The sequence below is a fragment of the Fistularia commersonii genome, chromosome 4 (genome assembly GCF_037954325.1).
Source record: "Fistularia commersonii isolate RoL2024-O1a breed Wild chromosome 4, RoL_Fcom_v1.0, whole genome shotgun sequence".
In the NCBI taxonomy this organism is placed as follows: domain Eukaryota; kingdom Metazoa; phylum Chordata; class Actinopteri; order Syngnathiformes; family Fistulariidae; genus Fistularia; species Fistularia commersonii.
The window spans coordinates 2668655-2740743 of record NC_141287.1 but is presented as its reverse complement, the minus strand read 5'-3'; the positions used below and the strand labels follow the sequence as shown (position 1 = coordinate 2740743).

At 41.8% G+C, this 72089-nt stretch overlaps 2 protein-coding genes across 2 annotated transcripts; one reads left to right on the top strand and one right to left on the bottom strand.

Annotated features, from left to right (window-relative positions):
• Positions 1-8316: 8316 nt before the first annotated feature.
• On the bottom strand, positions 8317-16116 carry ndufa10 (NADH:ubiquinone oxidoreductase subunit A10). Its single transcript, XM_086144706.1, has 10 exons — positions 15972-16116; positions 15131-15299; positions 13667-13882; positions 13417-13503; positions 12050-12171; positions 11797-11876; positions 11554-11608; positions 11385-11470; positions 11035-11143; positions 8317-8507 (listed from the first exon to the last, which is right to left on the bottom strand). Exons 1-10 carry the CDS (start codon positions 16044-16046, stop codon positions 8439-8441), a joined length of 1068 nt encoding a protein of 355 aa, XP_086000832.1. The 5' UTR covers positions 16047-16116; the 3' UTR covers positions 8317-8438.
• Positions 16117-23771: 7655 nt separating this feature from the next.
• LOC147234386 (aryl hydrocarbon receptor-like) lies at positions 23772-58589 on the top strand. The gene is made up of 11 exons (XM_086144705.1): positions 23772-24080; positions 34533-34723; positions 46535-46641; positions 50772-50861; positions 51059-51158; positions 51232-51368; positions 51500-51702; positions 51843-51952; positions 52102-52243; positions 52388-53980; positions 54162-58589. Exons 1-11 carry the CDS (start codon positions 23968-23970, stop codon positions 54226-54228), a joined length of 2853 nt encoding a protein of 950 aa, XP_086000831.1. The 5' UTR covers positions 23772-23967; the 3' UTR covers positions 54229-58589.
• The last annotated feature ends 13500 nt before the right edge of the window (positions 58590-72089 follow it).

Sequence of the window (72089 nt, the reverse complement as noted above, 5' to 3'; positions counted from 1 at the left end):
GGCACAGCAATCAAGGCAGTTATCCCCTGCACCTGGTGAACACGCCTCACCAGGAAACAATCCCACTAATTAGGCAAGAGTATAAAGGGTGGACCCAAAGTTGCAGACATTGTCTGATCTCGTTGCTATGAGAAGTCTGCGTCTTCTCCCTGATATGTGTATGACCTCCCGGTCTATCAACTTATTAAACCACCTGCGAATCTACGAACCTGTGTCTGTCCTCTTGGGAACCAACCGTAACACTGGTGCTGAAATATGTTTAATAGGACATGATTCTGCACCATATATTTCAAAATGACAGGTTTAAAAGTTATAGCCACGTGTTCAAAAAGTGTTTATCTAGCCAAGTTGAACCATTATGGAAAAAGTTGGAAATAACTTTGGAGTATTTTTAAAGTTTGTGTTTAGTGCTGAAATATGTTGAATAGGATGTGACTTTACGCAATATGTCAAAATCACTCAAATTCAGATGCAGGTTTAAAAGTTATAACCATATGGTCAAAAAGTGTTTATCGCCGCGTCTAACCTTTATGGCACAAGTTTTAAATACCTACCGGCCCAAGTTAAATCCCTTAGAACGGAAGCACCTGAAAGAGGATGTTGTTAAATCCGGAAAGCACTGTTGCTAATGTTTTTGCTTTCTCTTAACAAGCTGGTTAATGAATTAATTGGCCCTAATAATGCTAATACAGGCGTTTAATTTCAACCGTTAAAAATTGGCTTCTTGAGCACCAAACATGCTCACGCTAACAATGCCAGATGACCAAAGTAATATCACAACAATAGCACTTTCAACTTGCAAAATACATATTTTATTGCCTTTTTATATATTGTATAGTTATTTTATTGCCCATATGTATATTTGATATATATAGTCTATTTTGTACAGTTTTATATTTGTATTGTCCAGGACTACAGATGGAAATTAGCTTTGAGCTATGATAAGATAACAACTTTATTAATCCCAAGGAAATTGTTGTGCCAGAGTTACAGAAAATATAACTGTAATAAAAAGAAAAAAGGCAGAAATAAAAAAACTCTAAAGTGTGTCAGTGAAACTAAAAAGTGTCTTGGTAAACAAGTGATAAAACTATAAGTGTCTTAGTAACAAGTGAGGTAAGGAGTGCACAATAGTATGAGAAAAGGAAAAATTGTAGTGTAGCTGTTATGAAATGAAATATTGCAGTTTTTTTTATTATAATCTGGTACAAACATCTCACTACATCTACACTATCCAAATAAACTTCTAAACAAACAAACTGGCCCCCAAAGGATTTTAGCACCTTGTTGGTTGCATGTTAGTGAGTTTTATCAACATTCTAACTGCATTATAGTGTCTTTTTGTTGTGTGTGTGTGTCTACTTTTTTGGACTGCGGGAGGAAACTGCAGAACTTGGAGAAAACACACGCAAACACTGAAAGAACATCCGCAAAGAAAAGCCTCCTGTGGGAATTAAACCAGAGTCCTTTGTGCTGTGAGGCAGAAGCACCGCCTGTCTTTATATTAGAATAAGTTTTCGTATAGCAAATCATCCAAAATTTAAATGATTTTTCTTTATTTAAAGAACTGCAGGAGAGGTAACATCCTATTTCTTTTTTCCTATTTTCATCTAGCTCTTCTACTTAAGACTTTGTGTTCCCGACAACTATTACTAATTAATTTAACTCTGTTTATCTCTTTCCATCACCAGAGCCTGCATCTGTCTGAGAACTGGCCTATTCGACCCTTTCTCCTGCTTGTTGTAGGGTCACCTATACAGGGGGATTTTTTTCTATTTATCGTCTTTTAATTTAATTTTTTAGCTTGTTACTGTCCTTTTGTTTGTTATGCTGCTGCAGCCCAATAATTCCCCAATCCTGTTATCAATAAAGTAAATCTCATCGCGGACACCATGGTGGCCGTCAGGCTTGCCACGGTACGAGCTCTGCTGCTGTGTCTGCTACTATGGTCCGCTTTACATGTCAGAAAGTCAAAATGCCACTCATACAACCGCTGGGTATCGCTTTCCCGACGAGATCATTCCTACCCCGCTGATGAAGCGTGGATCTCAAGTGTTCCTGCAGAGACACTAGCTGTACCTGCACCAACAAGACAGCTCTGTGACAGCAAGCCGGCGTAACGGCGTTCTCTGCAGGTTCAGGAAACGACCATACCAGCACGACTTCTCACAAAGGTCCGATCAATAATAAACAAAATAGAAGAACTGCTTCAAACCCACAAGGACTACAGAGACTGCACCGCCATCTGCCTTACTGAGACCTGGCTGGACCACACAGTTCCAGACCAGGCTATCACCCCACCTGGCTTCTCCCTACTGACAGATCAGTGAAGCTAAGAAAACCAAAGATGGTGGAATCTGCTTTATGCTCAATGGCAGATGGTGCAGTAACACCGCAGTGCTTAACAGCTCCTGCAGTCCGAATTTGGAATACATCACGGTGAAATGCAGACCTCACTATCTTCCCAGAGAGTTTGCTTCTGTTGGTTCTGATTGGTGTTTACATCTCGCCATCGGCAAATGCTAACGTAGCTACAACAGAACTGGCAACCTACATCTCCTCAGTGGAAAACACCAATCCCGGCGCCGCTGTCATTGTGTCGGGCGACTTCAAACATGCCAATCTGTCGAAAGAGCTCCCAAACTACATCCAGCAAGTTACCCGTCCAAGCAGAGGTGCCAACATCCTCGACCACCGCTACGTTCCTATATGCAGACGACACCACAATAATTGGACCCGTCACTGACAATAATGAGGATCGCTATCGAGAGCAGGTCGCCCAGGCGGTCACCTGGTGCCGGAACAACAACCTGCAGCTAAACGCTTCAAAAACAAAAGAACTAATCATTGATTTTTCACACTCGCTCACACCCAAAACACTCATCTCCATCAACTATGATCCCATAGCCATCACGGACTGATTCACATTTCTTGGGTGACACATCACTAACACACTAAAATTCAAAAAAAAGCCAACAAAAGACTGTTTTTCCTCAGACAACTAAAAAAAAATCAACGTGAGACACAATATTCTCCTCCAGTTCCACACAGCCATAATTGAAAGTATCCTGACCTCATCAATAATAGTCTGGTATGGTAACTTGGACAGTCAATCACATTTAAAACGTCAACGCATTATCAATAAATCATCCAGAATCATGGCTTTTTTTCCAACAGCTATACGGACTTTGAGCAAATTTGTTGGTCTCTTGTTGCATCCATTAATATGTGCTGCTTCATTACAAAATGAAATGAAAAAGTTATTACATTTTGGATGTTTCTTACAAAATGCACTGTTATTACAAAATGCGGCTCAACATCACTCTCTTTGCCTTATTTCTAGGATTCTATGTGTCCTTTTGAGGGGCAACAAATAGTAACACTAAAAATCATTGCTGTTATATGATGCTATTTAAATCAGTCGGGGAAACAATGACAATAATCCATGACTTTTCTGACATCTAGTGACAAATAAATAACACAGATCTCATAAAATCAAACACACTAGATTCACAAATATGAGTGTGTACCCATGTATGCTTGTTTTCAAACTTTATTGTCATTGCGCATGTCAACAGTTTTCATCCTTTCCAAGATAAATAAACAGACAGTGACATAACATGTGGAAACAGGAGCATTGGATGAAAACAAGATGGGGAATCGGTGAGGCGGGAAAAAACAAAAATACCAAACTGGGCTCCTGTAGGGAGGGCAAAGTGTCAGATTAATAAAAAAAAAAAAAAAAAAATGAACAATATGATAAAAAGACATTACATTACAACAGTACTTGAAGACTTGCACATGTGGGAGAGTAATGGAGGCCAAACAAGCAGATCCTCCGGATGCTGCTCTGCAACGAGGGGAAGGAGGGGGTTGGGAACGGTGTTGATTTGAGGGTGTGTGTGTGTGTGTGTGTGTGTGTAAGCCCATGGACTTCACTTCAAGTCAGTCACACCCATTTATCTCTACCACCTGATCAGAGACACAGCTGTTGCTGTGGAGACAACCTCGGTGAGTTCTGAGAGAAACAAAGTTCGCAGCTGGAAAGGTTAGGGGTCAGGGGTCAGGGGTCAAGGGGGGAGCATCTTGTCTGCATAACATCCAGGACAGCAGAGATACCAGCTTTCCAAGGCCGGTGTTGGGGAACCAATGAAGATAGCGATCGTCTTAAGTACAGGCAGACTGTAATTTTACATCTACTTTTAGTCTCTCTGGTTCTCTCAATGGCGTTGATTCAATCGCCTAAATTTGGTGGCTGACAGCTTCTCCAAGTTGACATCCATTCTTGCAAAGAGTTCGTCGGCTATCATTCGAGTCTGAGTGTTGACGGCCGTGCGCATTTCATCATCCGTGACGAGAAGCTTCACCAAAAGTGCTGCCGACGTCTTCCAAACTTTGCAATAGATCAAGAAACTGGTAGCCCCAAATAGTAGCATACCTGTTATCATAATGCCAATAATGTAGATGTCTTCAACATCCTGCACGGAAAGGATCGACAGGAGCACGTCTACTCCTTCCATTCAACAGGCCTGGACATCAAGATTTAAAGGAAACCAGTTTTTACCCTTTGAGCACACGGTGTTTTTGTTTACTTTTCACTTCCCCTTTACAGTCGAGAGCAATGTTTGGTCAATGTTGATTGTGTGTATTTGTTTGGAGCAGAGAGTTAACCACGGTTAAAAGAATCCCTATTGGAGTGGCCACTTGTTTTATTAAAATATTGGGCGGGGAGGGGGGTGGAGTGATCATCCATAAAACCGAACATCCCTGGTTTTATTTCCGGTTCCTTCTAGCCCAGGGGTGTCAAACATACGGCCCGCGGGCCGGAACCGGCCCGCAAAGGGGTTCAACCGGGCCCGCAGGATAATTTACGGAGACGCACGGGAAACCTTCGTGCTTGGCGTGTTTGCAACAAGTTTTGGTATTTAAGGGATATAATATACGGCGCCGCTACGAGACCCATCAGAGCGAAAAATTTGACAGCTTGCAAAGAAACTGAGAAGCGATAAGATCAACGAATCGCTGAGGAAACAGCGTCCACTTTCACCCATAGCTGAGAAATCAGCGAAGCAGCGGTAAAAGCCAGCGAGCTAATTGCTAGCAAATATGTGCAATTTAAAGTCAAGTCACCAGCTTCACTACAAACTAGTATGGTGGAATTCAATTTTCATGCAACTCCATACATTTTCAGTATGTATTGTATGTGTTTACATGTTTCATGTATGAAGTTTACACATTTACAGGACAGGTGTACACTTTCTTCCTTACACATTAATAGCACTCTTTTTAGTTTGTAAGGTGTAGGCAGGGATTCAATTCAGATTTTTTTATGCACATGTGTAAATAGTTTAAAAATCCCTTTCTTTATAAGTCTCATTTAATCTTAAAGTGCATTACTATATTTTTCAATACCAATTACTTGTTAAAGTTTTGTGCCTTTGTACGATCAGTGGGATCGCATGATCACATGATTGCAATGCAAACATCTGTGTGTTCAGATGTGATCCAAGAAAAACATCAGAGCTGTCAGGAACTGATTAGGCAATGAGTGGTTTATTAGAGGTCAAGAAATACACTTAGGAGAATTACCGGGCCGAAATGAACGTCACCCCGAGGGGATCGTTCGCCCTCTCGAGACGTCCGATGAGGCGCGTCCAGTCGGATGTGCAGATGAGGAGGTTTCGGCCCCAACCTCAGGGAGCGGCAGTGATTTATACCACTATCTCGATGGTGGAGGTTACTTCCTAATAAGGAGTTGTGTCTTGGACTGGGCCTCCGGGCCTTCGGGATACGTCATTGCCAGTGCATTGGGGGTGTTAATGGAAAAAAAACAAAGTTGGGTGTACTTTTGCCATCACGTGATGCGTTCCCGTGCGTGAATCTCGCACGAATTTTAACCGTTTTTGCAAGAACACTCGGTAACACAGGAATTCTGAATTAAGGTAAGGAATTTTGCAAGTCCCTCTCTTGATGTGAGAGTCCTCACCTCACACAAAATATAAACTCAGTATGTAGAATGAGACTTCATGTTATACAAAAATATAAACTTAGTAGGTGATAAGAAAAACTACATGTCCTATAAACTGTGAACTTAGTAAGAAAAACTACATGTCATATAAAATGTAAACTTGAGTGGATCACATGGCGGCAACTCAGTGCATTTAGGCATGTAGACGCGGTCAAGACAATCTGCAGTTCAAACCGAGCATCAGTTTCGGTAAGAAAGGTGATTTGAGTGACTTTGAACGTGGCATGGTTGTTGGTGCCAGAACGGCTGGTCTGAGTATTTCAGAAACTGCTGATCTACCGGTATTTTCACGCACAACCATCTCTAGGGTTTACATAGAATGGTCCGAAAAAGAAAAAATATCCAGTGAGCGTCAGTTCTGTGGGCGGAAATGCCTTGTTGATGCCAGAGGTCAGAGGAGAATGGCCAGACTGGTTCCAGCTGATAGAAAGGCAACACTGACTCAAATAACCACCCGTTACAACCAAGGTAGGCAGAAGAGCATCTCTGAACCCACAGGACGTCCAACTTTGAGGCAGATGGGCTACAGCAGCAGAAGACCACGCCGGGTGCCACTCCTTTCAGCTAAGAACAGGAAACTGAGGCTACACTTTGCACAAGCTCATCAAAATTGGACAACAGAAGATTGGTCGCCTGGTCTGATGAGTCTCGATTTCTGCTGCGACATTCGGACGGTCGGGTCAGAATTTGGCGTCGACGACATGAAAGCATGGATCCATCCTGCCTTGTATCAACGGTTCAGGCTGGTGGTGGTGGTGTAATGGTGTGGGGAATATTTCCTTGGCACTCTTTGGGCCCCTTGGTACCAATGGAGCATCGTTGCAACGCCACAGCCTACCTGAGTATTGTTGCTGACCACGTCCATCCCTTTATGACCACAATATACCCAACTTCTGATGGCTACTTTCAGCAGGATAATGCGCCACGTCATAAAGCTGGAATCATCTCAGACCGGTTTCTTGAACATGACAATGAGTTCACTGGACTCAAATGGCCTCCACAGTCACCAGATCTCAATCCAATGGAGCATCTTTGGGATGTGGTGGAACGAGAGATTGGCATCATGGATGTGCAGCCGACAAATCTGCGCCAACCGTGTGATGCCATCATGTCAATATGGACCAAACTCTCTGAGGAACGCTTCCAGCACCTTGTTGAATCTATGCCACGAAGAATTGAAGCAGTTCTGAAGACAAAAGGGGGTCCAACCCGTTACTTGCATGGTGTACCTAATAAAGTGGCCGGTGAGTGTACACAATGACAAAAGCATGATGCAATTTGATGGTGGTTTGGGATTTTAACAATGGGGGCGGCAGCAGAAAGAGCCTGGTGCTGGTTGTGGAGCAGGAAAGAGGAGCTTAGCTGGAAGCCCGGAGGAGTTGATGGGCATTGATCTGTCCATCCCTGCTGACCCACCAGTGTTGAGGGCGTTGCAGCTCAGGATTGACACCCAATGATTGTTAGATACCCCCTGATGACATCAACTCTACCTGGCCAATGCTATATTCACTAAAAGTAAGTGAAGAAGAAGTATCTTTGGATGTAATTGTGAAAAGGAATGCCAAAACTGAATATGTATCTAACTGGCAATTATTTCCTGGGATCATTAATGTATATGATCTCTATCTAGGATTTAATTGCAGCATTATGTGTCACTCTGCCTGCAAGGGGTTTTTCTCTCTCTGTCGATTCTTGCTTTCCAGAAAGAAACAAGCTTATCCAATTTTTGACTATAACCTGGACTGCATTCTATTCATTTTGTTCACTTTGAGAGGAACAGGAAGTGTATTTACATTATGAGAATGTAGATAATTAGCAATGTGACAACCAAAGTCTCAGATTTGCCACACTTTGTGGGCTTGGTCCCCAGCTTCACACACTGCATTGAAGATGACACACACACACACACACACACACACACACACACACACAGCGTTAAAGATGACAATTCTTCTCGCTGTTTCCTTGAGACACTCATGCTATGAAACCTGAAGCAAACCAGCTTCGCCTTTGATTATTTGAATAGTTTTCTTGTGAGTTCACTGCGCCTCATTTTATTTGCATTTCCAATGTTTTTGTGGTGAGTTTGGTGTCATCAATTCCAGTCGCAATTAATCCTGTTGTGGCGTAAGATTTTCTTTTGCATCTGTATTCCGACATGGGACCTTTCTGTGTGGAGTTTGCATGTTCTCCTGAGTGCAGGATAAGTAGCAGAAGATTGATGGATGGATGGATGTTAAAAGGGAGGAGGGAACTGATATGCTTATTTTAAAAAAACAAACAAACAATTAATTTAGTAGCTTTTAATATTTTATCACATACATATTCTTTAGGATATACAACTGGACAGAAGCCCACAGAGGGAGCGGGTTGAAAGACGTTGAATTACTTTCATTATCCAGCGGTGAACTCACTTGAGCCAGATATATTTGTCTCCAACATCAGCATTATAACCAGGAGCGTACTTTTTCCCGGGCAGCTATGGAGAAATGAAAAATAATACATTTCAAGAGCATGATGGGATCGAGGTGTGTCTGTGCTCAGTTAAACACGATGAATTCAGATTTTTATGTAAAGACAAAACTCCACTTTGAAATGCTCTAATTAATCAACAGTATAAACATTTTTGCATGGCTTCCAACTTTCTCTCCTTAAGAGATGCAACCTCCAGAAGCAAAGTGAGGTCACAGCCTTCAGCAACACTGTGCACACACACACTTACAGCAGGTCTGCAGTCAGAAACAGTAAATGTCAGACCAAAATCTTTTATTGTTGAACTAATCAGAAAAGCTTTGCAAAATATTCCACAACTGGGATTATTCCTGCTTAAACGCGGTATTGCTGTTCAATACTTTGCTCGCCAAAACATGGTCCATGTCACATGTGCAAAAATGCAGGAGACATTATCAAAACAACAGGGATTCAGACAAAAGGCTGACGGTGTCCAATCTATGCAAAATAAATTGTAATTGTATGATGTAGCATGACAACATGACTGCTTTCCAACAATTAAACTGCTACATCATCATTGTGAGATTAACGGTTTGATCTTTTGGAAAGAGACAACAGGATTAGCTTGGTATTTTAATACTGTTGTTATAGATGAACAACAAATTAATAGTGAATGTGTGTTAGGGTTGGGCTGCCACTGAAACTCCTCCACACACATTTAAGATTAGGTCTACTCACCACTACAACAAACACACACATAATTGCCTTTTGACTGTGCCTCTGCTCAATGCTAACAACCTATCACGGTCTTACTGGGAACACATCGATCTGACTGTATCGCCAGATCCGGCTCGTGAACGAATTATCTCTGGCCCCTGGGATGAAGTTGATTATTATTAGAAGCGGCCCGCAGGCCGCTGCCACCCGCTTGTGTTTTGAACGCACCAATACTACATTCCCCACAATGCAACGGTACCCTGCGAACTCACTGCAGCGCAGCGAGCGGGCTTCGGCTTCCTTCTTCATCAGCAGTCAGAGCAGATGTCAAATATCAGCTACCTCCTCCCCAAAAATGGCTAAATAAAAGGTGGACGCTCAGAACAGGGGGTTTCAAGCCAGAGTACATGTTCAGGGAGGTAAAAGCCAAACATGTGTCTTTTATGAGGAGAACATTCGACTGCAGATGCCGATAGAAACCTTGAGCCTCTTTCCCAGCTGCCAGAAAAAGAAGCTCCCTACAACTGTGTTCCCGAGTGCACAGTTTCCTGATAAACTCAACATACTTGCCGCCGACTTCCAACGCCAATTTGCTGACTTTGAAGCCCCAAAAAAAAGTAGGTTTGCGCTGCTCGGCAATTGTTTCGCAGTTGACGTGGAAAGCGCACCACCAAACCTACAAATGGAGGTAACTGAGCTCCAGTGCAATGACACACTGAAGAAAAAATACGAGGAAGTGGGTGAGTTTGCACGTTTCATCCCCGACACAATGCCCCAGCTGCACATCCGAGCTGGATCTGGATCTCACAGATGTGAGCAACTGATTTTATTTATCAATTTTTATTTTCTCATTTTACTATTTGAAAGCAGTGATCAAAGAGCACTACGATATTGCATTTTCAGTTTATAATGCATGCAATTTCAATTATGCATTTAGGTCTTGGTTCAATAGGCTATGTTCAGTCAGTTCAAGATATTTCAATAAATACTGAACTAGTCTGGCCCTCGGCTTGTAACAAATTGTTTTTTTTGGCCCTTTTGGCTCTTCTTTAGTGTATTTGACTTTGACATCCCTGACCTAAACTGAACAATAAATCAGTCATCAACAGCTGATGCATGTTCAAGGATGTAACACTTCTGAATAAAAAATTAAGTAGGATATAAACCAGGCCTTTCATGACAGAAAAGGTCAGTCCAATTCTGAATTAGGACTATCTGGTTTCCCTGAAACCATAGTCAATTCAACAATATAGATGTTTATAATGGAAACATAGCTGTTTTTTAAATTCTCATTCTTGATTTCTATCAATCTAGAATATCTGAGGGAAACAATCCTGACAGATGCATTAAAGATTCAGAAGAAGAAGTATACCCCAGCTTAAGAATTCTGTTTGAATATAGTCAACAGCTTATGACTAGGGGTAAATGGAAAAACTGCAACATCAGAAAAAATCCTCTTGCTATCAGCAGCATTCAGCTGCATGACATTTTCAAATGACTAAATAGACATAAAAATACTCAGAAGCTCTCTCATTATTTAGAGGTGGCTTTACTTTGGACCTGGATAACATATTAAAACAGATAAAGTGCCAAATTTGCTTCAAAGTTGCAAAACACTTTCAAGCTGTTGCCATAGTTTCAATTGTCATCTAAAAAGCAGTTTCAGTTTCTAACATAGGACTACAATAAAATAGTCTTTGACTCCTTGCCAAGGCAATTACACTTTCAGTCCATATGCTCTTAATTTACTACACCCTCTTTTAACATGTAGAAAGACAATATAGGGGTGATATGCAACAAAGAATTGTGGAAAGAATAGATATCTTGGAACTACGTACCGCCTTATATGCGTAGTATTTTTCATCATACTCATGGGCCCCGATGGTTATTTCTGGCAGGAACTTTGGTATGTGGGTTAAGGTTGCCACCTTTTGTTTGTCTTCAACACTGTTGGAGAAAAAAAAACAAAAAAAAAAAAACAGAAAAGGTTTAATTTGCTGATGAAAGAATGATTCAAGCTACGGGTTTTTTTTTCTTCATTAGACTGATACAGCATTAAGGTTCTGCGTGCAATTTTCAGGAGCTGTCCTGACGGCACAGTCTCATGTTGTTTTCCAAAGGACTGTTGTGATTTAAAAAAATACACATTTCTGATGAGTATATGTGCGTCAAACAGGTCAACACCCACAGGATTCTCATGTGATGATAGGTGACGTCATCCTGTTCCAGCCATGGTCCTTTATCAAACTTCAAATATTCAATGTCCTCTGCCACCTGAGGACACATTTCAGTTACTAAACCTTCTTCAGGCAAATTAAACTAAGCTAATAGATCACAATCGTCAGGGCTGCTCTTACCTTTTCAATGTCTTGGGCCTGAGTTGCATCGTAAGCAAGCACATTTGATGTTTTGCTGAAAATAAAAACATCTTTAAGTTTTGGTAGGGGGGGGAAGATGTGAGCAGCTCTGTGTTTAAACTTCTGTTTAAACCTTAAAATTCTGATAATAATCATATAAAAAGACCATTACTGAAAAAAAGCCCCTCACAGTCTGACTTACAATACAATACTGAACATACATGCATTATTTGTACTATTTACCTGATTTCAGGAAGGAAAGACTTTTTGTAGCTATCTTCTATGCTCTTCAGGTATGCCAAAGGCAAATTCTGAAGATACGCCTTAAGATAGAGGAAAAAGAAGAAAAAAAGGATGTCATTCAAATGATAGGTAGAAACCATTTTATTTGATCTTGTCATCCAAACTAAACTGTCTTCAGCAGTCAGCAGTCATCCAATGTAATTAAAAAAAAAATGGATTAGTGTTAGCACGCCGTGCTTACGAATCTGCCCACCTGACTGCTCTGTTTTAGGTTCTTCTGCACCTCCTCTGCTGGCTTGTCCACATAGATGACCAGGTGAGGAGGCAGGAACTCACAGATGCTGATGTTTTTCACCTCATTGTAATGATGGACACCTGCAACCACCGAGCATAGGAGCATCCGAATCTACACTTCTTTGAGCGACATTAACGGACTGAAAACATGAGGCCAATAAAGTCAATAAATAAATCACACGGAGTTAGTTTTTTTCTGCCATTGAACCACAATCTCCATTTCACTGATAGTCTAGACCAGGGGTCGGGAGCCTTTTTGACAGGGAGAGCCACAAAAGCCAAATATTTCATCGAGAGCCATATAGTATTTTTAAAGCTCAAAAATGCTGCATGGATTTGCTTGAAGTGCTGCTTTACATTTGACCGTTTCATCTATGCAATTTTATCATAGCGTATTAGACATACCGCAGATCCAAATGCAAATTCCTCTGTCCACGCAGCCTGGAACGCACGGTAATCATCATCTTTTTTTCTTCGTCGCCATCTTTTCCGTTACGAGGGTTGATGCGGATAAAGTAGTTGGCTATTTGATAAGATTAATTTCTTCACCTTTGCAATGACCCAGACGCGCTCGGAAGCCAACGGTTCCCGACCCGACCGACGGGTGAACCGTGAAATTTATCTTCAAAACTTATTTCTGTTTACTTTAAAATGACACAGTATTGTGAAGAAATCTTCTTCTTCTTCTTCTTTCGGCTTTTGTCGCCACAGCGGTTCAACTTTCTCCATCTAACCCTAAAATTATTATAAGATAAGATCAACTTTATTAATCCCGAAGGAAACTGTTGTGCCAGAGTGACAGAAAATATAACAGTAATGAATAATAAAAAGAAAAGGCAGAATTAGAAATAAAATAAACTATAAACTATAAAGTGTCTTAGTAAACAGTGAAAAAACTATAAGTGTCTTAGTAACAAGTGAGGTAAGGAGTGCACAATAGTATGATAAAGGAAAAATTGTCGTGTACTGTTATGAAATGAAATATTGCACAGTTCTGAATATTGCACAGTGAAATGAAATATTGCACAGTTTTTGTTTTTTTAGGTTAAAGATAGGTTTTTGAAGAAATATCACAAGTACTTTAGAATCAGTTCCAAACTGATTTTTTTCTTTTTCAACTCAAAATTGTCTGGGAGCCATATGGCATCACCAGAAGAGCAATATATGACTCGCGAGCCATAGGTTCCTGACCCCTGGTCTAGACTTTGAAACTGGAGTCATTTTTAAATCCAAAATCTCTCTCTCTTAACACCAAAGTACCTAATACTGAAAATTTCCCTCCATCTGGTCAAACAGAGATCTGTATTGTGTCATAGTAATACTTACACTCCTTCCTGATGTACCCCTGCTTGAACATGGCCTCCAAAAACACAACGTCACTGAAGGGGGAGCGCTCAATGATCACACCTTGACCTTTGAAAGGAGAAATAAGATGGAAATGATCATGAACTTAAAGCAATTCATTTTGCCTTTAATTCTTCACTAAAAGATGATAGAACATTTTGCTCCATAACTTGAACAAGAGTAGACAGAGCTGTAAATTGAGTACAATTATGGGACACTACCACCAGTGTACCTGTGGTGAGCAAGTGCTCAATGGCATCTGCATAATGCAGCAGCCTCATTGTGTACATCCACAGCTGTAACCTGTAGCTGTTTCCATCGGCTGCTTTGGGATCTGTGTAGAACTTTTCCAGACTACACATTCCGTTGAAGTCAACTGGTAGAGGCTCTTTTTCTCCGGTCATTTTGTCAAGGTAAAAAGTATCAGGTTCTGGCATGTACAGCATCCCTGGAGATTGAGACACACACATGTTGAATGAGGAAGAAAGAAGAACATCAACAAGAAACAAGGAGGATTTGCCTTTGGGTCTAAAAGGAAACCAACTGCAACGAAGGCAGAGGCGGCCAAACAGACAGACTGTTATGAATCTCCACTTCATTTTCAGGTGGTGTCAATTTTTTCCAGAAAAAGAAAAATCTGAAATTTATAAACCAAAATTAATAGCCCCTTTTCTGTTAAGTGCCACAAGATGTACAGACCAGTCATTTGATATTCAACATTTTTATGATATATGATATTTTACATGATATTCAACATGTCTTTCCTACCTGAGGCTATCAGACTTTTTAATTCCTCTTCCTTCAGCCGAAGGGAATATTCAAATCTTTGTACTTTTTAAGACCTTAAAACACTTTATAGCCTTGACTTTGACACTTTATATTTTTATTTGTACTTCTTATTCTCCCCCCTTTCTACGGTTGTCTATTATTGTTATGTTTTACTTGAAACTCTAGCACAACAATTTCCTTCGGGATAAATAAAGTTGTTCTTATTCTTATTTAGAGGTTTTTCAGTAGATGAGGGGTGATCTAAATCTATGGAGCGTTAAATAATTAATATTTCTGGTGGCAGGTGAGAGGGGGTAATCATCTTGATATATGAATACAAACCTACTAGCAGTACCTTTTGCTCGCTCTAAGCGATCTCAGGCAAAACTGTTCTCAGTTCTACTACCTCAGTGGTGGAACAAACTTCCGGAAGCAACAAGACTAGCATCATCTCTCTCAACCTTCAAGAAACAGGTAAAAACTCTTCTTTTTCAGGACTTTTTACTGCGCTGATGCCCCAGATCAGGTTAGGCAGCAAGTTAGGCTATGCAGTGTGTGTGTGTGTACGTTTGTGTATGTCTTTGTCCAAAAAAAAAAAAAAAACTCACTAACTCAAGCTTATTGTTCTGCATATTTCCTGTGCATCGTGTATTTGCAAGTGTTTTTGCAGTCCCTATGTCCTCTATTGTAAGTCGCTTTGGATAAAAGCGTCTGCCAAATGCAATGTAATGTAATGTAATGTAACCCAAGCTTACTGTTCTGTATATTTCCTGTGCATCTTGTATTTGCAAGTGTTATTTGCAGTGCTTATGTCCTCTATTGTAAGTCGCTTTGGATAAAAGCGTCTACCAAATGTAATGTAATGTAATAATGTAATGTAATGAATGCAACCCTGTCATTGGATTTAAACTGTAGTTTGGAGAATTACCGAGCTTGTCAGCCAGTTTCTGTGCGAGTGCTCCTTTGCCTGAAGACAAGTTTCCATCCACAGAGATGATTTTGCTGTACTGGCTGAACCGTGGGGTTGTCCTCTCCCCCAAAGCGTAAGCCCACCACCCATATCGTAAATTTCTCACTGCGGATGTGTGAACACCAGTCTGCAAGATCAAATATGAAGAGTTGTTAGTTTTGACATGATCACTGTTGCAAGAATTCCACGTCAAAACGGAACTAAATAGAATTACAGACAGCAGCTATCCAAATCACCTATGATGCAGATGATTGAAAGGTTAAAAATTCAATATCCACACGATATTATTAAGGTCATTGCTACTATCAGGTTTAAATGACCGTGGTATACATTTTCCTAATCGGAATAGTTTTTTTTTAAAAGACACACGATCCTTTAAACATATACGTTATTCCTTAGCCCATACGACTGATGATTCTTTATTTTGCTTTAGTGCTTATTGCTGTGAAACTAGCAGCTAAGTTAGCTTCATTGCTTGTTGTTGAGAGGCTAACGGCTAAGTTAGCTTCATTGCTAGTTGTTGAGAAGCTAACGGCTAAGTTAGCTTCATTGCTTGTTGTTGAGAAGCTAACGGCTAAGTTAGCTTCATTGCTTGTTGCTGAGAAGCTAACGGCTAAGTTTGCTTCATTGCTTGTTGCTGAGAAGCTAACGGCTAAGTTAGCTTCATTGCTTGTTGCTGGGAAGCTAACGGCTAAGTTTTCTTCATTGCTTGTTGCTGAGAAGCTAACGGCTAAGTTTGCTTGTCCTTGCAAAGACGACGATTATTAAATGTCTCGTATCAGTAAATTTTTAACCCTACCTTCTGAACAGCATCAACTGCTCTGAAAACAGTTGTTGTCGGTCGGATGAGCAACTTGACCACCCTTAGAGACATGGTTACCTGTCCCCCTTGTCCCCTCCGACCCGATAATACACCGCAAGCGACCCGCTGAATTCTACGTCACATAAACGGCTACCTTCGTTGAGTTCGGTCTCACTTAAAATACGTTTTAGGTGTCTGATAAATGCCTGATTGAAAACAGAAAACAGAAAAGTAAAAACAGCATCAGAAGGTATTCTGTAATATCTGGCACCACAGTATTTTTTAAAATCTTTACTGAACTTATAAAGTATTGTAGCGTTTTAGTCAGACTGCAAAACGTCTGTTTAATGAGCAATAGCTGTTGCTGGTCACAGCCACACAAGCCTGCAATACAACATTTTTATTTTTATTTTTATCGTGCATGTAAAGTATAAACAGAAAAAACATATGAATAAACAAACATGGCTAAACAAAGTCGAATGTCAGTTATATTAACAGGCATGAGGGAACATGAACATAAGAACATTTATTTATATGCATCAATTAACTGTAAAAGTAAACAAGTGAGAAATGTTTATTTTTAGAAATAAGGGGAAAAATAATCAATGAATTATACGGCTAAAATAAGTAACTAAATAAATAAATAAAAATGGCAAGGGGAATACAATATGTATTTAAGTCAGTGGATCCAAACAAATATCAGTCATAAAAGTGTATATATATATATATATATATATTTTTTTTTTTCATCAAGTTTTAAAGATTTTTTTATAATATTCAAAATAATTTCTAAAAAACGTAAAATTGGGGGAATATTTTTGCATTCTGTTTTTGCATGTGAAGAACTTGGCCAGACCTAAAATAACATTGACACAGAGTTAATCTCTTTGTTCCTAAAAGTTAACAAAATGTTATATCATCTCTTGAGAAAGAAATGGGTGATGATGGAAATTTGTTTTGATCCATTTTTGAGTTTTAGCCCAGAAGCCTTGTACTTTTTCGCACGACAAAAATATATGGTCTGTGGTTTCAATATAGTCTTCACAAAATGTACAAATATTATCTTCAATATTAAAGAGTAACTTCAATAATCCTTCGAGGGGTAAATTTTGAACCGGTCTCTTTTGCCTTGGGGGGTACAGGTGGCAATCGATTCCTTATCAAATTTATATAAAATATTATTTTTGTTTCGACACCCAGGGAATAAATTCCCTGTAAAATATTTTCTAATAAAGGAGTGGCTGTATTTTCTGTCCAGAATTGAAATTCCCTGGAATGATAGTCAGGGTAATTGTGGATGTATGGTTTGGTGTGACATCATATTTTTGGAAAGGAATACAAATTCTCTACATAACTTCATGAAGAGTTTATAAATTCTACATGAACTCTTCATAGGTTTAGTACCGAATTGTTCATAGTCTAAGACTACCATTGTCATTCATCAAGTCAGCTAGTGACTATATACCTTTCTCAAATCATTTCTCTGTAAAATAGAGATTTTGTTGAAGCACATATCTATGATTACATATTATTGTACGGTGTGGTGAGAAGTTGTGTACATATATAATTTTCCAGTATGGTAATATTTGTTTATGGAACTCTGAAAATATAACAGGAATCTTGTTGATATCAAAATCAGAGATAAGCAGATGACTTAGGCCACTGACCGTGTTGAATAAAGAGTTAAGAATACAATACCAAAAATAATTATGATGCTTGATCCAGGATCTTAACCAGTTCACCTTAAATGTCCTATTGAGGCAGTCTAAATCAATCATTTTCAACCCTAATTCACTTGTTTCTTTCACCATATGTGTTTTATTCCGATAATGCGATCTGTTCCTCCAAATAAAATTAAAATTAATTTTGGTCAATAATTTATTTATAAAATTAATATAAATAAAATGTATTTATTTGGTTGATTTGGCTGATATGGAATAGCACTGGAATACACTGCGTATATACATCTAGGTAAACATTCCATTTCGGTCAAATATATTCGGCTGAATATTGACAAATCTCTTTGGAGACATATATTTAATTTAGTTTTACATTCATTAAGTTTAGTTTCTATGTTCCTGGACTGACTTTATTTTTGATCCTTAGGAAGAAAAATATCCAAGGATTTTATTTCTTATTTTATTGGAACACTGCAGATTTCTGTCAATGGTAAGTCATGAAATGCAAAAAGTTCATATTTCTTTACGTTTAAAGTACATCCTGAAGCCTTGGAAAATGTTTTGCTTTTTCAATGCTTATTGGGATCTGACGTTTATTTTTCAAAAATAAAGTTGTGTCACCTGCCAGCTGGCTGATAATAATAGCTGTACCCAACACGTCTAACTCTTGGATATCGTTACAATTTTTGATATAAATGGTTAGCATTTCGGTGGCTAATAGAAATAGATCCTTGGGGGATTCCCACATCAATATGAGAGCTTGGAGTTGTACCGCTTCGTAGGGTTACACAGCTATTAATATGTTCATAGAGTCTGCGGATCACATTTCTAAATTTTAATCCAAATCCAAAATGTTCTAGCATTGCTAAGATAAATGGATGTTCGACAGAATCAAAGGCTTTATAAAAGTCCAAGACGAATACCAAGCTAGGTTTGTTACAATAAGTATGCAGTTGCGTCAGAATCTTTAATTCTCTTTTGTCAAGATCTTTTTTAAGTTTTGTGCTAAAGCAGAAAGAGTATTGTCGAATTTTATATTTGAGGAACTCCCATTGTTTGACCGGAGATGCAAGTTCTTCAAAGGATAAAGTTTCGACAATGTTCATCGTTTGTCAGTAAATTTGAATTTAATTTCCAGTATTTGTTTGATGAAGGTCTTCTTGTTTTGGATGCATATCTAGATAAATAACACAACGGTGGGTTAGTGGAGCTGCCAATATGGTAGCGCTCATTTTTTAGCTCAGCGGATGGTTTGAGATTAATTGGTGGTCAATTCTGGATTTTAGGTTATGATTGAGTTTGAACCAAGTGTTGCCAAGCATCTGTCAGATTCAGCTTGTGACAGAAGTCATTAAATACAGGATTAGGAAGGCCTGAAGTGTATTTAAAAGGATATCAATCAAAAAATTCATCCTGGACCAGATTGAAATCCCAGCCTATTAGTATATTGTCAGTTGGGTAAAAAAATTGAAGAACTTCTAAGTGTGCTGTTATTTGTTCTAATAATCTTTTGTTTTCTTTTATGTTATTGTATCCGTACATGTTGATTAAAATGAATTTTAAATTGTCGACACTTCAATCAAAGACCGTGCTTGTCTGCCAAATGTGAAATAACCCGCTTTTGGAAGTTTTTAAACAAACTAGCGACTCCTGCTGACCTAGAAGTGCCAAGACTAAAGTAACTCTCCATGACTCTCCATTGCTGAATCAAAAAAACAATGTCTTCTTCCTTAGAATGCGTTTCTTGCAAGGAAATAAAATGTTTTTTTTCCCTTTACAGAAAAAAAGCATATTCTTTTTAAGTCCCTCAGACTCCTTGTGTCAACAAACAAAAAAAGACACGTCATATTAAAGTTGAAACAGAAGACAAAATTCGAAAGTAAGTAATAAGGAATAAACAGATTACAGTGTTCTGAAAAAATTACCAATGTAAGAACTTGTCATAGCAGAATCCTGAGTATGAAATAGATTTTAAAACGTGTGTTTGTAGAACCAATACTATCATAATGTGACTGACAATTGATGAAGGTGTTGATCACCAATGCTTTAGCAAAGTTAGTTATAGTGGGTTTGTTTTGTCCAATTTCAGCTTTGAGGTCTAGCATTAGTTTCTGAAGAGAACTGATTGTGTTGAGTATTCAAGCATTAGAAATTTCCTCTGTATCAATTGTAACGTCTTCGCTTTCGTCTTTTTTCTTCTTTTTGAAAGGTGCTTAAGTTTTCATATGTGATGCTTGTATGTTTTTAATGCCTCTAACATTAGTTTCTGAAGTACAATAATCATAAAACGTAAGCCCTTTAGCTTTAGCAGTAGCCTTACTAGTAGCTTTGTTCATGTTTGTATTTAAAGCCGTTGGAGGAAATGGATCTCACATGGCGAGGCCCTGCAGTATGTGGTCTGTTTTAATTAACTCGGTGAGATTAATTTGTTTATGAGTTTTGTCCAAACTGAACTCTATCTCACGGTTCTGCTAGACAGATTTATTACGGCGCGTCTGTTCCCTCCGCCATCTTGCCGGAACTCCGGCACCACAGCGTTATTGGCTGGTCCCTCAAGTCCTGCAAGTGGCTAAATGAGGCCTTCATGAATCAGTCTTGTTGTTCTAGTACATTCCTAAATACTCAACTGGATTGACAGCCGAGGAATTTTAAGTCCAACAACTTAAACTAGTCATTATGTCTTTAGTTATGAGGCTGATGGCAACTAGACTTGAAAACCAGGATAGGAGCTCCAGTTTTGGAGATGCTCCAATCAAAACATAAACCCTGGAAAGTCACTGAAATCTTCATGCTTGCCCATTTTCAAAGTCCAAAACATGAAGTTTCATCAATATACATATACAGTATATCGAGGTGTGTGTGTGTGTGTGTGTGTGTGTGTGTGTGTGTTTGCTTTTTCACTTTTCCAAACGAAAGACAGAACATTTTCTGGAGCACAATAATCTGGCTGGGAAGTTATTGTTGTTTCAGCTATTGTTATATTTTCATGATATTTAATTTGAAGATGTTTAATTTGTATAACTTTAATCTGTAATCAATATATTTTATTTATGGTTATGGACAATTTTAAGGTGTTGTATATCACACAAAAACCATTGGATTAGATTTCCACTTGAAACAAACAAAAAAACAAACTTAAACACATATCAGATATCGATTCAAAGATGAAGATAGAGAGAGATAGATAGATAGATAGATAGATAGATAGATAGATAGATAGATAGATAGATAGATAGATAGATAGATAGATAGATAGATAGATAGATAGATAGATAGATAGATAGATAGATAGATAGATAGATATTCACTTTTACTTTAGTGAAGATATTTTTGTTTGTTTGTCCCCTACGTAGCCACTTTGTGATCAGGACTTAAGCACTGAACATGCTAACCCTATGTAAAAAGTCAGTAATATGTGAAACTTAGCCAGTTTAACAGGAATGCACCATAAATAATTGTCACCATTCCTACGTATTTGTTCAGAAGAATGATCAAAATAAATCACTGACGTAAATATACTGTATGTATATGTACTTTTCACACAGTGGCACATATATACATTAACATAGATAGATAGATAGATTGATAGATTGATAGATTGATGGTTGGATGGATAATCTTTTTTGCAGGACAACTGTTCATCTATTTTCTGTCCCAGGCCTTCCCAATTCTTCCCATTCATCTTACAGAAACAGGTCAAGATATTTCAATCCATCTCGCTTCCAAGGCAGGTTCGGAGGAGAACAGCACTGCATCTCCTTAACGCAAACGCCAATCCCCCTTTTTAAAGAGGGCGACCTCCATACCGGTCTGCCAAACCAGATACGTTTACCTCAACTTCCAATCAAACTTTTGCATAGGCGTGTCAACAAAGACAGTCTCACAACATCCAGAGCCTTGACGAACTCCTGGGGGATCTCATCCACCCCTGGGTCCCTTCCACAAAGGAGACTTTCATCGGCCCGTGGGACTTCAGCCGCAGAGTTTGGAGAGAGCCCATCACCAAGTTACCAGACTCTACCTCCTCCTTGGAAGGAGTGTCAATGGGATTGAGGAGGTCTTCAAAGTATGCCCTTCACTGACCCAGACACCTTCAAAGTGCCCTGCTCACCATATACAGTGTTGTGGGTGCACTGCCTCCCCTTTCTGAGCCACCAGAGCCATTCTGAAGTCGTCCTCATTGACCTCACTGAACTCCTCCTATGCTTGTGTTTTTGCCTCAGCAACAAGTGTTGCATTTCACTTGGTCTGCAGGGACCTATCAGCTGCCTTCAAAGCTCCACTGGCCAAAAGGGCAGATCGCAGATCGAACTCTTTCTTAAACTTGATGGGATCCCTCACTGCCAGTATCCACCAATGGCTTTGGTTATTGTTAATAACCATGACAGGCACTGACCACTCCACGGCTACAGCTGCGATTTGACATATCAACAAGGGAGGAAGGGAAAAGCACCCCCTCAGATTTGCATGGACTACTTGCAGGAACTTTACAAAAAAGGGCAGGAGTATATACAGAGAAAAGCGGTTAGTAAAGAAGAAATGGGACACTGAGAGGACTGAAGAGAACAGACAGGAGTACAGGGAGTTATAATGTAAGGTAAAGATAGAGGTAGCAAAGACAAAACAAAGGCCGTACAATGGCTTGTATGCTCGGTAGGATAGGAAGGAGGGAGAGAATGATCTATACAGGTTGGCGAAACAGAGAGATAACAATGGAAAAGATGTACAAGAGGTGCGGGTGATTAGGGATAGAGAGGGAAATGTATTGACAGATGCAAGAAGAGTGATGGGAAGATGGAAAGAGTACTTTGAAGAGCTGATGAATGTGGAAAATGAAAGAGAGGCAAGGGTAGAAGAGGTGACTATTGTAGACCACAAAGTAGCAGAGATTAGTAAAAGTGAAGTGAGGAAGCCAAGGAAGAGGGTGAAGAGTGGAAAGGCAGTGGGTCCTGATGATATACCTGTGGAGGTGTGGAAGTGTCCATGAGGAGCTGCGGTAGAGTGTCTGACTAGTTCATTCAACAGGATCTTAGAGAGTGAGAAGAATCGAGCCAAGTGTGGTGGTGCCCATTTTTAAGAATAAGGGGGATGAGCAGAATAGCGCCATCTATACAGAGATAAAGTTGATGAGCCATACAATGAAGTTATGGGAAAGAGTAGTGGAAACTAGACTGGTGCAGGACATGTATGCTAGCTGTGAGACAGTGGTGCGGAGTGCTTTGGGGGTAAAGGAGAGGTTCAAGGTGGAGGTGGGACTCCATCAGGGATCAGCTTTCCTGCCTGGAGCTGCCAGGCAGGAGGTTTCGATGAAGACTAAAGAGAAGATTTATGGATGTCGTGAGAGAAGATATGAAGGTAGTTGGTGTGAGAGAGGGGGATAAAGAGGACAGGGTCGGATGGAGAAAGTGATTAACTGTGGCGACTCCTGAAGGGAAAAGCCGAAAGATGAAGTGTTTATCCAATTAATGTTTTATCAAAGGTTAGATGTACACGGATTGGGTAAAATGATTTGTATTGTATTGGAGTGTAGTGATGCAAATAAACAAAACCTCTGTCTTTCATATACAGGCAAAAGACGGCAGATACAAGACCAGTTTTCACTAATTTACAAATGCCCATCAAAGTAAGTTATCTTTTGCTTGTCTGTATTATGGAAATGTATTTAATGAACTGGATTTTCATTCACTTCTATTTAGCTGAATTGCACCCACACACATGAAAATGTAATTATAACATAAATAGAAATATCAAAGATAGCGCAAGAAATAGAGCACATCCGCGCATCCCCGCACACACACACACACACACACACACAAGAAATGAACTAAAAACTTACAAAATGCATCAAAACACGAGGTTTTACTCTGATGTTTATTTTGTAGATGAAAGAATACACTTTTAATAATTCACCTGTTTGTACATAAGCTTTGTGTGACGGACTTTTTACACATTTTAATGGGTATTAATTAAAATATTAGAAGTGTGAACACCTGCCATAACTTGAAGTCATGCCTTCTGGGCTGCAGTCCACCTTAAACTCAGCCCAGACTGACTGGATTTCCTGAAAACGCCCCATTCTTGTGAAAAAAAGGATATACTCCAAATAAAAACAAAGTGTTTGCGCACCGTGAGCGATGAATCCCATGTTTTCCAAACAAGAGTCTTTGCGTCCTCCGATCGCCAGGTCTGTTCTGGGACCATAAAACGACACGGATCCCTATCTGTCTTTTTTTATTTTCTTTTTTTTTAATTGTTTTCTTCGTAGAAGTCAGCATTGGAGCTGCTGACTGAGTGTGGGATTGCAAGTCGATGAGATGAGGGAGCCGAATGAGCACCAAAGTGACTGGACTGAACTGCGAAGTTACACCATGCTGGAAAATTTGGGGACTTACGCGAACAAGAAGAGAAGGAAACCCGTCCTCAAACAGTAAGTTAACAATTTAATAGTTGTGAATCTCACAGGCTGTTTGTGTCCCTGAAGTTGAGACCACTTTTAAAACGCATCATACACCCAGAACAGTTTTTGGATCAAAAGAATAAGAAGAACAACTTTATATATCCCGAAGGAAATTGTTGTGCCAGAGTTTCAAGTAAAACATAACAATAATAGATAATAGTAGGAAGGAGGGAGAATAAGAAATACAAATAAAAATATCAAGTGTCAAAGTCAAGGCTATAAAGTGTTTTAAGGTCTTAAAAAGTATACAAAAAAAATAAAATTAAAGGTTGTAAATTAAGGTTTTCTGCAAAAATGCTCCTGGTGAAAAGTTAAATCAGGCAAATCAGCATGTGGATATAATAGGGAATACAATATATATAATATGTATATAATATAATAGGGAATACACCTAGGAATTTTAAAGACGGGCAATAACAAAAATACTTCAGATGAATCCATTAAAGTTTGCTTTTGACTCTCGTGTACTAAAATGTTCAAACTCGAATCCCATCTGGAAATAAGGAGTATTGTTGTGTCTGTTTTGGCTCCTCCGCCGGTCCACCTTAAGAGCGCGCGGGTCGGCTCTGGCACGCGCCTTTGGAGTGGGCCGGGCTGCTTCTCGCACGCGATGCTCCGGGAGGGCGGGGCCGCGCGTGAGGGTGGAGGCTCGCGATCTATCAATCAATTGAACAGGACTCGCGCGCTCTCCGTGTGGTGATCTATACATTGGTTTATTATTGGATTTAATCTGGTCAGACACTCAAGCAACATTTTGAAATTGGTCAACATGAGAACTGCTGTCTACACAACGATGAAGACAAGAAGCATCTAGAAAACTATATCCAGTAAATTATATCTGAGCGATATCTTGCCAAGACAAATATAATCTAACTCAGTGATAGTAAAGATGGGTTTGCTGCTAGAGAAGAAAAGAGAAGGCCAGAGGGAGCTGCATTGTGTTTTCGTAGACCTAGAAAAAGCATATGACAGGGTGCCAAGAGACGAGCTCTGGTATTGTATGAGGAAATATGGAGTGGCAGAGAAGTATGTTAGACTGGTGCAGGACATGTATGCTCGCTGTGAGATAGTGGTGCGGTGTGCTGTAGGGGTAACAGAGAAGTTCAAGGTGGAGGTGGTACTCCATCAGGGATCAGCTCTGAGCCCCTTTTTGTTGATGGACAAAGTGACAGATGAGGTTAGACAGGAATCCCCATGGACCATGATGCTTGCAGATGATATTGTGAGCTGTCGTGAGAGCAGACAACAGGTAGAGGAACATCTAGAGAGGTGGAGGTATGCTCTGGAAAGGAGAGGAATGAAAGTTAGTCGCAGCAAGACAGAATATATGTGTGTGAATGAGAGGAACCCGGTTGGAACAGTGAGGCTACAGGGAGTGGAGATCAAGAAGCTGGAGGATTTCAGGTACTTAGGGTCAACAGTCCAGAGCGTAGGAGAGTGTGGAAATGAGGTGAAGAGACGGGTTCAAGCAGGTTGGAATGGGTGGAGAAAAGTATCAGGGGTACGAAGAGATAGAAGACTTTCAGCCAGAATAAAAGGAAAGGTGTACAAGACAGCGGTGAGACCAGCGATGATGTTTGGACTAGAAACTGTTCCAATGACCAAAAGACAGCAGGCAGAACTAGAGGTTGCAGAGATGAAGATGTTGAGGTTCTCTTTGGGAGTGACCAGGATGGAGAGGATCAGGAATGAGTCCATCAGAGGAACAGCACATGTTCGATGTTTTGGAGAGAAGGTCAGAGAAGCCAGACTGAGATGGTTGGGTCATGAACAGAGGAGGGATAGAGAATATATTGGTAGACGGATGCTGGAATTGGAGCTGCCAGGCAAGAGGTCTGGAGGAAGACCAAAGAGAAGATTTATGGACGTAGTGAGAGAGGATATGAAGGTAGTTGGTGTGAGAGGAGGATCCAGAGAATAGGGTTAGATGGAGAAAGTTGATTTGCTGTGGCGACCCCTGAAGGGAAAAGCCGAATGAAAAAGAATTTTTTTTTTTGTTTGTTTTTTTTGGGGACTTAGTGCGATCAGTAGGGTAGTGCTTGGTGAAGAGTTACGTTCTCAGCTCACGACGAAAGATGGGCAGCGACCCCTCTGTTCTGACCTTTTTCGGGAGTTCGTTCCACTACTGGGGAACCAAGACGGAGAAGAGCCGAGACCAGTTCCATCGGCAGCCGGGGGCTCTGAGTGATGGGGTGGACGGTTGCAGAGAGGTGGCAGATCAGAAGGGACGGGAAGGGACATGTGGCTTGACCGTAACCTGGAGGTAGCCTAGCAACAGGGTCTTGAACTTGATGCGGGCGGCTACCGGGAGCCAGTGTAGGGACGTAAGAGGGGGAGTTGTGTTGGAGAATTTGGGACGGTTGAACACCAGACGGGCTGCCTCTTTCTGAATAAGCTCCAGAGGCCTGATGGTCACCGCTGGGGCACCGGCAAGAGGGAGTTGCAGTCGTCCAAACCAGAGGACTAGGCTCTAGTCCTCTGGTTTCACCCCTTGGCTACTCCCAAGTGAATGTTTGTTTTCAACTAATCTTAATGTAGATCTGTTTCAAGTTTGCTCTAATATTCATTCCAGATGGCTCCCTTTGTTCTCTCAGTCTGACTTGAGATGAGTGTTTGACGCGGCTTATATGAAAGAAAGTCACTTAATTGTGAGAGCAGTTTTTGGTTGGTATGTCTTGCAGTCATTATATATCTGGCGCAGCACCAGGATTTCAATTTTGGAAGGAGCTTTGAGAAGCTAATCTCTTTCTTTCTCACTCTTCTATCTCTCTTATGTGGTTCGACTATAGATTTTTCAAACACAAAAGGCCAAGGACTCAAAACCAAAACAACTAAAATGGCGTGAAAACAAAAGTCTTTATGTTGCATTTAATTGTGGAGTCTATTTTTTCAGATATTTTGAAGGACTAAAGGTACAGATCTTGTTATTTGGAAATTAGTCCAGTTGAAATTTTCTTAAGTTATTAATTTATCTAAGTTGAGTGACGTCGTGTCTGCGGAGGTTCATCCAGGTTATGGTTAATTCTTGTCAAAATCTCCTTCTCCTGGCAACTTGATTTTCTTTCCTTGAAGATGTTTCACCTCTTATTTGACCTTTCACCTCTCAAATGAGAGGTGAAACTGTGCAATGAGAGTTGAGGTTTTTGTGGATGGATGGCCAGCTGGGCTTGAACAAGGCCGCTATTATGTCTGGTTTTAAAGGCTGTGGTCACCATTCCAAGACAGATACTCTCGTATAAATCCTGCTTTATTACCAAAATGCATGTATTGCCAGGATGCTTTGCCCTGCATCTAAACCAGGGGTCGGCAACCCGTAACACCCAAAGAGCCATTTGGACCCGGTTTCCTCGGAAAAGAAAACACCGGGAGACGCAATTACTTTTTGACGTCTAAAATAAAGGTACCACTGTATATATTGCTTTTTATTACCTTTACACTTTGTATAAACAAGTGTGTCGTGTGTTGCTTCTGAAATTCACAAAGTATTACAGAGAAAATGAATTTTTATTTATGTAATGAACTCATTTTGAGCTTTGGGCTGTCAGAGCGTGTAGCGGAGCCTTGACCTGAATTTTAAAAATAAACTGGGAAAAAATCACTGTGTCAGTAAACAATAAAAAATATATATTTGCAAAATATCGTCATAAATATTTATTTTACCTGGTTTATGGGACTTCTGCTCCTGAACTTCTGCGCACAGCATCTGCAAATCGTGACTTTACCGGCTGGCGGGTTTACCGGCTTCCGCGAGTGTGACGTTATTTTGAGCGGCGAAAAATAATAGATATAATTTTATTTAATATTTCAAGATCACAATAATCTTCCAACTTAGAACTAAAAGTTAAAAAAAGGAATTAACACAAATGAAATACACTTCAATTAAATATTTATAATTTATTTTCTCAAGCCACTCGGAGCTGCAGAGTAAAGATGGCTGGGATGGCTTCAACTATATAGTTGCTTCATTTGACAGACATTTTTCAAAGAGCCTCATTTTTCCACAACATTTATTTAATCAGTCATCAGGCAATGTGCTGTTTGTACTGTCAAATGCACAAGTTACTTTAAACGCCATTGCAATGTTACGACAGGCAGGGCAGTTAGGAATTCTAGACACTGAATGACATCTGTCTTAAGTTATAGAATGTATTTTTTGTTTGGTGAGATAAGGTCAAAGAGGCCAGGCTGAGATGGCTGTCGTATAAAAAATGGTAGTGAATATATTGGTAGAAGGATGCTTAGGATGGAACTGCCAAGCAAGAGGCCAAGAGGAAAACCAAAGAAGAGATTTATGTGAGAAAATATGGAGGAGGTCGTTTTGCTGTGGCGACACCTGACGAGAAAAGCCGAAAGGAAAAGAAGTGTATGTCTGTTGGGTGTCTGGGAAGGAAGGAGGGAACTCCTATTCTTATTTACTCAAACTTTTCAAAAACATCAAAACAAGTATCAAGTATCGTACTTCAAACCTGCCCAATGCGCTTTTTTACCTTTTCACATGGCGTTAATCCAAAACTCAAGGCTACTTCACTCGGATAAGACAGGCAATGCATCCTTTCACACAAAGACTGGATTATCTCCCTGAGAATATCCTGAAATAGGTTTTTGGAATTTCCCAGTGGCATTAGAGCACCGTTGACAACCTGACTTTACGTGACACGTCTAATAGTTACATCAAGGACAAGACAGTATCATAGAGGTGTCATGTGATTCACATCCGAAGAAAAATGTTTTCAGTCACTATATTTTTGTTTCACATCAATCAATAGTACCGTATTTTCCGGACTATAAGTCGCGTTTTTTTTCATAGTTTGGTGGGGGGTGCGACTTATACTCTGGAGCGACTTATGTGTGAAATTATTAACACATTATTACCGGTACCGGTATATCATTTCACATGTTATTTTCACATTGAACCGCAAGAAGGCGCTATAGGCCTGTGATAATAATTTCAACATTGGCGAAGAACTTAACAAAAACGGCACCGAAAAGGAAATCGTATTCTGCTGATTACAAGCTGCGAGTAGTAAAATATGCAGCCGAAAACAGTAGTCGAGCTGCAGAGAGAAAGTTTGGAGTTAGTGAGAAGCTTGTAAGAGCCTGGCGAAAAGCGGAGGTAACTCTAACTGAAATGACGACAACAAAAAAAGCCAATCGCGGGCTAAAAGCTAGGTGGCCACAGCTAGAGGAACGAATGCGCCGTGCAACTTTGGTGGAGGTTATCGAATGGATGGAAAAAGCGTGGGCTTCGGTGACGACCGAAACCGTTCTGGCAGGATTCAGAAAGGCTGGAATAGTTGGAACCGGAATTGACGATGAGTCTGACGGAAGTGACGTAGAAGAGGAAGCGCCGCATCTTCTACCTCCGGAGTTAGTGGAGTTGATGAGAAGTGATACCGAGGATGAAGATTTCATGGGATTTTAGTTACGGGGTATTTGGAGTGACACGGATGGTTTTGGTAAACTTCTTATCATGTTATTTACGCTAGTTATCGGAATAATTGTTAGTATGTTATGTTAACATACCACGCACTTTCTCAGTTGTGTCATGTAACGCAAGCATATCGTTCAGCCTGTTGTTGCCTCTATTCCATTTTTATTTTAAATTGTTTGTCATTAAAATTTGCAAATGCGACTTATACTCCAGTGCGACTTATGTATGTTTTTTTCGTTCTTTATTATGCATTTTTGGCTGGTGCGACGTATAGCCCGAAAAATATGGTACCTAAGTTTTAATTACGTAGACATGCTAAAGGATAGTAGGGCTTAAAAAAAAGCTTAATGATTTAACACTTTCCAGTTAATGCTGTGTTTTCGTGGCTGCAAATGGCACAGGGATGAGAACTAGTCGTTGGGACAATAATCAGCAAGGTTGAACCTCAGCATGTTAAGTTCCTGTTGTACATCAAGGCAGAAGGAAGTAGAGGTAGTGGAATGTATTCATAAAGTTAAGCTATAAATATTTGTATATATTATGGAATGGTATCACTGTGTTCAAATCTACTGTAAAGGGATGGAATATTTACAAAATAATGGCCCTTGTATAACCACCAGTGGTAGGCCGTCAGGCATTCTCTACTGGCCTAAAAAAATATCTGAATCACAGACTAATTTTAATTATTTTGTCCATGAATACTAATTAAATAACTCCATCTGTCTGCTTCCTTTCATAGCTTTTTCCCTGGCTGTGCTGGTTCACATGCACTCTAGCAAAATATACCGTATTTTTCGGACTATGCGGCCAAGTTGCACCAGCCAAAATGCATAATAAAGAACGAAAAAAAAACATATATAAGTCGCACTGGAGTATAAGTCGCATTTTTGGGGGAAAATTTATTTGATAAAATCCAACACCAAGAATAGACATTTCATCTTGAAAGGCAATTTGAAATAGAAATAGAGTAGAGAACAACAGGCTGAATACATATAGCCTAGTATAGACGCATTAACAACGAACTGAGAACGTTTCTGCTAGGCTACGCTAACGTAACATACGGTAAGAGTCATTCAAATAACTTTAGCATATAGCACATGCTACAACCAAACAATCAGTGTCACTCTTAATCACTAAATCCAACGAAATCTTCTTCTTTTGTGTCACTTCTGAACAACTCCGCCAAGTCCGAAGGTAGACAGAGCGCCGCTTCCTCTTCTACCGGTACGTCGCTTAAGTCAGAGTCATCGTTACTTGCAGTTCCAATTATTCCAGCCTTTCTGGATCCCGACAGGATGGCGTCCTTGCTCTGGTAGAGAGGCGATTGCGTCGCATGAAGCGGTAACACCAGGAAGCTCCTCCCGTAAAGTCATTTCTATTCATCTCCTTGGCAACTACCTGGGTGTGAAGACGCAACTGTCCTGTTGACAAGCCTCTCCCGGCAGCACGTTGTTCAAGCACCCATGTGGGAACTCGTTCCTCTAGCCGTAGCCAGCTAGCTTTTAGCTTTTTTACTTTTTTTCATTTCAGTAAAAATAACCTCCGCTTTTCGCCAGTCCCTTACAAGTTTCACACGAACTTCAAACTTTCCTTCTGCTGCACAGTTGTCGTTTTCAGCTGCATATTTCACTACTTCCAGCTTGTAACCTGCAGAATATGATTTTCTGTTCGGTGCCATTTTTGTTCAGCCCTTCTCAGTTGTTTTATAAGTTACCAATCAGTTGAAATGATCAATTTTCATAGATACACAAGTATGAAGTTGCAATATTTTTTTCACAACGCACTTTTGCCATGACCCGCCCCCTCTGAATTTTGATTGGTTGGCGTGTGTGTGACGATCGCTGTCATATTAAAGACACACACACATCAGAGCAAGGGAGCTTAATTATTTCACACATAAGTCGCTCCAGAGTATAAGTCGCACCCCCGGCCAAAGTATGAAAAGAACTGCGACTTATGGTCCGAAAAATACGGTCGTTACATGTGAGAGTGTAGCCAGACAGCATAGGATGGTGGTTTGTAGGATGACTCTGGTGACACGGAAGATCAAGAGACAAAGGCAGAGGACAAAGTGCTGGAAGCTGAAAAGGGAGGAGTCTTGTATGCTTTTCAGGGAGCAGTTGAGAAAGGCTCTGGGTAGCCAGGGAGGGCTGGACCTCTACAGCTAGTGTTATCGGGGAGACAGGTAGGAGAGTACTTGGTGTTTCATCTGGAAGGAAAGTAGATAATGTGACTTGGTGGTGGAATGAGGAAGAGCAGGAGTATATACAGAGAAAGCGGTTAGCAAAGAAGAAGTGGGACACTGAGAGGACTGAAGAGAACAGACGGGAGTACAGAGAGATACAACGCAAGGTAGATAGAGGCAGCAAAGGCAAAACAAAAGGCATACGATGACCTGTATGTTCGGTTGGACAGTAAGGAGGGAGAGAATGACCTATACAGGTTGGCAAAACACAGAGATAAAGATGGAAAGGATGTACAACAGGTCCGGGTGATTGAGGATAGAGAGGGAAATGTCTTGACAGATGCTAGAAGAGTGATGGGAAGATGGAAAAATGTGGAAAATGAAAGAGGCAAGGGTAAATCAGGTGACAATTGTAGACAACAATAAAGATAGAGGTGGCAAAGGCAAAACAAAGGGCATACGGTAACTTGTATGCTCAGTTGGACAGTAAGGAGGGAGAGAATGATCTATACAGGTTGGGAGATGAAGATGGAAAGGATGTACAACAGGTCCGGGTGATTAAGGATAGAGAGGGAAATGTATTGATAGATGCTGAAAGAGTGATTGGAAGATGGAAAGAGTACTTTGAAGAGGTGATGAATGTGGAAAATGAAAGAGAGGCAAGGGTAGAAGAGGTGACTGTTGTAGACCACAAAGTAACAGATATTAGTAAAAGTGAAGTGAAGAAGCCATTGAAGAGGATGCAGAGTGGAAAGGCAGTTGGTCCTGATGATATACCTGTGGAGGTGTGGAAGTGTCTAGGAGAGGCAGCGGTAGATTTTCTGACTAGATGATTCAACAGGATCTTAGAGAGTGAGAAGATGCCTGAAGAATGGAGTCAAAGTGTGATGATGCCTGTTTTTAAGAATAAAGGGGATGTGCAGAATTGCGGCAACTACAGAGGGATAAAGTTGATGAGTCATACAATGAAGTTATGGGAAAGAGTAGCGGAAACTAGACAGAGAGCAGAAGTCAGCATCCGTGAACAGCAGTATGGCTTCATGCCTAGAAAGAGTACTACAGATGCAGTATTTGCTTTGAGAATGCTAATAGAGAAACTACAGAGAAGGCCATTTGGGGGCTGCATTGTGTTTTTGTAGACCTAGAAAAACCGTATGACAGGGTGCTGAGAGAGGAACTCTGGTATTGTATGAGGAAATCTGGAGTGGCAGAGAAGTATGTTAGACTGGTGCAGGACATGTATGCTAGCTGTGAGACAGTGGTGTGGTGTGTTGTAAGGTCAAAAGAGTAGTTCCAGCTGGAGGTGGAACTCGATCAGGGATTACCTCTGAGCCCCTTCTTGTTTGCAGTCGTGATGGACAGGCTGACAGATGAGGTTAGACAGGAATCTCCTTGGACCATGAAGTTTGCAGATGACATTCTGATCTATAGTGAGAGCAGAGAACAGGTTGAGGAAAATCTAGAGAGGTGGAGGTATGCGCTGGAAAGGAGAGGAACGAAAGTTAGTCGCAGCAAGACAGAATATATGTGAGTGAATGAGAGGAACTGAGGTGGAACGGTGAGGCTACAGGGAGTGGAGATCAGGAAGTTGGAGGATTCCAGAACAACAGAGAGTGTGGAAAAGAGGTGAAGAGACGGGTTCAAGGATGTAGCTCAGATCATTGAAAAGATTTATCAAAAGTCCTAGATATTTCAGTCGCATGACACGCGAGTTAAGATAAGATTCTTTATTATCGTTGCACATTCCTGTACAGATATTTTGTTTGATGGCAGTCCTTTTCACAACAGCATAAGTGTGTTTTTTAAGAACATAAAAAAGAGTAAGTTGTAACTAAAGCAGAAGAATGGCATTTCATTTTTTGTTATTCATGGTATCAACCATGTTTCTGTCTATCACCATTGATGTATTTTAACCAGCAAGATATTTGCTGACGATATTGATTACCAAACTTAGGTAGAAAAAAGGTTAAAAAAAAGCAGAGCCTCATTGGTCTCGGTAATTATAAAAGTATTACCTGCCTTCAATACCTTTGATGGTATTTGTTCTTCATAACTGAAGAATGTGGCTGCATGTGGGTCAAAGTACCGTTAAATATGGTCACAATGACCAGACATGGTCGCTTTTAACCGAGTCTGTAATTATACCCTATACCTAAATGACACCGAAAGTGCCACCCGGTTGTTAATTGGCTAATCACTACTTTTTTTAAATTAGTAGTCTTATTTTATCTTATTTCCTATATTTCTGCCAATTACACCATGAGGGATTTTTTTTCATTAGGTCCGGGTCTATTATAAATTTATGTCGAAGGCTATTTGGAGGAATAAAGAATAAGCCAATAAACTGTGTACAATTTCCTTTTTACAATATAATTAACAAAAAAATGTCGCAATCAATGTGTTCAAACACAATACAGCTGTTGTTGCCCCACATTTTTCATTTACTGGTTCCAATGTTTTTTTAGTCCAAACAGCAAAATATATCAGAATCAGAATAGCCTTTATTGTCATTGCAGGACAGAATTTGATTGGTATATCAGTATTTTGTTGCCTTTTTCAAAACTAAAGATCTCTGAGGTTGTGGCATTCCTATATCAAACAACAAATTTAAAATATTTCATGCTCACATTTGTTACTATCCCTTCATTTGTAACTAGGTTTGAATGAATCATTGCTAAATTTGTGCCTCATGCTTACTTAATGTGCCTTTCACTGTACATCACCGTAGATGACATGTACTACTTTCATCTTAGTTTACATTCATTCTCATAATTTCAGTTCATCATTTCCTCTAATTTCTTTGCAGAAAGAGAGTCAATGAAGGCAACGAAGTTATTAAATCAAACCCTTCAAAGCGCCACCGGGATCGGCTGAATGGGGAGCTGGACCGGCTAACGGACCTCTTGCCCTTTCCCGAGGAGGTCCGTTCAGGTCTGGACAAACTTTCCGTCCTCCGTCTCAGCGTGGGATACCTAAAAGTCAAAAGCTACTTAAAAGGTGAGGACTGGCTCTTGGTTGTCTTTCCACTTTTCTGTCTCCAGTCATATTCCTAGGCTTTGGAGTTCAATGTGTAAGGCAATCCTTTAAATTCACTTTATACTTTTAGTTTACAGTGCACAATTTAACCACATTTTACATTCTCGATTCTATCAAGAATCAGGAAGCTCTATTGTCACTTTGCTACACATGCAAGGTAGTGAAATGGGATGTTTCTCTGGGACTCAACAACATATCGCCCTGTTTCACAACCCCAGAGGTGTTCTTTTTTCACCTCAAGTCCTGCGAGATCTGCACTCCAAGGAACCTGATACTGACGTGGGCGTACTCGGGTCATGACTTCCAGAAGTCGATGATCCTATCTTTCTTGCCCACGTTGATCAGCAGGCTGTTCTCTCTGCACCAGCCTTCAAAGTGTCCCGAACTTCATGATTTGGTTCCCTTCATATCTGGATATATAGTTATGTGTTGTGTGTTGGTAATTAAACAACAAGGAACCAATTCTGACTGAGTACACAGGCTTGAGGAGATTCAGTGCTCAGCATTTTAGATTTGGAAATGTTCCTCGACTGTGGTCTCTTGGACATAAAGTCCACGATCCAGAGACATGTGGCAGTGTTTTGGCCAAGTATGAGGAGTTTCTCCATTATTCTTTGGTGGACGATGGTTTCTGGCATAGGTGTCCTTATGGTGTATATGTGATGATGGAGTGCAGGGGGGTGGATATGGCATCCTCTGTAAAGTGGACTCCTTGCTACATGCATCTGGTGTTTCCAGTGTCGTGGAGGTGTCCCTGGAATTTCTCAATGTAAATGCATTTCGCAGCCTTAATCCCTGCTGAGAGCTGATCTGACTGAGTAGAGCGCAGTCTTGTCTCTTGCCCTGAAGGCTGTGTCTCTGACTGTCAGCAGCAGTTTGCACCAAGGGATTTTGGTTGCCACATGAAGTGAAGGTCTACAGGGACATCCTCTGTACATTTCGTGATGTAGCTGGTTACTGACTGGCATACTTCTTGATGTCAACATGTCCCCCTGGGAGGCTGCTATCTTGAAAACCTGCCAGTTTGTGTAGTGTAGAGACGTCACACTCTGGTCAAGTACTCTTGTTTTTCCATTGGCCTCCTGCACCTCAGAAGTGGTTTGCAGGCAGGCACTAGCATAATGGAAATATGGTCAGAATGGCTGAGGGGGTGGCTGCAGAGTTTGTATAAACCAAATCCAGCATATTCTCTCTTCTGGTTTTAAATCGCGCAACTTGCTTGAACTTAGGGTGCACAGACTTTAGGTTGGTGTGGTTGAAATCTTGTGCCACTACTATGTCGCTGTCTGGGTTGAAGCTCATCTAGTTTGTCAAGGGAGTGGACATTTGAAAGGAGTTATGGTACATAACTGCATGCTTTGCAGTACCCTCTAAAAATCAGACCCAAATTTGTCCCAAAGTTTTATTACAGGACCAGAAGAAATGAGGCTTTGTAATTCCATTAACCTTGAATGTGTGAACTTAGTCTGGGGTTATAAAGAAAACAACAGTGAGGGGGGGGGGATTAGAGTAGTCGTCCTTGGAACCAAACAGTCCTGGTTCGATTCCTGTGCTTGTCCAAGCCTGTTGAAGTGTTGTTAAGCAAGACAGTGTACCCCAAAATAATTGATAGACATGATGATTTTTTTTTTTTCAAATGCAACAATAATTGCTCAGATGTGGCATGGTGGCACATTGGTTAGCTCTTCGACCGCACAGCAAGAACCCCCCTCCCCCCCTTTGATTCCCACAAAGGGACCTTTCTGTGTGAAGCATGTTCTCCCCATGTCTGTTTGGATCTCTTCCAGGTTTTTCAGTTTCCTTCGACAGTTCAAAAGTATGCAGGGGGTAACTGAAGACCCTAAATTGCCCTGACAAGTGAATGAGAGTGGATAGCTGTATGTGTCTCTATGTTGTCCAATGATGGATTGGCAACCATTCCAGGTGTACCTAGTCTCTTGCCCAGTGACAGCTGGCATAGGCTCTAGCACCATGAGCAGTACAGATAATAAATGAATGATTAATTTAACAGTAATTTACTGAATGATTTTGAGAGCTTTTACTGACTACATGAAGAGTAAGAACCACTTTTGTCGCAACATTTTTTTCTGCCCTTTTGAAAACTGGAACACTAATATTAAGGTAACAGATTCTTCTTCTTTCGGCTTTTCCTTTCAGGGGCTGCCTCAGAGAATCAACCTTCTCCAGCGAATCCTTTTCTCTGTATCCTCCTCTCTCACACCAGCTACCTTATGATCCTCTCCCATAACATCCATCCATAAATCTCAGAGAAAGGTCAGAATTGAACCAAGATCCTTCGTGCAGGGAGGTCAAAGCACCAACCACTGTGATATCTATCTATCTATCTATCTATCTATCTTCTTCTTTCGGCTATTCCCTTCAGAGGTCGCCACAGCGAATCAACCTTCTCCATCTAACCCTATTCTCTGTATCCTCCTCTCTCACACCAACTACCTTCATATCTTCTTTCACTATGTCCATAAATCTTCTCTTTGGTCTTCCTCGAGATCTCTTGCCTGGAAGCTCCAATTCCAGCATCCGTCTACCAATATATTCACTATCTCTCCTTTGTACAAGACCGGACCATCTCAGCCTGGCTTCTCTGACCTTCTCTCCAAAACACCAGCTTGAACCCATCTCACCTCTTTTCCACACTCTCCATTGCTCTGGACTGTTGACCCCAAGTACCTGAAATCCTCCAACTTCCTGAAATCCTCCTATTTCTTTTGCCCCTACCACACACCGCACCACTATCTCACAGCTAGCATACATGTCCTGCACCAGTCTAACATACTTCTCTGCCACTCCATAGTTCCTCATACAATACCAGAGCTCCTCTCTTGGCACCCTGTCATAGAGTTTTTCTAGGTCTACAAAAACACAATGCAGCTCCCTATGGCCTTCTCTGTCGTTCTCTGTTAGCATTCTCATTGCAAATACTGCATCTGTAGTACTCTTTCTAGGCATGAAGCCACTTGGTTATGGCTCATCAACTTTATCCCTCTATTGTTGCTGCAATTCTGCACATCCCCCTTATTCTTAAAGATGAGCACCATCCCACTTCATTTCCATTCTTCAGGCATCTTCTCACTCTCTAAGATCCTGTTGAATCATCTAGTCAAAAGCTACTGCTGCCTCTCCTAGAAACTTCCACACCTCCACCGGTACATCACCAGGACCCACTGCCTTTCCACTCTTCGACCTCTTCAATGGCTTCCTCCCTTCACTTTTACGAATCTCTGCTACTTTGTGGTCTACAACAGTCATCTTTTCTACCCTTGCCTCTCTTTCATTTTCCACATACATCAGCTCTTCAAAGTACTCTTTCCGTCTTCCCATCACTCTTTTAGCATCTATCAATACATTTACCTCTCTATCCCTAATCACCTGTTGTTCATCCTTTCCATCTCTATCTCTCTGTTTCGCCAACCTGTTTAGATCATTCTCTCCCTCCTTACTGTCCAACTGAGCATACAAGTTATCGTATGCCCTTTGTTTTGCCTTTGCCACCTCTATCTTTATTGTACGTTGTATCTCCCTGTACTCCTGTCTGTTCTCTTCAGTCCTCTCAGTGTCCCACTTCTTCTTTGCTAACCGCTTTCTTTGTATATACTCCTGCTCTTCCTCATTCCACCACCAAGTCTCCTTATCTACTTTCCTTCCAGATGAAACACCAAGTACTCTCCTTCCTTTCTCCCTGATAACACTAGCTGTAGAGGTCCAGCCCTCCCTGGCTACCCAGAGCCTTTCTCAACTCCTCCCTGAAAACATACAACACTCCTCCCTTTTCAGCTTCCACCACTTTGTCCTCTGCCTTTGTCTCTTGATCTTCCTAATCATCCTACAAACCGCCATCTTATGGTGTCTGGCTACACTCTTAACCTACAACTACTTTGCAGTCCCAGATCTCTTTCAGGTTACCTCGTCTATACAAGATGTAGTCTACCTGCGTGCTCCTACTTCCGCTCATATAAGTTAATCTATGTTCCTGTCTTTTCTGGGAAAAAAGTGTTCACTACAGCCCTTTCCATCTTTTTTTGCAAAATCTACCACCATCTGTCCCTCTGCGTTCCTATCCTGTACAGTACACCCTCGCTATAAAGCGGTTCACCTTTGCGGCTTCATTGTTTTGCAGATTTTTTAGTCCGTTTTTTGAAATGCCTTTTCTTTACAGTGCAGTATGTTGAGCTCTGCATTCTAATTGGCTAAAGGACGGTAGACCAGTGTCAAAAATCTCTGTACAGCTTGTCAAATTTACGTTTGCAAATTTTATCCATGACAAAACCCACAGTGTCGACGAAACATTCTGCATCAGCCAAGGCACCTGACAAGGCGGCCAAAGGGAAGAGGAGGACGTTAACTATCACAGAAAAAGTTAAACTTCTGGAATGAAGGTAGAAACTATGCGTCTGTAGGGCGCCATTATAGAATAAATGAATCTTCGGTTTGTTACATAAAGAAGGAGGAAAACAACATAAGGACGACAGCAGCAATAAGTTTTAACAAGGATGCAAAAAAGTTGTGACTTTCCGCAACAAGACCATCGTAAGGATGGAGTTTGCTTTAGCTTTGTGGATTAATGACTGCAGGAAAAAGAACATCACGCTGGATACCAACGTTATCCGCACAAAAGCTAAAAAACTTTACGAAACCTTTGCTGAAAGCGATGACATTCATGACAGCGAAGAGGAGGAGCTTCACGGATTTCGCCTATTGCAGGTTATTTCTAGAACGTAACCTCCGCAATATTCCAAATTTGCCCATCACTTCTTCATCCCCTCTATTGACTGCACCAACATGCCCATTGAGGTCTGCACCAATTACCACTCTCTCATCTCTGGGGATATTCTGCATCACTTCATCTAGCTCATTCAAGAACTTCTCCTTTTCCTCAGACTCACATCCAAACTGCAGGACATAGCCACGAACACAGTGGTTCTTAACCTTGTTGGAGGTACCGAACCCCACCTGTTTTACATGCGCATTCACCGAACCCTTCTTTATTGGATGGAGGATCGGTTCGTTGATGGGTACAAAGAACAGGCAGAGTAGCCTTTTCATGGAATCTGGCTCCCTTCACCTTGAATCCAGCAAGCGCTATGTTCTTGTAGTCCCCATCTCCATGCAGCTGAAGGAAGCCTTCCCTTAGTTTTTCCGGTGCCGGACTAGAATTGCACATCTTGTCTTTGCAAATCATGCGGTTAGGACATCGATTCCAATCGCGTTCCGTCATACATGTGAATCCGTATTGTACGTATTCTTCCGACCGCTTTCTTTTTTTGCCCGACATAATTAGTATGAAGGGATTAAAATATTAAGAAAGAAATCGCATGACGTACCATCACGACAGCCACAAGTTACAACAACTGAGCGCGCCAAAATCCCCGCAGCCCGGATAGGCCGAGCTATGTAGCGTGATCACCTGCTGCCGGTGATGTCATCACCAATGTGTGTCTTGACCTCCGCCGAACCCCTGGGGTTCGATCGAACCCAGGTTAAGAACCACTGCACTAACAACATTGAGCATCACACCTTCAATTTCCAGTTTCAGACACATAAGTCTATCTGACATTCTTTTCACCTCCTGAACAAACTCCTCCTTCAAGATAACTCCTACTCCACTTCTCTTCTTGTCAGTACCATGATAGTCCAACTTAAAGCTACTCCTAAGCTTCTAGCCTTACTTCCTAAGTTTTATGCCGGATGCCCTTCCTGACACAACCCTCTGCATTTTTTGGGCTTTGGACTAAAGGAGACATCAGCCCATGATGCCCTGAGGCTGCATTATGGTTAGTTTAGAGATAATTCTAAAAAAAAAAAAGAGATACCCCCATCCTGCACTATTCCCATCATATCAGACTAGGGGCGTCAAATAGCCTAAAATCACTGTATTTTTAGATGTGCTTTTTGATTATCAAGGTTCGCTTGTTTTGCTGTAGCAGCAAACAAACATTTTTGAGCCATCAACACTAATTATAGAATTTTATTACAATTAAGAGAAAAAAAACTGAAAAAGCCTGTTTTTATTATTTTATGTTTGAAAGAATTATAGCAACTTGTAAGAAACTGAATACGAGAATTTAGCGTACCTTTTTTTAATACATCAGATAGTGTCTCCATTACCATGTAAAATACCAGACAAGTTATGCAAACCTGTTTTCTTTCATAATGTCCTTCCTTCCTCTGAGACGTCTACGTGACACTTGTCTGGTTACCCCACCCTGCCCTTCTTTTTCTTTTCTCTTTCTCACACACACACACACTCACACACACTTAAAAACACAGAACTATAGTACTTAACTACTCAGAGCTTAGGGATGATGAACCAGCTCAACAGCCACTGTTTGATGCTAATGCTGCCTATTTCTGCACATCTGCGTGAGAAGAGAAATCTCTGTTTGGATCAGCTGGAACTAAAGTTTTCAAATCAAGATAATATTCCCCTATGCATTGTTGACATGCTTTTTACTCTCTGCATCTGGCATTCCTATTGACTTGGTTGACTAGGTTTTTCCTTTTTCGTCATCTACGTTGAGCGTATACCTTATCCACGATACTTTTTAGAGGTATAACGTCTCGGTTTTGCATGGTCCAGCTCAGTGCGCGGTCAACGATAAATAAAATTAGGGCTCAGTGATGTTATAACAGTTTTCCTTAGATAAAAGCAACACCGCTTTGTCACTAATGTCACATCCTTAAATAAAGTGTAGAGATTGTCATTAAACATTAAAACTAATAATCCAGTTCAAATGTTTGAGTCTTTCTGGTTTCCCTCACGTTGAAACAATTTTTTCCTTTCCCGAAATGCAACATGGCCAAACCCTGAAATTGATACAGATTTTCAAAATAAAGATGTTTTCTTGAACGTTAAAAATACAATATCAGATATATATGGCAGGATACGTATGGACACTTTAGTGGACACACTGGATGTGAAAGCTAAGTGGGAACTGGAATCTAATGCCGTGATTGCTGATGGAAAATGTTCTTGGTTGCCCTGGCAACAATGTTTAAGCAGCTCAACATGGAGGGAGTTCAGCTGGAAGTTAAGAATAAGGTATTTTAAAACTCCCTTGATTATAGCTTCTTATGATAATAACTGTTCTCCCCTGTGTTGGAGGGGCTGTGGCATTTCGGGGGACTTTTCCCACATTTTTTGGGACGGCCCTAAACTGATGAAATTCTGGGAAGAGGTAAAAAAAAAAAACAAATAAGTGAGATTTTAAAATTAAACAGACCAATTGATCCACAGCAATTTATTATGGGTGCAGCATCAACAAGCGATTTTAGGAAAAAACAGGTGTTTTTGCTTAGAGTTCTTCTATTAATTGCACATAAAATGATCGCAGTAAACTGGCTCAAACCCCAAAAACCTACCCTGGACCAGCGGCGTCAGAGGCTTAAGGATGGAAACTGCATGGAACGCATAACAGCAAACTTACGACTTCAGACAGACCTATATCTTGACAAATGGGCACCCATTAAAAAATATTTGGAGAGTTGAAGATATTATGTCTATTTGACTGAGTTAGATGTTTTTTTTTTTTTTTTTTTGCTTGCTAGTGAGGAAATAAGTGACCTATAAAGAATATTGTATAATGTGTATCTTGTTATGAGGTTTTGTAAGAATGTGTGTGACTCTGTTAAGGAACCAGTTCTAATGAATGTTCAAGAAAAAAAATAAAAATGTTTTCTATATTCTCAAGATATATGCATCAACCCATTATGTGTCTAACAAGGAGGGTTTTTAAAGATGATAAGACACATGTTGTGTAAACCAACAGGGACAAGAGAAATTTAAGGATACAGTTGTTATCTCCTTTCTGTTAACTTTTTATTTTGTTTAGTGATGAAAAGACACTTTAAATCACTCTAACTTTGTGAATGAACGCTTGCTTTTATTTCAATCCCATTACTAACAGCTCTGCTTAAAGTGGCCTCTGCCTTTATGTGTTTATTTTTGCATTAGCAAGAATAAAAAGACAAGGAAAGTTACAGCAAAATTGTATAGTGTGGACTGGTTGCATGGCTTTTAAATTATATTGTTTGGATATGTTGAAGAAGTACAGTTTTAGTCATTCCAATTGTCTGTTTATTTTATTTATTTTTTTGCCATCAGATTACAATTTAAACTCCCTGTTCGACGTTCACGACGTTCTTTCTTAAGCCACAAGTGTTTGTTGGTGGCAATTGGAACATTCCGATACAAAATTTGCATCCAAGCCTTTTTTTTTAATAGAATTACACCTTTTTATGTAACCTTACAATAAATGGCTTTTTAAACTACATAAAATGTATTAATTACAGCTTATTATTTTCAGATTATTGCACAAAACATTTAAACAAGTGAATAATTAACATTGAGATCTTTGCCCATGCACATTTGATTCTTATTTTAACTACAGAATCATTGCCATACATTAGAAATTATCAAAATCTCTACTGGAAGCACCACAAAGATGAAAAGATGTAACTAAAATACTTAAACGGTACAGCATCTGCATCCTAGGGAAAGAGACATTTTTAATTGCGTATTGCATAATGCATATTTTTGTTATTGCTAATGTCATTCTGTTTATGTTGTCGTTTTGGTTGTTTATTTTCACCATTTCACCCTTACTGTCTTTTTTTTTCTCCTTTCTGTTGTCCATTCTTGTCTTAGTTCTCTCTGCTGTCTATTTGACATGGATGTCTTTTGCTAGTTTCTGATTATCTTCTCTCTATTTATATTCATATTTATTGACACTATACAGCGGAGTAAAAAAGAATTTAGTCAGCAACCAATTGTGCAAGTTCTCCCACGTAAAAAGACGATAGAGGCTTGTAATTTTCATCACAGGAACACTTCAACAATCCTGAAAATCACATTGTCTGATTTTTGAAGAATTTATTTGCAAATGATGTTGAAAAATAAGTATTTGGTTAAGAACAAAAGTTCACCTCAATACGCTCTTATATACCTTTTGTTGTTGATGTAGGTCAAAAGAGCAGTGATGTTTTGGGTCTGTCACCGGGCAACCCGGATTTTCAACCCCCAAAGATTTTCTTTGGGGGTTGAGATCTGGAGACCGGCTAGGCCTCCTTAGGACCTTGAAATGCTTCTTACAAAGCCACTCCTGCGTAGCCCAGGTTGTTTGGGATCATTGTCATGCTGAAAGACCCAACCACGCTACATTTTCAATGCCCTTGCCGATGGAAGGAGGTTTTCAGTCAAAATCTCACGATACATTGGCCCGTTCATTCTTTCCTTTACACGAATCAGTCGTCCTGGTCCCTTTGCAGAAAAAGAGCCCCAAAGCGTGATGTTTCCACCGCCATGCTTCACAGTCGGTATGATGTTATTTGGATACAACTCGGCATTCTTTTTACCCAAAAAGTTCTATTTTGGTTTCATCTGACCATAGGACATTCTCCCAGTACTCTTCTGGATCATCCAAATGCTCTCTGGCAAACTACAGATGGGCCTGGACATGTACTGTCTTAAGCAGGAGGACACGTCTGGCACTGCAGGATTTGAGTCCCAGGATTCAGTGTGTTACTGATGGTAGCCCTCGTTACTTTGGCCCCAGCTCTCTGAAGGTCCTTCACTAGGTCCCCTAGTGTGTTTCTGGGATTTTTGCTCACCGCTTTTGTGATCATTTTGACGCCACAGGGTGAGATCTTGCATGGAGCCCCAGATCGAGAAGACTATCAGTGGTCTAGTATGTCGTCAGATTTTCTAAGAATTGCTCCCACTGTTGGTTTCTTCACACCAAGCTGCTTGGCTATTGCAGATTCAGTCTTCCCAGCCGGTGCAGGTCTACAGTTTTGTTTCTGGTGTCCTTCGACAGCTCTTTGGTCTTGGCCAAAGTGGAGTTTGGAGTGTGACTGTTTGAGGTTGTGGACAGGTGTCTTTTATTCTGATAACCAGTTAAAATAGGTGCTGTTAATACAGTGAACATATGGAGGACTAAGGCGCCTCTTACAAAAGATGTTACAGGTCTGTGAGAGCCAGAAATCTTGCTTTTTTTTTTTTTGTAGGTGACCAAAGACTTATTTTCCACCATAATTTGCAAATAAATTCTTTAAAAATCAGACAATGTGATTTTCTTACAAAGTTCACCTCTTGGGGGAAAAAAACAAAACAAAACAAAAAACAGTATTTTGCTACAGGTCCACTTACTCAAGCAAATGCTGAAATGGAAAAATTGAAAGATAAAATACTATTTCGAAATGTGCACCTGTGGAATTCAGAATGGGTTTTGGTTTTTCGTCCACTACCATTTTCCAGATATTGTAGCGTTTAAGTCAGGGAAAACACCTGGTTGACTGTAAAATGTCCATTTAATAAGCGATAGCTGTTGTTGGCCAGCGCCACGCCGCACAAGCAATACTACTAACTGTTCCCTCTCAATTCTAGGTTAAAAAAAAAAAAAAACAGAGTTCCTTGCACCTCAAACCAGACCCACAAAATTTCCAGCAACCCCAAAATCTCACAGAAAAAAAAAGCATCAACATAAACTCCAACATTTATGACTCGCTACAATATTGCCAGACTGTGTCTTGATTGTGACAACTTTACTTGAATGGCTGCAAACTGCATTTGTGTGGATTTGTGACCTTGTGACTGCAATGCTCTGGGTGAACAATTAGAGGGGTGAGTGTATGTGGGCTGGATTGGTTGCCAGTCAATCAAAGGGCCACATATATAGACAGACAACCGTTCAATCATTAATTTGGAGCAATTTTTCCCAATTAACCTGCTGCATGTTTTTGGACTTTGGGAGGAAAATGAAAAACATGCAAACTACTCAGAGAAAGGTCAGAATTGAACCAAGATCCTTCGTGCAGTGAGGTCGAAGCGCCAACCACTGTGATATATATCTATCTATCTATCTATCTTCTTCTTTTGGCTTTTCCCTTCAGGGGTCGCCACGAACTACCTTCATATCCTCCCTCACTACTTCCATAAATCTTCTCGTTGGTCTTCCTCAAGCTCCAATTCCAGCATCCGTCTACCAATATATTCACTATCCCTCCTCTGTAGATGACCGAACCATCTCAGTCTGGTTTCTCTGACCTTCTCTCCAAAACATCAAACATGTGCTGTTCCTCTGATGGACTCATTCCTGATCCTCTCCATCCTGGTCACTCCTAAAGAGAGCCTCAACATCTTCATCTCTGCAACCTCTAGTTCTGCCTGCTGTCTTTTGGGAACAGTTTCTAGTCCATACATCATCGCTGGTCTCACCACTGTCTTGTACACCCTTCCTTTCCTTCTGGCTGATGTTCTTCTATCTCTTGGTACCCCTGACTCTTTTCTCCACCCATTCCAACCCGCTTGAACCCGTCTCTTCACCTCTTTTCCACACTCTCCATTGCTCTGGACTGTCGACCTCAAATACCTGAAATCCTCCAGCTTCTTGATCTCCACTCCCTGTAGCCTCACCGTTCCACCCGAGTTCCTCTCATTCACACACATATATTCTGTCTTGCTGCGACTAACTTTCATTCCTCTCCTTTCCAGAGCATACCTCCACCTCTCTAGATTTTCCTCTACCTGTTTTCTGCTCTCACTACACATCAGAATGTCATCTGCAAACATCATGGTCCATGGGGATTCCTGTCTAACCTTATCTGTCAGCTTGTCCATCACCACTACAAGCAAGAAGGGGCTCAGAGCTGAATATACATATAGATATAGTTGTGGAAATCACCCAAAAGCTCATTGTTATCTAAATGTGTCCTCCCCTTCCTCCTCTTGCTTCCCCTGTAATCTACCCCACCCTGCAGCCTCCATGAAAAATAATAACAGCGGCTTGATTATTCCTGGAGTAAAAAGGCAGCATGAGAAGATCTCTGAAGCAACAGAATTCCCTGAGGGCAACCTGCTTCTCAAGGTAAATCACTCACTTTCTCTAAAAAATGTTTACAGGTACAATACTTCAGTATGTGAAAAGGTCTCTTGTAAAACAGCTTTCACCAATAAGTATGAATTGACCTCAATAGGGGCCTAAGAATAGCTGTTTTTTTCTTTGTGAAAATCTGCCCTGGTGACAAATTTTACATTTGAAACAATAGAAAAAGATGAAAAGCATTATCCCCTTGAACCGCTATATTCCTAAATCAAGCAGCAACAGGAAGAAAGTGAGAATTACAGTGGAGTAAAAAAGAATTTAGTCAGCCTTCAATTGTGAAAGTTTGCCCACTTAAAAAAATGATAGTCCATAATTTTCATCAGAGGTGCTCCTCAACTATGAGAGACAGAGTACGAAAACAAAATCCAGAAAAATCACGTTGTCTGATTTTTAAAGAAATTATTTGCAAATGATGGTGAAAAAGAAGTATTTGGTCAAGAACAGAAGTTAATTTTGTTCTTATATACCCTTTGGTGACAATGACAGAGATCAAATGTTTTTTGTAAGTCTTCACAAGTTTTTACAAACTATTGCTGGCATTTTCACCCATTCCTCCATGCAGATCTCCACTAGAGCGGTGATGTTTTGGGTCTGTCGCTGGGCAACGCAGATTTTCTATGGGGCTGGGATATGGTGACTTACTAGGCCACTCCAGGACGTTGAAATGTTTTTTACAAAGCCACTCCTTTGTAAACCAGGCGGTGTGTTTGGGGATCATTGTCATGCTGTAAGACCCAGCCACGATACATCTTCAATGCCCTTGCTGATGGAAGGTGGTTTTCACTCCTTTTCATTCTTTCCTTTACATGGATCAGTCGTCCTGGTCCCTTTGCAGAAAAAAAGCCCCAAAGCGTGATGTTTCCACCGCCATGCTTCACAGTCGGTATGATGTTATTTGGATACAACTCGGCATTCTTTTTCCCCAAAAAGTTCTATTTTGGTTTCATCTGACCATAGGACATTCTCCCAGTCCTCTTCTGGATCATCCACATGCTCTCTAGCAAATTTCAGACGGGCCTGGACATGTACTGTCTTAAGCAGGGGGACACGTCTGGCACTGCAGGATATGAGTCCCTGGTAGTGCAGTGTGTTACTGATGGTAGCCCTTGTTACTTTGGCCCCAGTTCTCTGCAGGCCATTCACTAGGTCCCCTAGTGTGCTTCTGAGATTTTTGCTCACCATTCTTGTGATCATTTTGGAGCCCCAGACTATCAGTGGTCTGGTATGTCTTCAGATTTTCTAAGAATTACTCCCACTGTTGGTTTCTTCACACCAAGCTGCTTACCTATTGCAGATTCAGTGCTCCCAGCCTGGTGCAGGTCTACAGTTTGTTTCTGGTGTCCTTTGACAGCTCTTTGGTCTTGGCCATGCTGGAGTTTGGAGTGTGACTGTTTGAGGTTGTGGACAAGTGTCTATTTTCTGATAACCAGTTCAAATAGGTGCCATTAATACAGGTAATGTATGGAGGACTAAGGCGTCTCTTATAAAAGAAGTTACAGGTCTGTGAGAGTCAGAAATCTTGCTTGTTTGTAGGTGACCAAAGACTTGTTTTCCACCATAATTTGCAAATATATTCTTTAAAAATCAGGCGATGTGATTATCTGGATCTTTTTTCTCATTCTGTCTCTCATAGTTGAAGTGTACCTATGATGAAAATTACAGGCCTCGATCATCTTTTTAAGTGGGAGAACTTGCACAATTGGTGGTTGACTAAATACTTTTTTGCCCAACAATACGTCTCCAGTTGGATTTTCCAGCAATCATTCTGGGAATGGCAAAACATAAACTGCTTAGTGGTGATCACAATTGACCACACAACTTTTTGAAGAATTAACAGCCGACCATGAATAGAACTAAATACACATACTTTTTATTAATTTCAACATGTACTGGTTGTTTACTTTTTTACAAAGTTATTGGCCTGCAGAGCCAATGAGTAGAAACTAATTATCACTGTTTTTGATTATGAATTTGTTATATAAGTATTTTCGGATGCACTATATATTTGCCTGTCACGGAGCAGCACCAGTTCTTTTAGCGTTGAAAGTAAAACGAGACATTAAAATGGGCCGAAAAGATCCATCATACATTTTCTGCAGTTTAAAAATGCAATACTTTCTGTGTAGGCTTAACAGGGAAAGTGAACCATCTCTCTAAAATGTACTTTCCTCCATTGACAGTGTCAAAAAATGTGAGTTATTTGATTTCATATGTTTAACTCTATGCTAAGATCTTTATTAAATTTACTCGTGCTTGTGTTTACTGGTGGTGAGTGTTGGATCAACAAATGCTCCAAAGCAGTTGTGACATCACAGATCCCACTCAAGTTTGCATTTCAAACAATTTTCGACTTGAAGGAGGCTGCTAGATGGATGGAAGGATAAATAAATAAACACATAAATGAATAAGAATCATTTCTTGAAGGCTCCCGGGAAGACCTCAAGAGGTTCCCTCAAATGTCATGTTGAGGCAGCCCTAAAAGGCCACATGGGTTTTTTTGTTTTAAAACAAGTTGCACAACTATAATTGTTGTGGTCACCCCTGTGCTGCTGCTGAGGCCACATAATCAGTGTTTTGAAGGATTTGGGCCAGGACTACCGTTATTTCCGGACGATAAGCCGCGACTTTTTTCACGTAAACAGCGATGCGTCTAATGTATGGACTTTTTTGGGTTGGGGACGCTAACGAGCTTCACGCCGCTAAAACGTTTATCCTCGTCACATCGGACCGATGAAAGACCGGGAAATTCTGAGTCCGTTCAACTCCGACACCGAAGAAGACGACTAATGCGAAGGAGGAAGCCCGAGATAGCGATCGGCTAGCCGGTGCGGCTTATATTGAGGTGCGCCTAATAGTCCAGAAATTACGGTAGTTTCAATAACTGACACCCATGTAGGGGTGTTGCCTGTCTAGATGCACTGGAACGGAGGGGCGCTGACTCAGATTTGTTTCTGTTTATCCCACAAGTTCTTAAGTTGGCGACGATTTTGTTTCCTTCTTAGTTCTATTTTCAGACACCTTTGTAGTTGTGAGTTTTCCTTGTGCAGACTCTATTTATTTACTTTATTTGATTTGAGCCGTTCCAACCTGCCCCTTTTCCATAGTGGTCTCTCAGAATGTAACTTTCCACTTTATAATAATAAATAGTTTTATTGATACCAATTAAATCTGGTGTCTGTTGCTTCCCTTTCCCCTCTCTGAACCAGGTTGTAACATAGAGGAAGGCTCGTCCAGGATAACTGTTAAAAGGATCCCGGTAATACATCTGTTTAGATTGTGTGAAGTTCGAGGAAAAAAAAAACTGTAAATCGAGTGCAATTTGTTTCAACTGTGTGCCAATCTTGTTTTACCTTGAGTTGTTTTTAGCCACAGCCACTCTTGACCAGATTTCAAGGTTCAGGAAGGATGATTTGGCCAAAATGGAAGACCACTTCAGCTTATTTAACACTAAATCTTTCCTTAAAATGAAACCTTAGGCACTAGATGTGGGTAAATTGGTGGAGATGGAGGCAGTGTCCAAACAATTTCATTATTGCAAATTACATCTGGTTGGATGTTGCTTCCCTTTACCCCTCTCAGAAATGGGTTACAAGAATAATTCAAGTCAACATAAATTACATGTCTTTACATTTTGCCTGTTTTAAAATACGTTTCATGTATTTTTGAAATATGTAATGGCAGTATCATATGTGTCAAAAACAATAGGACCTATATATACTGCTCGAAAAAATAAAGGGAACACTTGAACAACACAATGTAACTCCAAGTCAATCCCACTTGTGTGAAATCATAGTGTCCACTCAGGAAGCGACACAGATTCATTTTGACTTGTTTTAAGGACATTACATCAAAGTTGGATCAGCCTGGAGTTTGTTTTTACACTTTAATTTGGAGTGTGATTCCTAATCCAGACCTCCATGGGTTGATACAATTGATTTCCATTGATCATTTTGGTGTGATTTTGTCGTCAGCACGTTCAACTGCGTAAAGAGCAAAGTATTTCATAAGAATATTTCATTCATTTAGATCTAGGATGTGTTTTTTAAGTGTTCCCTTTATTTTTTTGAGCAGTGCATAATGGACCTATAAGAGTTTCTTCACTGTTTATGCAGGCACTGAATGGGTTCGTTCTAGTTGTCACATCAGAGGGTCTGGTTTTCTATGCTTCTGCCACGATCAAGGACTATCTGGGCTTTCAGCAGGTGAGACACCCGCCTCCTATTGATAAAACACACATAATTAAAACTTCCAGCAAATAAACTCTATTTAAACCAGCCTTTATGTATGGAAGTAATAGCTGGGACTAATCTTGCGTTGATGGGAGCTTGTATTCCAAAAACATGAAAAAATTCCCTTCAACATGTAATAAAAAGCTGATTACCTTCCCTTCCACCCACAGTCAGACGTTGTTCACCAGAGTGTGTTTGAACTGATCCATACTGACGACAGGGCCATGTTCAGACAACACCTGCAATTCGCCGCAAATCCTCTAGGAACAGGTGGGGCAAGATCGAGTTAAATCTTACGTTAAGTGTCCGTCAGTTCATATCGTTCATTCTTATGTGTTGTTAGATTTACAGGGTTGTGTTGATGCACAGATGTGCAGTCCTGACGCTCCTGAAGAGATTTCCCGAGAAAATTCGTCCTTTCTGGAGAGGAGTTTCGTGTGTCGCTTTCGCAGCCTCCTGGACAACTCTTCCGGCTTTCTGGTTGGCTGGAATATTAAGATAAAAATACCATGTTAGGGTTGCACCCTCCCCTTAGTATTTGGTTGCCTTGCTATTGTAACTGCATGTCTTTTTCCTGATTAATGTCATTTTGTGTCTCCTCCTCAAACCAGGCTCTTAAATTCAAGGGACGACTGAAGTACCTTCATGGCCAAAATGTCTGGAAGGGCAACGGGACACCAAATAAACCTCAGTTGGCTTTATTTGCCATCGCCATGCCTGTCCAGCCTCCTTTAATTGTTGAGATCAGGTCAAAAGTGATCCTTTTTCAAACCAAACACAAGCTGGACTTCACACCGCTGGCTATTGATAACAGGTAATGCAGACTCCTAATCTCTACTAAAGCATCGGCTATTCTCATTCAGCAAAATTCTTTTAAAATAATAGTCATGCTTTTATTGTCTTTGTTTTTTGATCCGCACAAAGTTGATGTTTTTTCCTTCTGTTTGCCTCCAGGGGTAAACTTGCCCTGGGCTATTCAGAGATAGATCTATGTATGAGGGGCTCTGGGTACCAGTTTATCCATGCAGCTGACATGATGTACTGCGCTGATAACCACATCCGGAGTATGTTGGCAATTACGGCGAACATTTTCTATTGCATCCTCCAAGAGAAAGCAAACATTTCGCTCATGTTTCATAAGTTGCTGGGAATTACCTGTCCAGGATTTCACTGTTTCTCAGTATCATTGTGTATTACTTGTTCTGTATTGCAGTGATGAAAACAGGAGAGAGTGGCCTGACAGTGTTCAGGCTACTCTGCAAGTCAGGGGCGTGGCTGTGGGTGAAAGCCAATGCCAAACTGATTTATAAAGGAGGAAGACCTGAATACATTGTGGCATATCAGAGAGCCCTGGCGTAAGTGTCTCTTTTCTTTAGTTGTGGTTGTGTCTTATAGAATGTTAATCAGTTGTATCTCTATTGCTTTCATGTGTAATGCAGGATTTGATAAAGCTTCAGATTCGGTGGTCAGTGCTGTAACATCTGCTTTGTTTGCTTTAGTAAGGCCGAGGGCGAGGAGTACTTACGTCAGAGGAGGCTTCAGCTTCCGTTCAGCCTCACCACAGGTGAGGCCATACTTTACGACACCGGACCCACAGTGGACATCAAGCAAACACAATTTTGCAGCAAAGACAGTGACATGAGCAAAGATGTGGCCCCTGGCTCTTTGCTGGATTCTTTCTTAAAGCAGGACAAAGCTGCCTACACCAAGATGATGGAAACGCAGTTACCCCTGGATGAAGTGTTCATGGACAGCAAGTCTCTTGTCAGTATGCTTAGTCATGTTTGGCAGGACAGTGGAGGTGCAGCCACAGATGTAGACCCTTTTGTAATGAAAGAGGAGACCAGACAGTGTGCGTTGCCTCTCATTGATCGCCCGGAAGGAATGGCTCAAAATGGGGTCTTTAGCGCCACGTTGCAAAATCTCGAGGTTGATGGTGCCGACCTGTTGAAGTGGGAAAACTCCCTCAAGAAATTAAGTAATGAAAGTGAGAAGCAGAGAAGTTCTGAGCTGGATTGCATCCTTGCAAATGATATATTTGACTATATTGATACGGTTTTGTTCAAGGATAGGAAAGAAGACTGCCTGAGCGCTAGTCTGAGCTGCCTTGCAGCTGCTCAGGGGAACCAGCAGAACCACTTCAGTCAGGCTACAACACCCTCACCCATTCAACCATGTGAGCAGGAGCTCTCTCTGACTGATATCCTTGACCGGACATCCTCTCAGATTAATAATCTCTACACTCACCAGCAGGATACAGTGAACCGACAAGTGAATGCTGAAAGGCCGGTAGAATCTCATCAAGCATTTTGCAGCACCCAGAAACTCTCTCACTTCCCAACCTCTCATCACCAGCGGCACTTTCTGGATATTTTCAGCCCATCGCAAGAGCTCACTGTCCCCGGCCATTCTACTCATAATGCCTCAGCTGACTTTCAAAGTGGACAAGTGCTTTCCAACAACGTGGATTCACAGGGGATTCCAAGCCAGATGCAGTGTAGTCAGTTTCATTTGTGCCCTCAAAACAATACGCAAGCACCTGCCGCAGCAGTAAATGAACCGTCGCTACTGAGCTCTGGGATTCCTCGCGATGACTTAAATTCCCAAAACTCACCCACGAGTACACCTTTTTCCTTTCTCAAAGCTTGCCCACAAAAACACATACCTTTTGGAACATCCAGCCACCTGCTTCAGGATCAGTTTGCCATCCAGAATGGACAGGAACCAATGCCAATATACCAGAGCCAAGCTAGAGAATGCCAAACATCCCCACTTGCTAGCTTCTGGTCAAGGAATGTGAACGCACAGCAGCTCACCCAGCAGGGAGGGATGCAATGTGGCCAGGCAGATGGTCTAAACAGCTGCATGTTCACCCAGAAATTTTATTCAAGTCCAGTCCGGGGGACCACCCCAGTACTCTCTGAGGTCTCATGCCAGAGAAGTAGTATGTCTCTGGACCAGAGTCCTCCTCAGGGTTTCTGCTACTTCCAATGTGGACATAGGGAGCCTGTGGTGGGAACATCAGCTGTAACCCAGGAGAACATCATCATCAGCCCTTTGCCTCTCCTGCCCAACATCTCCTCTTCAGAATGGTATGACAAAGGCACACAAAGCTGTTGGGTCATTTCACCAAAGAGAACAAACAATGTATTTGATGATTTTTCCTTCTAGTTTAGTACAAAACCCGATTTATGATAGAAATAGATAGTAGTACACAACTTGTTCAGTTTATTCTCTCAAAAGATTAACCGTAATCTTGTGTTTGTTCAACAGGATGGAAGGATCTCAGATGCAGTCATCTAAGTTTTTCACCCCCTCTGCTCCCGATGCTACCATGTAGCCTTCACAATGTAACATATTGCAGTTAAAGAAATCATTAGACGGAAACATGCAATCCAGTCTGCTGATATATTTACGCTTCTTCATCGACTGCCGCGCTACTGGTGGTGTAGTTATGTCCCTGTGTATCCTACCATCATTCACAGACTTTGTTAAGGTTTTGATTGAGCGCTGAATTGGGTCAATTTTAGTGAAGCTACAACATGAAGTATGAAGCCACAAGTGCATTTACCAAAATTGAGTTGGAACCAGGATGGACGTTTTGCCAATGTTTTTACAAATTAAACCATTACCGCTTGTATTAAGCCAGGGGCATTTATTTACCTTCCATTTAAAACACATGTAAATACTCAAGGAATAAAAATGATTTTTAAGATAATCACTGTGAACCTTTATGATGACCAAGCGTAGTGTCTTTCTGGAAGAACTTAAAATCACCTCAGGCAAACTGTAGAATCAGTAGAGAGAATAAGCGAGATTGAACGCTTCCTACAGGTGCATCTTCAAAGTAGATTCTATTTCAGAAAAAGACAAGAATGGACAAAGTTAATCTTGAAAGTGCTTGACTTTTTATCATTATTGTTAATGTGCCTTTTGCTGTCTGCCATGCACTCACTTGCACTAGCATGCGGTTGCATGCTATTTGAGTTTTTGCGTGTCGAAGACTGTAAGAAATGTGATGAAAAGGCTGTTTTTTAAAGAATCCCTTATTTTTTTCCTACATTTTACTGCAGCTCACCAACATTTCCTCAGTCAAAATTTATCACTTCAAACTTTTCAACTGGTCACATCGACTGTATCTCAAAAAGCAGATGATGAAACTGAACTGTGTTTAATTATTTCAGATTAGCAGGTCGTCTAAAATTCCCTGCTTTGGTTCTGCCACATTTTATTTGACATGAATGTCTCGTTTTAAATATCAATCCTTTCAACAGGAGTTCTCGAAAACATGCTATTGTTAAACTGCTGAGGGAACCATCTGAATTTTAGTTTTCAAATAATACGAGCTTGATATACAGTGTCTATCAGTGTCTATCATAAGTATTCACTCCCTTGGATGTTTTACCCTTTTAGTGCTTTCATAAATCAATCATGGTCAATAAAATTTGGCTTTTTTAACACAAAAATTTGTTGGAAAAAACTCTTTAATATCAAAGTGAAAACAGATTTCTACAAAGTTATGTCAATGAAATAAAAATATATAAAGGAATGTAATTGTTTGCTTAATTAATCACCCTCTTTTTAAGTTAATACATGAAGACAGAAGAACACTCCAAGCAACTCAGGGAAAGGGTGATTGAGATGTACGAATTAGGGCATGGATAAAAAAAAATTTCTAGGGCATTGAACATTGAAATCCATTATCAAGAAATGGAAGGAATAAGGCACTTGTGTAAATCTGCTTAGATCAGGCCGCCTTCGTGACCATGCAAGTAGGAAACTAGTGAGAGAAGCAACCAATTGACCCCCTGTTTTGTTTAAAATATCATATCAGCATCCTTGACATATACAAACTGTAACATAGAAAAAAAGCACATGTAAAAAAATGTTATTATCTCTTACCTTTACTTATAAATGAAGTCCATGCGCCGCTCTTTCTGAAGAAAAGCATCGATATTATGCTTGTAGAAGTCTACCTTATCTTTCTTCGGTTTTAAAAATCTCTTTGGCTCAATGGAAATCACTGCCAGTGAAGACGGTCGTCCTTGATCGTTCCTGTTCCGACCGTACGTTTTGAGTCTTTTCGGTGCTCAGAATGAGCGCTGCACCGATGTTGTCGTACCACCGGCCGGGGGCAACTTTGCCGCCTCAGGAACAGTTTGAATGAGATCCTTCTGGGCCAAAAAGAGGAGATTTACATTCATCCCTCACCGTTTGTGAGCTATACAGACCCATGAGATCGGCAAAGAATAACTGGATGGTTGCACTTGACCTGTTTACTGTAGCTTGCTATTGCTAATTCCAAGACCCCTGAAGGAGTTACAAGCTTCAGGTGCAGAGATGGGAGAGACTGGGCAAATAGAAACTGCTGCCTGGGTTCTTCACCGGTCAAAGCTTTAGGGGAGAGCGGCAATGGGAAGGCCACTGTTGAAGAAAAGTCATTTAGATCTCGACTAGAGTTTGCCAAAAAAGCACGTGGAAGACTCCATGGTCAAGTGGAAGACGATTCTTTGGTCTGATGAGACCAAAATCGAGCTTTTTGGCTATCAGACAAGACGTCATGTTTGGCGGAAACCAAACACTGCACATCACCAAAAACACACCATCACGGTGGCATCATGCAGTGCCGATGCTTCTCAGCGGCCGGACCTGGAAGGCTTGTAAAGATAGAGGACAGAATGAATACTGCAAAATACACTGAAATCCTGGGGGACAATCTTATTCGGCCTGCAAGAGAACTACAACTTGGGAGAATCTTTATTTTCCGGCAAGACAATGATCCGAAGCGTACTGCAAAAGCTTCGCAGGAATGGTTAAAAAAGAAGCAGGTAAATGTTCTGGAGTGGCCGAGTCAAAGCCCAGACCTCAATCCTAAAGAGAATTTGTGGACGTAAAAAGGGCTGTTCTTCCCCGATACCCACGCAACCTGACAGTGCTTGAGCGGTTTTGCAAGGAAAAATGGAGCAAAATTGCTTTGGGCAGATTTACAACAAATATTTACCACACAGACTCACTGCTGTGATTGCATGCAAAGGTGCATCTACAAAATACTGACTGGAAGGGGGTGATTAATTATGCAAACAATTATATTTCTTTGTATATTTTTATTCCATTGACATTACTTTGTAGAAATTTGTTTTCACTTTGACATTAAAGAGTTTTTTCCAATCATTTTTTGTGTTAAAAAAGCCAAATTTTATTGACCATGATTGATTTATGAAAGCACTAAAAGGGTAAAACATCCAAGGGGGTGAATACTTATGATAGACACTGTATGTATCGCGCAGAGAAGGATGCGGTTCTGTTTCATGTAATTGTGCACAATTTATAATCCTTCATGCTGATACCAGTAATTTACCGGATCCGGTTTGGTACATTTTGTGAATCTGAGAAAAAAAAGTTCACGTTAGAGGGTGAATTACGCCTCCCCCACGTCATTATTTCCTTTTTTGTTCATGCTTCATATATTTATTCACGTTATTCAACCCCCCAAAATTGGGTGTTCTCTATTAGAAAATGATACCATTTAACATTCAAGAGTAAATTTAATTTTGTCTTACTCTTCAAACAAAACGTTCTACGAGTGTGGTCCAGTCCACTATGTTGTAGAAAAATGTCTTCTGTGTTCACAAGAAGAGTTTAGATCAGTGTGACTTTCATTTCTTCTTTCTTTTATGGGTGAACTTCATTACATTTTTACCGTTGCTCACAGTCGGTCTGGTGTTGCTGCCGCAGTGTGAACCCAACCTTTACACATCCCTACCTAAGAAAAGCCTTCAAATACTTTTGTCAAATAGAGTCCAGCTAACTGAACACAGTGAGCCATGTTTTGAGATTTTTTTTCTCGTGCCTTTTGCAGTATAAATTAAACTTCCTGTTTATATGGAGCATATTCAGATATTACTGCTTTTTTTAAAGTATCTTTAACTTGGACATTCACTACGAGTCATGTCAAAGACATTGTATAAAGTAAGGTATTTTCCACAAGTGCCATACACCTAAAAAAAAAAAAAAAAAAAAAAAATCAAAACCTTTTAATGCTTTAGTGCAATGCTTTGCATTCATTGATCGAAGTGCAAAGAAAACTCAATATATTGACCAAGTACTCATCTCTTAAGCGCTTTTATATTTTAGTATTTGTTACGGTTCTGCTCCTGCGAGCATGCCTGGTTCTACATTTATTTGATTTAGAACCTTTTTAGTAACCAAATTACAAAAACAAAAGTCGACTAAATACGTTGCGCATTAAAACGGCATCTTTGATAGTTTGGAGTTTTATCCCATCTTGGTGTGTTCTAGTTTTGGGCTGGTTTTCTGCATCTGGGCCTGGAGTACTCGCCATCATTGACGGACCAATGGATTCTGAACTGTAAAGGAAAATTTTAAGACATTTGTCTTTGAGCTGAATCTCAAGAGATGGTGGGTCACGCACCAAGACAACAATCCTGAACACACAAGTCGTACTTCCAGAGAATGGTCAAAACATACGGTAACACATCACCAAAGGCCAAGTTAAAGTCAGACTTTAATCCTATTGTAATGTGGATTAAATTCCTGACTTGATGTGCAGTTACCACAAATGTTTATTTGCATTTATTGCTGGACAAGGGCACAAAGTGGACCCTGCACTCAGGGCAGGGTCCTACTTTCCTTGTGCTGCAGATGTTATTGGATCATTTTTCAAATAAACTTGTGAACAAATAATTTGTGTCTTGGTTGTTAAATTAGGTTTCTTTATCTACTTCTAGGACTTGTGTGAAAATCAGACAATGCTTAATGTCACATTGATGCAGAAATAAGGGAAAGGGCTCACAAACTTTCAAGCACCACTGCAATTTGAATCATTGCTACTCAAATACATTAACAGAGTGCACTAACACAGTCTTATGTTGAAATATTGAGCTCTGAAATAAAATGAATTCATTCTTTCAACCCCTCTGTGAGCTGCCACCTTACCGTGGTGGAGGGGTTTGCATGCCCTAGTGATCCTGGGAGCTATACTGTCAGGGGCTTTATGCCCCTGGAAGGGTCACCCAAAGGAAACAGGTCCAAGGTGAGGGACCAGACAAATTGTGGCTCAGAAGACCCCCTCTTTTATTCTGGAGTTGACCCTGGTGAGAGGCGCCGAGCAGGTGTGGGCATATTGATTGTCCCCCGTCTCAGCGCCTTCACAATGGGGTTCAACCCGGTGGATGAGAGGGTAGCCTACCTCCGCCTTCAGGTGAGAGGATTGTTGGGTTCTGACTGATATTTGTGGCTATTCACCCAACAAGGGTTAAGTTTACCCACCCTTCTTGGGGTCCCTGGAGGGGCTGCTAGAGAGCGCCCCTACCGGGGACTCCCTTGTTCAACTAAGAGACTTCAACGCTCTCGTGGGCAATGACAGTGTGACTTGTAAGGGCATGATTGGGAGGAACGGCCCCCCTGATCTGAACCCAAGTGGTGTTTAGTTATTGGACTTCTGTGCTCATCACGGAACAACAGTTCAGTTTACCCACCCTTTTTGGGGACCCTAGAGGGGCTGCTGGAGAGTGCTCCTACAGGGGACTCCTTCGTTGTGCTGGGAGACTTCAACGCTCAAGTGGGCACGATAATGCGACTTGGAAGGGCGCGATTGGAAGGAATGCTAGCCCCGACCTGGACCCCAGCAGTGTTTTGTTATTAGAATTCTGTGCTCATCAAAGATTGTCCACAATGAACACCATGTTCAGGCATAAAGGTGTCCATATGTGCACTTGGCACCAACACACCTTAGGCCACAGTTCTTTGATCGACCTTGTGATCGTATTGTCAGATGTCCAGATGTTGGGTGAAGAGAGGGGTGGAGCTGTCAACTGATCACCACCTGGCGGTGAGCTGGCTCCGATGGTGGGGGAGGATGCCGGTCAGACCTAAATGTAATGTAAGGGTCTGCTGGGAATGTCAAGCAGAGTCCTCTGTCACATGGAGTTTCAACTCAACTTCCAGCAGAACTACAACCACGTTCCGAGGGAGGCAGGAGACATTGAGTCCGAATGGGCGTTGTTCCGTGCTTCTATTGTCGAGGTGGCAGACCAGAGCTGTGGTTGTAAGGCGGTCAGTGCCCGTCAGGGTGGCAACCCTTGACTCCAGCAGTGAGGGAAGCCATCAAACTGAGGGCCTGCGGGGCTCTGGAGGCAGTTGACAGGTGCCGGCAGGCAGAGCGGCATGCGGCTTCAGCGGTTGCCGAGGCAAAAACTTGGTCTTGGGAGGAGTTCGGGGAGACCATGGAGAATTACTTCTGATGAGCATCAATGAGATTCTGGTTCACCATCCCGCAGCTCAGGAGGGGGAAGCAGTGCTCCGTCAACACTGTGTACAGTGGGAGAAGGGAAATGCTGACCTCAACCCCGGAATACTTCTGAGACTTCCTCAACCCTGTTGAAACGCTTTCCAATGAGGAAGAAGAGCCAGGGGACTCTGGAATGGAGGCACCTATTTCCGGGGCAGAAGTTGCTGAAGCAGTCAAAAACTCTTCAGTAGCAGGGCTCCAGTGATGGATGATGTCCACCATGTGATCTTCAAGGCTCTGGATTCTGTAGGTCTGTCCTGGCTGACACACCCCTGCCGGGGTAGTGGGGCAGTGCCGCTGGACTGGCAGACCGGGGTGGTGATCCCCCTTTTTTAAAAAGGGGGATCGGAGGGTGTGCTCCAACTCCGGGGGATCACACCCCTCAGCCTCCCTGGTAAGGTCTAATCATCTACTCAGTGGTGCTAGATCAAGTATCTGCTTTTTGCAGACGATGTGGTTCAGTTGGCTTCATCAGGCCATGATCTCCAGCTCTCACTGGAACAGTTCGCAGCTGAATGTGAAGCGGCCGGGATGAGGATCAGCACCTCTAAATCCAAGACCATGGTGCTCAACTGGATTTGGGTGGAATGCCCACTCCAGGTCGGGGAAGAGGTTCTGCCCCAAGTGGAATTGGATGGAGCGGGCAAATCGGTGTCCACAGCAATACGGACTCTGAACCGGTCTGTGATGAGGGAGCTGAGCCAAAAGGCGAAGCTACGTTCCCACCCTCACTTGTCTGTGTTATTTCTTGTGATAACCTCGATCTCCTCTTTACAGGCTTCAACTTAGACCAGCACGAATTAGGATCTCTCTCTAACAAAACTTGGTGCCGTGACCCGGATCCCAACACATCCAACAAGTGGCCGGTGGAGGAGGACACGCCGAAGCCCGTCGACGGCCAGATCTAGTGATCTGAGACAAAGACCCGGAGAGTGAATTCTCTACCTGGCCGGTGGTTAGAACTTCCTCCTCACACCTGCCATCGCTGGATTGACGGGATCTGACCGGACCGAGGAGGCTGAGGAGGAAACCCCAAATTATCAGACAGAGTATGGTTTATACTTTTTTCCGCTAAAGAAAGTAGATACGGTTTATACTTTTGTCCATTAAAGGAAAGTAGATATGGTTTATGCTTTTGTCCGCTTAAAGAAAGTATAGTAGAGTGCACTGGGGTGTGTGTGTGTGTGTTGTTACTTCAAAGAGATTTTTATACTGATTAGAGTCAGTCTCTGAAGTAAGTTTGATTTTTATTTTTTATTTTTGTTTTTTTGTTTGTGGTTAAAATTGAGAAAGTTGGTTTGCAGTGACAGCTGTGTCCGCAGAATACTAGGTTCTGTAGAAGCTTGACACAGTCGATGATCTCTGTGAACATTGTGACTGATCGTTAACCACAACAACCTGTAGTGTAAAATGGGAAACTCTTCCAGTAGTAAAAATAAACAAGACCTGGAAGGGGATGTGAAATACATGCACAGATTGGAAAATATGTAAGAAAATGGAAAAACAAATACAATTGGGATGAAAAATTAAGATTGGCATAATTAAAAATACTACAAGACAAACTTATAGATGAACACAAAAAATGCAAAAACGAGAAAAACGGCAACAAAAAAAAACTTAACGAAGTGAGAAAAGTTGAAAAATGGATAGAACAAGCCACTATACGAACACAAAGTATACAAAAGAATAAAAAGAACAAATTAAAGATCAGAGCAAAGAAACTATGTTCGTACAAAAAGAACATAATGAAACAGTCGTCAAAGCTGTGCTGTAGCAACTCCCACCATAGGAGATGCCACAAGGTGCAGATGACACATGCTGGCATTGTGGTAAAACAGGCCACTGGTCACGACAGTGTGGGCAAATCGGACAAGGAGGTCATGACAGAAGAGATAGGTGAAGTAAGGAGCGTGCACCCTTACCAAGTGAACGCACCTACACCTCATTCAGATGAGGATGAAGAAGATATTCTGCACCCATGAAAATTAGCAGTCATAAAATCAATCAGGAACAGATGGTGTTACGAAAGCAAATACCTTCGCTGACAAAATAGCAAAGAAAGCAGCAAAACAAACACCTTCCACACCATCATTAATTGACAATGACATACTGAAGGATGCTCAGGAGAATGCGTCAGCTGCTGAAAGACGATCCTGGCTCAAGAGAGGAGCAACAGACTCCAATGGAATTTTGGTAATAAATGAGAAATCCATCCTACAAAAAAATCATTATTTAAAGCAGCGGCGCTTTTGACTCATGGGCCTTGCCATGTGTCAACAGGAGGGATAAAGGTATTTATGTCACAACACTTTTATACCATTAACCCAAATTCCAATTTAAGACATTTTTGTGCACAATCTATAACATGCATTAAACATAATGCTCAAGCAAACTTAAGGCCAAAAAAAGGAGGGTTTCCAGATCCACAATATCCTTTTGAAATAATACATGGTAGACCATTCAGGTTACTGATTACACATCCAGACCTAGAGACGGCCCTCACAGAAGACTCCATAGTAGAAAAAATGGAAAAACACAAAGATAACGAGATGTAACAGACACAAATGATCTGCCCGAATCTCAAACTGCTCCACAGGTGAAGGTCCGAGTTGGTGATTGGATCTTTGTGAAAGTCATAAAGAGAAGCTGTTGGAGTTCAGCACGCTGGGAAGGATCGTTCCAAGTACTTCTGACCACACCGACCGCAGTGAAAATTGCGGAACGATCCACTTGGACTCATCAATCCCACTGTAAGGTACTCCCTGTTGATCCCACCGACACTGGCTGGTGGGGAAGGCTGACTACAAAGGGGAGTAAGAAGGATAGTCTTACTCGTCTCAAGGCATCGGCTGTGTCAGTGAAGAAACCACCAGATCCCGAGCCGTCTAGCTTGGAGGGATCCAGGATGAGCCGACAAAACAAGAGAACCCAACCCAGCAGGAGAAGGCAGAGACAACAATGACAAGTCTGAGGAGAAAGAAGGACCATCTCAAAATGGTGAAGAACCAGCTGGAGGGTAAAGAGGACAGTGATACTTTGACACAATTTCCACAGTTTGACCCTCTTGGATGGATTGTAAACGGAACTTGGTCTCAAATAATTTTAAAATGCCTTACACCTGTAATTGTGATTCTTATCCGGTTTTGTTTGTTCACTATGTGCATTATTCAGTGTTCGAGAAGCACGATTGCTAAAATGGCTTCCGTAGCCGTTGTCCAGATGGCGATGATAGCAGTGCATACTCAACCAAGGACTCACTACACTGGACAAACATATGAGCAACTGCCTAGGAGTGATTTAGAAAAACATAACTGTAATAATTCGCCTGTGAAAGACGACAATGATGTTGTATGAAGTGTTATCTCTAAACTTTGTACTAACATGGTGTGATGATGCTGAAGTGTTTAACATTGTTCGTAGTCTCATAAACAGGAGGGAATTGTTCGAGTTTTCTCTCTATATTCATAGCTATGTTATTTCGACTACTCACATGAAGACAGCCAGACGTGTGAGCACAAATGGCCTTTGCCCTCAAACAGGAACCTACCCCTGTGATTGTATACTCAAGTAAGCATAAAGGTGTTGCAGCTCAGTGGTAGAGCGCAAGCATGAGGTCCTGGGTTCAATCCCCGGCACCTCCACTGTATGTTGCATCGGATGAAAGCGTCTGCAAAGCAAATGGCAACCTAACCCCTGATAAGGAACTTGCCCCCCTGAATGTAAACAGGAATTACCCTCTCCCTGTGTATGATCTTGTCAACACCACCAATACACGTTCACACAATAAAAGGCCGAGCAAGGAGGAACTCGGTGGGATTCTCTGGATCTTGCCTCCAAAGAGCGCGCTGAGTCTCCCCTTCTGCAGAGCTCAAAAGAATAGTCACTTGTCTGTGTTATTTCTTGTAGTAGCCTCGGTCTCCTCTTTACAGGCTTCAACTTAGACCAGCACGAATTAGGATCACTCTCTAACAGTCAGGAGCTGTGGGTTGGGACCGTAAGAACAAGATTGCAGATACAAGCGGGTGAAATGAGATTTCACCGGAGGGTGGCCGGACTCTCCCTTAGAACTCTGAGTGGAGCCACTGCTCCTCGGCATAAAGAGAAACCAGATGAGGTGGCTCAGGCATCTAGTCAGGATCCCTCCTGGACACTTCCAAGAGGAGGTGTTCCAGGCATGTGCATCTGGGAGGAGACTCCGGGGAAGACCCAGGACACACTGGAGGGACTACATCTCCAGGTTGGCCTGGGAACGCCACAGGGTCTCCCCAGAGGAGCTAGACCATGTGGGAGTTCTGGCCATCAGTTGCACTTGACTGGTATGTGACGGCCCCCTTCAGCTGTTGCCTCCAGCGAGCCTTCTCCAGCAAGATGGCCTTCAAATGGAGAAACCAAGAAGCTGCCCCCTTGAGCCTCTTCCAGTCAGAAAAATAATTAATGAACTGGTCAGTTGGCGTAACACCATCACATACGTTGATGGCGTTTGCAGCTGCTACTCTTTTTACCTCTTGGTCATCAGCACTCAGGGAAACATCAAATTTATTATTAGGCCAGTCCTCCTCATGGCTCCAAAGAAATGCGAGCCCTTCCCACCACCTACTCGTCAGCTGGATTGTCTTTGGAGCAGACATGCCTCCATTGCCGTGCTCTGATGACTCTCGTATAGTTGAGATCCTGTTTGCCACGAATGTGTGAAACCTCCTATCTTCATTCTTGATGAATTTGAGGTCTGAAGTACTGTCCGTCCAGGAGACAGAATCCTCAAACGTCCACTTCAGTTCTTCTTACAACAGTCAGTTCAAGCTGGGGAATAGTCATTGCCTTGCCAAGGAGAAAGGACACCTGAACTTGACTATGCTCATTCAACACCCTCAGGCATGTCACAGTTCCATATCCAGCCCCACTGGTGTAGGCAAAGTGATGCCGTTGGGCTCAGGCAGCCTTGCCAGATGCGCTGGTTTGACACACCTGGGTATTACGAAGGTGTTGAGCAGGTCCAAGTCCTCCAGCCAGGAGTTCCACTGGCACAAGGTGTCTGGTGGCGTGAAATCATCCCATCTACATCCTCTCCTGCATAGCTCCTTTAGCATTATCTTTGCTGGCAGAGTCACGGGCCAGGGAGTCATACGCTGAGCTGGTGGTGGACAACATACCTATCTGGTAAGTGCCAGTTGCTTCATCTCGATCTTGAATTGGAATGAGCTAGTTTCCACGCACCACAGTAGACCCAGGGTTCTCTCTACTGGCAATCTTGTCACGGCCCAGATCCAGCTCTTTTAGATACTTAGCCATTCTTTCTGTTGCTATGGCCTGCAAGACGCCACAGCTGTTGCTGACAAACTTCTACAGGGCAAAGCCTCCTTTCTGGCACATTGCAGTCGGGTCCTTGATTGTCTGAATGGCACCCTCTTCTGTGGCAGAGCTTTTCAAGTAATCATCGACATAAAAGCTTTCCTTAACAGACTGACTTACAGTAGCAGGGAACTCAGACTGGTGGTCGGCAGTGTTTTTCCTCAGTGCGTAGCTCGCACAGCTTGGCGAGGATACTGCACAGTCATCCTATATTACCTAAGCTTCTGATTGATGTCTCCATTCGGCCACCAAAGAAACCAGAGACAGTCTATCTTCCTCTGCATCCTTCACTTGGTGGAACGTAGCCTGTATATCACCCATGAGCACCCGGGACCTCTCTGAAGTGTAGCAGGACTAAGTGTACCAAGCTTGTGAGGTTAAAGCGGCTCTTTGTTTTTAGCATGCTCCTTGGGAGGTGGCACCACAATCAAATACAACCCAAAGGGTGTCTATCCTTGGGTGGTGGACTGCATGGTGGGGAATGTGCCACATTTTACCAGGTTCGCATTGAAGCTTCTTGTGCATAAGTGTTGCTGATAAGGCCATTCACATATTCAGCATAGTCCTGGTGCAAGCCTTATCTATGGAGGAACCTTCTTCTCAAGCCCTGCATCCTCTGCTTCACCACGACAATGTTGTCGGGCAAAAACACCTCTTTCCTCTTGAAAAGCAACTTCAGGCAGTACTTTTCATCTTGCAGCTTTTCTGATTGATCCATGGTCTCCATAAACCTGAGGTCATCTCTGGACATTTCCTTTTCCTCCAAGTGAAGTCGGAGTTGTATTGACCTAACAAGCATTTGCCCAATGTTTGAAGAGTGATGCGGTTCACTGTGGTGGAGGGGACTGGTGAGCCACTGCTTCCGCTCAGTGGGCCATTGACCACCCATCCTAGCATGGTCCTGATGGCATAGGGCCCATTGTCACAGCTATTGAGGACCTCCCAGGGGTCTAATACCGTAGGTACATTGGTACCAATCAACAGATCAACTTTCGTCTTCCCACTTGGGATGCGCCCCTTCCACTGGTAGGGCCACCTTGGCAAAACCTCAGATGTGATCATGCTCTCCGCAGTGACTGGCATTTCCTTCTATGTAAAGAAGAGTTCAGCCAGGGGATAGAAGTTGTCACTGTCCACCTCAGACACCTCAAGACCAGACAGGGTGTATGATGGAATGACCTTTTCATGCCCCATTGTCCTAAACAGCGAGCTGGTTTTCTGGCCTGTGATGTTAAGTTTTTTGTGTGAGGTGTTCCGAGCAAAATGTAGCTGAACTACCCGGGTCCAGGAAGTTGTTATAATGCGGCTTCCCTTTGCAGACCTCAATTTCACTTGCAGAATGGACAATAAACATTGGTCCCTACCGGCCCCAATATGCCCACATGTTGTAACTGAGAGACATTGTGTTGCTGGTTTAGAACATCGTTGCACCATTGCTCAGTTTATTTTCTGCACAGTTTGATGACAGCATGTTGTTAGGTGGTGGACACATGTTGCATTTGTTGTGGTAGACCAGGTTGAAATTCCATTGCATTGGGATTGAGGTTAGCCACTTTCCCCTTTTCCTTAGGCAGATACGAGTTCATGCCATCTGAGCATGCTGCCGAGTGATGCCTTTTGTCTGAGGCCTGCAGCACGGCCAACTCTACGTCCAGCTCAAGCTGCTCCTTCGCCTCCTCATCTGTTACTCTTGCTCCTCAATCGGATGCTTCTCCTTTAAAGCAGATTGGCGAGCAACCACTCCCACTCTCTGCCTTAGCCAGCACCTGGCTGAGCTTGTGATTGACTACTACCAGTTTTGTGTGACTGCTTGCTACCCACATTAGAAACACTGTCATTTGGATTAATACCAGACCTACTATCAATATTCTACTTTCACAGGAACACTTGCATCAGCATTCAAAGCAGTCGGAAACTCAGTGTGAACATTTTCAGAACCCATCGTCAGAAAAACTTTAGTTCCACAAATAACAATCATTATTTGGAATCATTTTTCCTTTAAACCAAACATCATGCCTTTCTTTTTCTTCAACAGGTAATAAACTTAACACGTGAGTCCTTTGTAGACAAACCCTAACCCTTCGGAGTTTTCACAAATCCCCTTAAATAAATTGCGTCATTGCTTATTTTTGTCTGAACAAGACAAGAGACTAAGGAGACATCTAGTGAGTAGCAAACAGTCACGGACGGAAGCCATCGAATAAACAAGGAGTTGATCTGACTCTTGTCTTGGAGCACTAAGCAGGCAGAGCAACATTAAGTAGTGAACTTAAAGTCATAAATGACAAGATCTAGCTAGGAGTGAAGCGTGACAAAGAAATGGAGGTCTAAAAGACTCAGGACATCCTCATTGTGTCGGATATACAGGAGATTGTCCACCACCACCTTCCTAAACACCTCGTATTAAGTTATTGTTGACAGAGTGGGTAAGGCTTGGACTGGTGAAGATAATATTTTCTTATCCCTTCCAATAACTAGATGAAACTGATTGCCCAGATTGAACGTCAGCGCGGTGCTGCAACCCTCATCATGGTAATCCATGGTTGAGTAGAAATCTATCTTGTTGGGGGTCTGAAGCTCTTTCATAGCTTCAATGTCCTGTCTTTCAATAGCCATCTCAATCTTTGCCAAACAATTTTTGTAATGTGGAAAAACCCATCCTTATGAGCAGGAACACATAGTACATTCCCAACACTGCCTTAGCATCCTCTATGACCAGATAGCGGTATGTTTTCTACTTGTCAATGAATTGTTTCTATACCGATGCTTTGGTGAAGATGATTTTCTTTAGTGGCACGTAGATCAAATGAAGGTTTCCTTTTGTTTCACAGACCACCAAAAATTTCCACCCAGGCATACATCGATGGCATCAACTTCAGTTTCAAATTGAAGAAGCAATAGAGTTGTCTGAAAGGTCTGGTCAAACAGAATCACGGTTTTGCCAGAGACAACAACGCTCAAGCTTGAACCGCTCACAGAGGAGAGATGGGGATTGGATTACACCTCTTTGCCAGCAGATATTTTAACAAGTGTGTCCACTTGATACAAGCCGCTAGTATTTTCCTCTGATGACACACTGCCAAGAGCAACAATGTTTGTGTCCTCGTCAGTGAGAAGTTCAACATCGCCCCAAATTGCCATTTCGCTGAGCGTTGATTGTGGGTTATTGTAAGTCACCAGTGAACTGGACTTCCTCCAGGCCCCTACCAAGCTCATCTGCATTGTCCTCATCCTCTTGGACCAACAGAAGAGTTGTATTGTACTGGTTTATAACACTGTCATGATCCAGACCAAAGGCACCGCAGTAATCAAGGATTATGTCCGTAGTGATCCTCTTTTTCTTCACCAGGACAGGGATCGAGCTGCTCTTCATCTCAGGTTGAAACGTTGGTAAAACACTGGTTGGATGGATATCTCTTACTTGCCAAGCTTGATGCCTGCACTCTGACAAACTTCTCTTGCTCCTTTGGTTGTTTGTACAGGTTCACTCCAATCTTGGCTACCAACAGAATTTTATCAGTTTTCCCATGTGATGTCAATGACCTTCCACAGTATTTTCAGGGCTTCTTGTTTTGAGGAGTGTACAGAGTCCAATAGCCAAATCGCAGTAGACCATCCTCCAGTTTTACACCTGATTCAACAGGCCAACTGTGTTCAGGGACAAATCAATTGTTTTGTGGAGGTCATTCATGCAAACATTGTACTTCTTGAGTGTCATAAAGCTACACACTAATCTTTAAGTCCATTACATTGGAAGTGGCATGCTGCAGCCAACTGCCATAGGAATTGGCCAGCACTCACAGGGCGAGCTCAAGTTGATTGCGCTCCTAAAACATCTGCGGCATGTTTGACAGGGGACCCCGGAGGGGCAACAGGTGGCTGGAACCAATGCCAAAGTGTATGTTTTGTTTATGGATGTGATTTAATTTTGTCCACTGCCTGGTGCATGTTATCAGGAATATAGGTTGGAACAGTAGGTTGTTGATTAGGTGTCCTACCCGGAAGAGCTTGTGTCTTGGGTTGAATAAATGGATCACCCTTGATTCAACAAGAAGACTGTTTCCAGGCATTTTGCTTTATATCACAGTAAGTTGATAGAGTAGCATAGCATGTAAATTTTGATGACATCTAGCGCATCAGCATGGCCACCACTGGTTGTCAGTGACACCTCAGTAGTTCCTTGTTAGAAAACTCCTATAATATCAGTCAAAACCTTTTACCCTTCCGGGTAGGACAACTAACCAACATACAGTTCCTACCTATATGCCTGATAAATGGCTACCATATTTTCTGCACCAGAAGGCACACCAGATTATAAGGCATACCTTCAATGAATGGCCTTTTAAAAAAAAAAAATCATAGATAAGGTGCACCGCATTATAAGGCACATTTAATAGAAGCTACAGTAGTGGCTGGGGTTGCGTTATGGATCCACTAAATCAGTGATTCTTAACCACAGGGCCCAAACTTGAGGACGGTCAGGACGCCGACCATGTAGTGGCGCTAATGCATCAGTCAGTTGTTACTTTAACCAGCTCCATAAATAAGAAGAAGAAGAAGACACTCAGCTAGCTGTAAACAAACAAGATGGAGAAATATTTAAAACGAAAAAATGGAGACGACCCCCCGCCAAAAAGGAAATTTTTGCGCAAGTACAATCCCAACTTCTATAAGTACGGCTTCGTAAACGGAGGTAGCGAGGCAGTGCCGAGAGCCCAGTGTGTGGAGTGTGTGTTAACGCTGTCTAACGAAGCACTTAAGCCGTCAAAACTACAGCGGCACCTAGAGACCAAGCATCCGACGCTTGTGGGAAAGCCGGTGGAATTTTTCAAGAGAAAAGATGGGCTACAGAAAAGATCGATCGTGTCACTGACTGGCAACTCTAAAAGGGCACTGAAAGCTAGTTACCTCGTAGCCAGACACGTGGCTCAAAGTAAGAAACCATTAACCATAGCGGAGGACTTGGTTCTGCCTGCTGCTGTTGATGTGTGCCGGGAGATGATCGGAGAGGCTGCTGCAAAGAAGCTGCTGACCTTCCCACTCTCAAACGGCACCGTGAGTCACCGTATCACGGACACGGCCTCAGACATACAGCAACAACTCACTGAAAGAGTAAAAAGTAGCCTATTTTTCCTCTTTGTAACTTGACGAGTCCACTGATGTCACGAATGTTGCGCTGCTGTTGTTTTTTTTTGCTATTGCTAGGACAGTAGTTTGCACGAAGACACTGTTTTGTGGAGAGCTACCAACACGAACTGCGGCTCAGGAATGTTTCCGCTGCGTCAATGACTGGCAAGCATCACGGTGTCAGACAGATTGTCATGGGTCGCGGGGGCGGACTCTGGCAGGGAACCACACCTTCAAGGCTGAAGTGCTTTATTTAGGTAGACAGGGTGTCTCAGGTAGGCAGGCAGGTAGGGTGTCGCTGGCAATTCCCTGGCCCCGAGACAGTCGCACAAGGCTGGGTCGCACCAGGACGGGCCCCAGGCAGGGTGGCAGGAAGGATCTCGGACAGGGTCAGGTGGTCCAGAGGGGGCTCTCGCAGGGTCGGGGTCCAGTGGTCCACCAGGGGGTCTCACGGGGTCAGGGTAAGAAGGTCCAGAGGGGGCTCTAGCAGGACAGGGGTCCGGTTGTGACAGGCGTCGTGGGGATGAACATGGCAAAGGGGGAGTCCAGGAACCACGGCTAGGTCCGGTCGTGACAGGGGTCAGGGTTGTTGGACAACCACAATCCCCTGGCGCCAGGCAGAGCGTGCCGCTGCCCTTTATAGGGATCTTGATCAGCGGCTGCTGCTGCAGTTGGCGCCGATTACGAATTGAACCCAGGTGTGAGACCCTGACACAGATACTCGATGGTGCACCAGAAGCTAAATGGACTCACTGTTTTCTCCACTGTGAAAGCCTTGCAGCTAAAAATATGTCACCAGAGTTCCACAGGGTGATGGATGTAAGTGTGAAAACCATCAACTTTATTAAAAACAATACTGTGAACTCCAGATGTTTTACTAAGCTTTGTGAGGACATAGAAGCAGATCACATCCAGCTGCTCTATCACAGTGAAGTAAGGTGGCTCCCAAGAGGACTGGTCCTCAAGAGTTTGTTTGAACTGAGGAATGAAGTCTTCTCGTTTCTCAGAGAAAAAAAAAAAAATCTCCTCTTGCAACTTGCCTACCTCTGACATTTTTACACTACTGAACATCGCACTTCAAGGAAGAGCCAGCAACATGTTTGTTGCTGCAGACAAAGTTCAAGCTTTCAAGAGGAAACTTGCTTTGTGGACCAAGGAAAAGAGAATGGACAAGTTTCTACTTTTGTCTGACATTTTGGAAAACTCTCCTCAGGTGAATATTAGTGATTCAGTCTCACAACTGGCAGAGAAATTTGATGACTATTTTCCTGAGGATCCCAGAGAGGGACACATGTGGATTTTGGACCCATTTTCTGTGGATCCCACTGCAGATGATGTTGCTTTGCCCTCACATCTGGAATCCCAGCTTCTGGAAGTTTCCCTGTGGGAGTCAGGATTCTGCATCCTGGCCACAA

What these genes read in the sequence shown, in the direction of transcription:
- ndufa10 (XM_086144706.1), bottom strand. Translation starts at nt 16,046, where the DNA reads ATGTCTCTAAGGGTGGTCAAGTTGCTCATCCGACCGACAACAACTGTT. An exon ending in TGAGCACTTGCTCACCACAG is followed by an intron (nt 13,504 to 13,666) that starts GTACACTGGTGG and finishes CTCCTTTCAAAG; the next exon opens with GTCAAGGTGTGATCATTGAG. An exon ending in ACCTAAAACAGAGCAGTCAG is followed by an intron (nt 11,877 to 12,049) that starts GTGGGCAGATTC and finishes CTCTATCTTAAG; the next exon opens with GCGTATCTTCAGAATTTGCC.
- LOC147234386 (XM_086144705.1), top strand. Translation starts at nt 23,968, where the DNA reads ATGAGGGAGCCGAATGAGCACCAAAGTGACTGGACTGAACTGCGAAGT. An exon ending in AGTCAAAAGCTACTTAAAAG is followed by an intron (nt 34,724 to 46,534) that starts GTGAGGACTGGC and finishes CCCACCCTGCAG; the next exon opens with CCTCCATGAAAAATAATAAC. An exon ending in ACTATCTGGGCTTTCAGCAG is followed by an intron (nt 50,862 to 51,058) that starts GTGAGACACCCG and finishes TTCCACCCACAG; the next exon opens with TCAGACGTTGTTCACCAGAG.